Genomic DNA, 69,220 nt, shown 5'->3' with positions numbered 1-69,220 from the left:
GGTCACTATCCGTAATACATGAAGTTCAAGATACAATCTTATTACAAAAAATAGCCGTGGGACACATTGGCTATATTTATATACACACTAACTCAAAACAGGATAGTATTTGCTTGTCTAAAGGACCTGTAGTTTAGCAATGTAGAGAGCAGGGTTTACTTAACCTTGTAAGTACAAATTTGTTCGTACTTTTTGATAGAACACCGATATTTAACACGTTTTGTTTTTGTATCCGTTAAAGTAATCGTAAAATAAAAGTGCAATGTATTCAGTTATTCTGACATAGGTTACAGGTTCGTTCTATTATGGGTATATCATTATGGTGTGCTAATAAAAAGCCCACTGGGACAAAAGGCCCTAGGATAAAAACCCCTAGGTTAAATGCCCCCATAAAAAAGACAAAATCCCACCTATGTGGTAAAACCCCTTTTGAGTTATTCCATCAGCATATTCCATCAGCATATTCCATCTGGTAATCTGTGACATGAAAAGGCGACTCTGCTTGTCGTGAGAGGTGACTATCGGGATCGGGTGGTCAGGCTCGCTGACTTGGTTGACACATGTCATCGGTTCCCAATTGTGCAGATCGATGCTCATGTTGTCTGGTCCAGACTCGATTATTTCCAGACCGCCGCAATATAGCTGGAATATTGCTGACTTCGGCGTAAAACTAAACTCAGTCACTCACTGTGACATGATGTCCGAAATTTAATAAGTGAATACCAGTGGCTATTAGGGATCATTACGTGGAGTCGCGGTGGGTGCGGTGGGCGTGAGGTTCAGATCCTGTGAGGTTGGCGTGTCGGTATTGAGCCCACACGTGAGTGGGTGTAAAAACCTTGGAGTCAACTTTGTGTGTAGACTCTTTCCGTGTTGTCACAACTATAAGTGTGCAGTACACAACACTGTGCACTTAAAATAACCCACGAATCCGTTGGTATATGAACAGGTGGTGGCCACATGAATACGTGCATACATCTAATTGCGGGTACAGAAACATGCAGTAAACTTGGACAAAGTACTGTGACTATGTGACCAGTCCACCCAGCTGTGAATTGGGTACCTCGTTAGGATGAGAGAGCCACAATTTACTCGGTGCCACAATAAACTCGGTGCGCCTAGTGGCAGGAAGAGTTGTATACTCCCCACGGAGTTGACTTTGATAATACGATGTGACGCTGAGACGGACATCCAATGATCGAGGGAGACAAATACCAGCGCCTTCAGCAAGCAATAGTTGCATGGATATGTGCACTATTTGAATATCGTGTAATAAAAAATAATAATAATAAAATATGGTTCTAGAAAGAGCTTAGGGAAGTGAAGAGGGTTCAAGTTGAAGATATAACGCCTCTACTGCAGATAAAAGCTATTCAAGATAATTTTAGTAGTATTTTTGTGATTACGTTATCTGTTATTTGAAAAGGCACTGACAAGATCTGACAAATTATAAAAATGAAATTATATTAAAAAATGTGCATCAATACATATGCATATCTAAAGGATTCGAGTAGTCTTCTTGAAAGAAGTTGAAAGAACTTGTCCCCAATCCTTTTCACATTGTGAATAAAGTATGTGTAAACTAACTGGAGATATGTATATCATGCATGTATGTACACTGACGGACATTCTTATATTTCCTGACTTGGAATCATGAGGCACCATTTTGTATTTAATGTTATTTTGTCCACGTCCAGACAGATTTAAACTCTAAGCCTTTGGTCAAGTTCCATGTGTACACACGGTCGTTTGTGATATTTTCATTCTACATCTGAAATCCCTGACAGATTGCGTGATAAATTGCGAAGTAATTTTTATTTAATTGTGACCTGTTCAAGATATGTGGGAACGGGTTTTGATTAAGACCTGATATGTCAGTCACAGTGCTGAAAACACCTGTAAATGATTACTATAATAGTTTCGTGTGTTTATGTATATTGTTATATTTGAATAAAAGATGCTGTACATCATTTCGGTCTTTGATTCCTGATTCGTAATGAAAACAAAATCATGAATGACTCGTTCTCAAAATGTGTTGCAAATGGTAGGCAGATATTGTCCGAGACAGTGCTTGAAACACAATCGATCGTAAAATCACTAGTAACCATTGGTTTATCGCTCACTCACTCACTCACTGACTGACTCACTGACTGACTCACTCACTCACCCTATGACTCTATGAACTAGAGGTGATACTATTCAGTAAGTGTTGCATCTACCCCAAATACAAATTAAACCTTTGTCAGGTGAAAAAACACACTCGAGAAATAGGACGAACATATTGCTTGAATTGTTACTGACAATACCTTGACTTATGATTGACAATTCCTCATATACATTCATTATTTAGCCTTAAGTCTGGGTTGGAAAAACAAGTAAGGAGATATTGGAATCGCGTCTGTATTGTTGCAGCAATAAGTATACATTAAGTATGCAGCATTAAGTATAGAAGTCGATATATCGACCTTCTTACAAAGCCACGCTGGGGTAATTCTCCTCATTTAATCAGTTCAAACAACTCATTAGGTGTGGTGTGCCCAGCGTCAAATTAGCTATGTTTATTAAGTAAAACCTGATTTCACAAAGGATACAGGAATTGTTGAGACACAGTTCTTTATTCGTGGATTTATGAACACACCACTTTTTGTATTAAACTTTCCATAAAACGATATTGAACCGACTTTATGGACAACTTCTTTTATTTCGTGAGTGCGACGTTTTAATACAGATTCTGAACTGTTGTCAAGCAGGAATAATATATGACGAGGAGATCTATTTATACTAAATGGAACAAAGAAAACAACAACATTATTTAGACAACTAGCTAGCCAGAGAGCTAATGAAGCTAGTGAGTAAACAAAGTGTCTCTGTGTGCGTGCATGCACGCGTGCGTGCGTGCGTGTGTAAGGCAAGGAGGTGAAAGTCAAGGAGTTCAAATAGAGACGATGTATATACAATAGACTGGGCTTGGTTAGGAGTGCATCCTAAGTGGTTGGATTGAAGTATCCTTCGAATCTGAATGGAAACGGCGCCCTGAAGAATTTATTTCGCTTGTTCAACATCGAACTTCCCAAACTCCCAAAATGCCACCGAACATGTTATTCCTGCAGAACGTACAAGACAAACCATTAAACTCCCCACGAACTATCCAATTCCTCTTGAGGTATCCAGACCGTAATATATTAAACTCCCCATGAATTATCCAGTTCATCTTCGGGTGCTCCGTCTGTACAATATTAAGCTCTCCATTACGTACTCAATTCATCTTAAATGTGCAATTCTGATCGCATTAAAACTGCCCACAAAACTATCCAATTCATCGAAAGGTGTCCATTCCGTAACGTCTTAAACACAGTTCATCATGTATGAAACTTATCTAAAGCTACCTCCTTACAACTGTGGCATCTCAACATATTTCCTCAACAAGCACATCGTCGTTCGATGTTAAGTATTGCTCCCCCTGGTGCGCCACAAATCTTCGATCGAGTGTTCGAATCCTGATTCGTAAATTTTATGTTTATGATTTTGTCATAGTCATCCCACTGCAAAAGTGTGCCCGCAGGTTTCACAAATGTGAATGTTTAAGACCTACTTGGACATTTCTCTCGTATTTAGCTAATATGCCCAGCCTTACTGGATTTATTCACGAGATTTATTTCAGGTCATTGTAAATGGCAGCAAATCGACAGAGGTATTGTCTTTCCAAACGTCCAGGTATGGTTCTTGAAAATCCGTCAAAGCGCCTGAAATTACACAAGAAGTATGTCAGTGTCCCTCCAGTAATTGGTTGTTGATATTGCACGTACCCTGCTGATAACAAGGATGTATGGCAGTTTTGTCAGTGGATGTGTGTCAAAGACCCATCGATTGGTCTGTTTGTTATATTACGCCACTACATTCTTTGAACAAAAGCAATATTGCTTTATGGCGATATCAGACAAACAGGCTTCATAGGTGGTCAAAAGACTTTCAGGTACTCAGTTCTGGGGCCTTAGAAGTTCGTGTTTTATTCAAAGCATTGCGAAAGCAAATCACGCCAAATGTGACAAAGGGCTCAAACACAGAGACAAGATATTGTGGGGTGGCATAACTGGGAAGTATATATATTATAATTCATATAATGAATTATACCTGTGTCCTCTGTTCACCGACAGCAACACTTGTCACGCACAGATCTACCTGTCTATAACACTCGAACCTACCTGTCACACTAAAACCTACCTGTCACGCTCAAACCTAGCTGTTACACTCAAATCTACCTGTCACACTCAAACCTACATGTTATACTCAAACCTACCTCTCACATTCAAACCAAACTGTCACACTCAAACCTACATATCACACATCACACAAAAACCTACCTGCCCCACTCAAACCTACATATCACACCCAAAAGGACACTCGAGCCTACATGTCACATATCTACCTTTCACAATCAACCTATGTGTTAGTCTCAAGCCAACAGATATCGTACTCAAGCCAGTTTCACGTCATACACCAATCAGCTTTCAAGAGTGATTACTGTACAAACAACTATGGTCATAAGGTAGTGCAAGTAGTGATGCACTCTCAAAACATTCAATAAGTCAATATTTCATATCACTATCGGAATAACTCCGATATATCTGCCATTTTTTCAACCTAATATTAAAAGTTCCCCAACTTCACTTTTTGCGCGCGCGCACACACACACACACACACACACACACACACACACACACACGTTATGGTGTCTAACGTTGGTCCATGCCACACAAAACCTTGTTACACACAGACCGTCTCATCCAGTGTGTGTGTGCGTGCGTGCGTGTTTTGCGTGTTTGTGTTTGTTTGTTTGCGCTGTGGTTATTAGTGGTGGTGTAGGTGTGGGTTCTCGCCCAACACGGATTTATATTTTAGCAATATTCCAGCAATATCCCAGCAACATCACTGCGGGAAACACCAGAAAATGGGCTTCACACATTGTATCCATGTAGGGACTCGAACCCCGGTCTTCGGCGTGACGAGCAAACGCTTTAACCACTAGGCTACCCCATCGCCTCGCAAGCCATTGTACCATTTGGACGACATAGTAAGCATTATTAATAACTCGCTTTCAAAAGTTAATGTACGGGCTTTGGAAACAGGAAGGAATAAAATTTGTAGTTAGGGTACCACGAGCAGCTCCAACACAAGGAAACATTATCCATTTTATGAATTTTCTTTTCAAAACTATTTTCGAATAGATTATCTGTTTAAACACTAAAAAAAGTAAGGTTACATTTTTCGCACAGGAAAGAAACTATGCGGTATAGGATGATACTGTAATGCTAAAGCCTCTTCACTGTTCATGCCACAGTCAGAATTCAGATGCCAGTTCACAGATGAATATTCTTCAAAGAGTGATGGAATAGTTCCAATCGTCAAATGAAGAAGTGAGTGACTTTACTTTTACGCCGCACTGAGCAATATTCCAGTAATGTGGTGACGGTTTGAATAATCCGAGTCTGGACCACACAATCCAGTGATCAACAGCACTGGGCATCGATTTACTTCACTGACATACGATGACTTGTGTTGACTTAGTCAGCTAACCTGACCCCCCGATCCCGTTAGTCAACTCTTACACAAGCATGGGTTACTGAAGATCTAACTCGGATCTTTACGGGTCTCACAGGTGAAAGATACATAATATGAATCAACTTGGCGACCTGTCGCTACAACCCATACACAAGCACAGTAAGAGTACACTCAACGTCCAGTTCACTTACTACCATTCAAATACTATATCTACTGGGTATCGACATTGCGAACACACGTTAATCCTGTCCAAAGGAAAGTGAGTGACTCTAGGGTTACACCGCTTTTTGAAGGCCTTCCAGCAAATGGGGAATTGGAACACCAAAATTGCACTTCACACGTTGTACATATGTGGGGAATCGAACCCGCGTCTTCGGCTTGACGAGCGAACGCTTTAACCACAGGCTAGCCCGCCGTCCCTGAGAAAAGTGACAAGTATAAACAAGAGTATAACAAGAACTTTGATCTGTCACGACACTTAAGAATCACGAACCTGTGTAGCCATGATACGAAACATAGTGTTACCTTAAGCGACATCACAGAAACATCTGTTAGCAGAAACTTTCCTAAACCTAGGGAGGTTTTGAAATCTTTTAAAAAGTCATTAGCCCTAAAATCACAATGAAAAGTGGTGCATAGTCCCCAGTCAGCTGATCCTGTACAAGATTTTGGACATAATAAACTCAGTCCCCATGGTGGTCAGTGATTCAGTGTGGTTTAACGCCGCTTTTATCAATATTTCAGCAGGGCGGGGAATACCAAATTATGGGCTTCACATATAGTAGCCATGTGAGGATTCGAACCCACGTCTTCGGCGTGACAAGCGATCGCTTTAACCACAGAGGACATATCCACACGACATACGTGTTTCACAAGTCCTCCTAAACTCCCAGATACACACGTTCCCTTGCAACATGTACGATGCCATGTTCTCCAAATAGTCACCCTTATAGCATTGATTTTACTTGCGAGGTATTTCCGTAATCACTCATTTATCAAACTCAGATAAACCTGAATTCCTATTCCAATAGTATATTAATGAAGACGGGATTCTCACTACAATGACGACAATGCCGGAATTTGAACGGTTATAGATAACAGACTTTAACATGTACACAACTATGACCTATTTTGGTTGAACTTCTCGTTTCGCAACCACCCTGTAAAGGATTGGGGATAATCCTGATGTTACAAGCAGAGTTCATATCCTGCTATATTTTTAAAACAAATACATATACGATTGAACTGTTATTAAAAGTGAGCGAGTTTAGTTTTACACCGCACTAAGCAATATTCCAGCTATATGGCAGCGGTCTGGAAATAATCGAGTCTGGACCAGACAATCCAGTGATCAACAACATGAGTATCGATCTGCGCAATTGGGAACCGATGTGTCAACCAAGTCAGCGAGCCTGACCACCCGATCCCGATAGTCGCCTTTTACGACAAGCAGAGTCGCCTTTTATGGTAAGCAGGGGTTGCTGAAGGCTTATTCTACCCCGGGACCTTCACGGGTCGAATATTGATTAAAAAGTTAGAAGAGTTCACATGTGGTTTTCCAAGACACACATATAAATACTCCAGTTCTTCTAGACCTGGCCACAACAAAATAACAAATAAACAAATTTCTCGGCAGTGAACCTGCTTTATCAGGACTATAGGTTCAGAATTAAGAGAACCTGAAATGGAGCCAATAGCCTCTGGAAATGCTGTGATCCTTCCTGTTCCGCTACCATCAATACCATTGATGACCACGTACACAGACATTCACAACCACCCATCTAATCCAGCTTCATGTCGGGACGTATGAGAAAAGTCTCCAGAACCAAGCCTCAGCAGAGACCATATACCGTTCTGCTACTTCGGAGATAGTACATTCCACATCTGTCCTACACTATTCCATCAGCTGCACTCTATTCATGATGCCGATACTTTTTAATATACTTTAATATTTTCATTCAAACTTATTATGTCAATGAGTATGAAAATATATATAGCATGTAAAAATCACGGCTGTTCAAATTAGACATTAAACCAACATTATTTTTACGGCATGTATTTATGTACGGAAAAAAAAATAAATTGTAATAGAGATTTTACTTGCTTGCTCTACTTACTAGTATATCTCCCCATAAATGTATGAACTACCACCGCTACCACTGTTGTTCTGTCAATTAAAAAGCCTGGCTACACCTCTAACTCTAAACAAAAGGTGTGGCAAACCGAGACTACACCATTAGGGCATCCGGAGAGGGACAAGTACCGCCCCCGCGTTGCATGCCTACTTCAGCTTGGTTGGGCGTTGTTTTACTGTCGCACTCAGCAACATTCCAACTATATGGCGGTCTGTACACACGCAAGTCTGGACCAGACAGTCAGTGATCAACAGTATGAGCATCGATTTGCGCAATGGGAAACCGATGACTTGTGTCGACCAGGTCAGCTAGCCTATAACCGACCGATCCCGTTAGTCGCCTTTGACTAGCATGGGTTGCCGAAGGCCAGTTCAGTCTAAGTACCTTTCGTTACACTCCACTACTGAGTCTCAGTGGTGGAGTGTAACGAAGTACACCGAGACTAAGTTTACTTAGTCTGAAGGCAAATTCCTACTTCTACTTCTACTTCTAACCAACTACTATGTTGGTATTAAGTGAATTTGCTCTTTTGAACGGCGTTTGTTTTATCAAGCTGACATTCATTTTAAGGGGATTGCATATTAAGGTACTCGTACTACCCAACCCCCCTACATGCCCCGACGAGAATGTAAGCATGGGATGCCAGTTTAAACTATTAGTAACAATCAACACACTTCGTCCCATGATTACGACAAAACTCATCATCTGTTGATGACAAAAAAAAAAAACCCAAACCAACCAACCAACCAACCCACTTATCTGGAGATGCTTTGTAGACGGTTCGTTCCGTAACTGTTCATTCTTGACCTGGTTCCTAGTTCAGAAAAAGGAGGGCCGTTTGTAGGTAACAAAGTATTTATTATTTGACGGTGGGACGTGACGATAGAGATTCTTATACTGACAGGTAAGACTGAAGTTACCATATGAGATTTAACATACGCTGTCCAACATGATGCGTTTCGCACACGTAAGTACGCCAACGGGGACAGAGAGTTAGTTTTACGCCGCACTCAGCAATATTCCAGCCATATGGCGGCGGTCTGTAAATAATCGAGTCGGCACCAGACATTCCTGTTATCAACAGCATGAGTATCAGTCTGCGCAATTGGGAACCGATCATGTGCCAACCAAGTCAGCAAGCCTGACCACCCGATCCCATTAGTCGCCTTTTACGACAAGCACGGTCGCCTGTTACAGCAAGCATGGGCTGTTGATGATCTATTCTACCTCGGACCTTCACCGGTCCAATGTATCTGAACATGCTAATTGAGTCATGTTTTCTTTCCTTTTTTGAGCAATCGACAGCCTACTTTTTATCACAAGGTTGGTTTTATCTGTGTCTCCAACACATTTCATCTGCACTATACCAGCTCGTTTCACGTCATGATTAAGTTCAACTTTAGACATCGGGAAATTTATGTTTCTAATATACTCTAGCCATCCTTTAAAGATAAGAAATTTGCAATTACATTTTGCGCAATTTGCGAAAAAAAAATCCCAGAGAACTAAACGTTTTTTCCCCCCATTTATCTTGTGCATTAACAAATATAGCCAGGATTGTAAAGAACCAATCATCAACACTGCCATTTTAACCAATTGCCAACACTACTATGAAAGTCCAACCCATCGTCAGGTTGTCTTGTACCAATGCAGTTTTAAGGAACCGACATGCATGGAAGAGGCCTGCTTGACGGACCAAACAGCCAGGGGAGAGTTAAAGCCAGTGGTGAAAAGAATATGGACAGGGCCCTGTTCCTCAAAGTGGTGACCCGTGAAGGTCCTGATGTAGAATAGGCCTTCAGCAACCCATGCTTGCATGCTTGTCGTAAGAGGCGACTAACAGAATCGGGTGGTCAGGCTCGTTGACTTGGTTGACACACGTCATCGATTCCCAATTGTGCAGATCGATGCTCATGTTGTTGGTCACTGGATTGTCTGGTCCAGATTCGATTATTTCCAGACCGCTGCCATATAGCTGGAATATTGCTAGGTGCGGCGTAAAACTAAACTCACTCACTGATCAAAGTGGTTGTAGCCACACGACAGTCATGTCAATGCAACATCCTAGTGCTATGATCACTGTGAGGAATGGACCCATAACATTTAATGTAACTAGTTGCAGTGACTTGTAGGAATGTACGAAAGTTATTCAGGCACATAGTATTTCATATGAACTATTCAAGCATTACACAAGACTGTCATATACATAACTTTGGTTCCAATACTAGTGCAAAATTCATCCAGTATGATTTTAAACAGTATTTCGGTAGTAAAAGACAAAGACAGGAAAACAGTGTGATGAATGAGTTTTATTTGACTTCTGAGTTGTAACTTTCAATGTGATTTTCTGGTCTACACATGATTATTTACGAAGAGCATTCACATAAAACCATTCAGAGTTTCTTTGTTTTTATTTTTAGTTTAGTTTTCTGTTGAGCAGTGTCTTTTGTAGACTTAGACTTGGTCTGTGTGTTGGCTGGCTTTCTCTTTTTGGGTTGTCTCTGTGAGGAGTCTGACGAGGAGTTGGCTCCCTGCTTGTACTTCTGAAGCAGGACCAGCTGCTTTTTCTCCACCTCATCCTGTCTACACCACACTAAGAGGTTAACACCTGAAACAGTACAGATTCATTATACATTGAGTCTACACCACACTAAGAGGTTCACACCTGAAACAGTTGAGATTCATCACACAGTGAGTCAACATCACACCTGGAAGGTCACACTTGAAACAGTCAAGATTCTCTTAGTGAGTCACACCTGAAACAGTCGATATGCTCTCAATTAGCTAACATCAAACCAGGAATATCACATCTGAAACAGTTGAGATTCTCTCAGTGAGTCAACACCTGAAACAGTTGAGATTCTCTCGGTGAGTCACACCTAAAAAAGCCGAGACTCTCTCAGTGAGTCACACCTGAAACAGTCGAGATTCTCTCGATGAGCCAACACCAAACCAGGAATATCACACCTGAAACAGTTGAGATTCTCTCAGTGAGTCAAAACCTGGAACAGTCGAGATTCTATATGTGAGTCACAACTGAAACAATCAAGACTCTCTCAGTGAGTCACACCTGAAACATTCGAGACTGTCTCGATGAGCCAACACTAAACCAGAAATATCACATCTGAAACAGTTGAGATTCTCTCAGTGAGTCACACCTGAAACATTCGAGATTGTCTTGATGAGCCAACACCAAACCAGAAATATCACATCTGAAACAGTTGAGACTCTCTCAGTGAGTCACACCTGAAACAGTTGAGATTCTCTCAATGAGCCAACACCAAACCAGGAATATCACACCTGAAACAGTCGAGATTCTCTCAGTGAGTCAATGCCTGAAACAGCCGAGACTCTCTCAGTGAGTCACACCTGAAACATTCGAGATTCTCTCAATGAGCCAACACCAAACCAGGAATATCACACCTGAAACAACTGAGATTCTCTCAGTGAGTCAACACCTGAAACAGTCAAGATGCTCTAGGTGAGTCAATACCTGAAACATTCAAGACTCTCTCAGTGAGTCACATCCAAACAGTCGAGATTATCTCAATGAGCCAACACCAAATCAGGAGTATCACACCTGAAACAGTTGTGATTCCCTCAGTGAGTCAACGCCTGAAACAGTCAAGACTCTCTCAGTGAGTCAACATCTGAAACATTATTTTGTGGCCTAGTACCTTTCAGGCTGAGCTTGGGTTGGGAAAGAATGTCTCATTAAGCTATCAAATGAAAGCCCCTGTTTACCCTGAGTTATTGCATTGCCTTGCCTTGCCTTCAGGTGAGGTGAGGTGAGGTGAGGTGAGGTGAGGCGAGGCGAGGCGAGGCGAGGCGAGGCGAGGCGAGGCGAGGCAAGGCAAGGCAAAAGGCCAGTGTAAAACAACGTTTTCAAGTGATGGCCTAATGGGGCAGTTTAATCCAGCTAAAGCCAACCCAGAGCACATTTTGTTAATTAGAGCCTAATAAGACTGCATGATGCACTGGCCTGCTTGGACACAACACGTGTCTGTGCCAACCAATCCCCAGTTTTCTCCGTAATGCCAATCACAATGCAGGGTAACAAGAGACAGAATATACATTAATTTAATACCTACGAGGGCGAAAATATCAGAGTTCATATTTTTCATACGAGGCCCTTGGGCAAAATATCACTTTGTCATGGTGATGTCACATCATTAACAGCGATGACATCACATTTCTTCTGTGACATTGCATTCTACATGTGTACGTTTGTAAGTAGATTTGGGTTTATTTTCCTCAGTTTGATGATTTTGGTAATAAATTCAATATCATATTCGTGCCCGTGTTATACTATGTTTAAGACACCTGTGCCAAAACATTCAATATCATATTTGTGCCCCTGTTATACTATGTTTAAGACACCTGTGCCAAAACATCGGTATATTCCTTGCTCTCACTCGGGAAACACAGTGGAAACTGCCTAAGTAAAGACCTCTTAACTAAACAGACTGGATAAGTAAACAATATTCTTTGGTCCCTGCAAATTTCTTCATTAATTATCACTATTATTAGCACTTGGTTAACTGGACTCGCATCAGTTAACAACACCGCTCAAGTAAACGTGTTCTGGCTGTCCCTTAAAGGGAGGAGATAAGCATAATAAGCATGAATCAGGATAAGGAAAGACAACAATTTTGGCAAGTCCCTAGTAATTTCAGGTTTCCACTGTACCAACATTTTTGCAATCATGTCATAAATATAGCAGGACACTGGCTTTATAATATCCTATATATACAGATAGGAATGAGGGAGCCGAGGTTGGAACTACTGATCTTCTGTTGTCACCCTTCAATGCATATGCAATCCTTCACACTACATGACAGTAATTGGTGTAGACACACAGTAATGACTGCCCAAAACACACTCTCCACATACGGAAAGATTACCCTATCAGTAGATTCACTTACCCATGCCTGAAGCCAGCTTGTCTCCATCTGGGCTGAATGTGTTCAACTGTAAAAGATGAATATTTTGATTATTGAGTAATTCTACAACTGTACAGTAGTACATATAAAGACAAGGTGGCAATGCAGTTTGTACAGCCAGGACCATTCCTCATTTCCCACATCCATGATGGTGTGGTGGGCAGCCAAGTGGATATAGCGTTCATCACCCTGAAGACTTGGGTTCGATTCCTCTTATGGGTACAATGTCTGCAGCCCATTTTTGGTGTTCCCAGCTGTGATATTGCTGGAAAATTGCTTAAAGCATCTCACTCATCCAAGCCTTTCTAAACAGTGGGCCCAAGGTCCACCTGTTCACATTTATGTGAGCCATTTAGAAAATATTGTGGGCCAAGTCAAACTGTAGGAACATGTTGGTCATGCGGAACTTAGAAGTAACTAGTATGAGTTCATTTACTACTTTAGACTTTCAATACAGGTACGTTAAAAAAATATCCAATCTCGATGTCCATTAACAACAGAAATGAAAATTTCAACACTGACTGAACAGCTTTCTTAGTCTAGGTGTAATTCTGAGTTTTCAACACGACAGGACACTTTAAGAATGAGCAAGATTTTTATCATTATAATCAGTAGGGCGGTGATTCCATTTTTACATCATCGGATTGTTTTCAGACATTTTTGGCTGGTTAAGTCATGCAGATGTTTTAAATACTCTGACGATTGCTAGTGGTTAACATAAAGTTGGCTTTGCTAAGTTAAGTGTTTTACAATTGTTCGAGATAACTGAGAAAACAATGGATGTTCTTCAGTGTCCTCAAACCAATGACAGAAATAATCAGTGACCTGACATTCAAATCTGGTGTGTAACAGATTAATAGTTTTAGTCCTCAGTACCATGTTCAGCCTTGCAAATTAACATTACTTACACTACTGCTAAGCTAGTACATATTCTGGCCTTGGATATCTCACTTTGAAAAGGGGCAAAAGAGATCGAGAAAAACATGCTCCATTAAATAAATGTAAAGATTCATTCATATTCGGTTCTGATGACCACGAATATTGAATTGAACTCATGAAGGACTACGGTTCGATTCACTGAATATGTGAGTGTATCGTAACAACCTTTGTACAAATGGTGCAAAACACTGCCTAGAATGAACACTGATTCCTTTACAGGAGCCACACAAGTGGCAATGCCGCAGAGCTGCATCACTTTGGGTTTTTCCCACCTTGAGGCCAACATGCCACATTACAAAAGCACTGAAGCAGCTCTGAATCAAAATCACTGACTGTGGTAAATGTGTATCATAGAGACTACCACCATGACATCTTGTCATAAACATGGCAGACTTCGACATGAACATGTGACTTCAATACCTGTATATAGATACTAGAATATAATTTTACAAAACTTCAGATAAGTGCTGAAATTAATGAATGAATGAATGAATGAATTAATTAATGAACTGATAAATAAATAAATAAATTTAAAAAAAAAAATAAATAAATACAAAAAATACAAACATCACCTAGCGCTAATTCAATACAATGATATTGTACAACTGTTGTTTTGGAATCATGAACAGATCTCATAGATCTTGATATCACATGCTGCCCTCACCGAGACTATCCCTGGTGCTGATGGGTCATGCAGCTGACCAACTCTAGCCCCTGTGGACGCATCGAAAACATCGACTGTTCGTCTCTCGCCTTCAATGTAGCCAGGGAACGTCTTGTCAGGGTAGCGACCCACCACGATCAAATCTAGGAGAGGGTGCCAGGATGCCTAAAACCACACAAACAAGAGGCACAGGTCAAAACATATTGATCCCTTGTCAAAATTTCTTGTCCCTTGATTGGTATACGTTGTATGGTGTAAAGCACCAGGGGATTACACCATCGCCTCTGATAGGTATTGCGTGCAAAGACCAGAGGATTGCATGACTGTGATGTGTACTATGTACCAGGCCATTGCATTATCCTCCACTGATCTGACCTACCTTCATACTTGTCGTACACAAGGCGATTATATTGTCCTCCCTTTACCCGTCCTTCCTTTATGGATGTCATGTAATAGGCCAGTACATTATCCTCCCTCAACACATTCTACCTTGATGGGTGCCATGTACTGGGCCATTACATTATCTTCCCTCAACACATCCTACCTTGATGGGTGTGATGTGCTGGAAGAAACGATGTGGATGTGCTATTGTCCTTTCAAGGCTCCACTCTGGAGCCTGATACACCCGAATTTCAGATCCCTGGTCAGTAGTGAGGAGCCGGCAGCCATCAGATGGATTGAAGTACACTGAATCAAACAACATACACAACCTTATTTGTAGTTCATATACTGCTGAGTAAGTGAGACAGGTAAAATCAGACTTGACATGATCATGAGTCTGGCTGGGTTATCATCAACCCAATCTGTTACAGTCTCACAAAGCACATTTCCAGTGTTCCTCGTCATGATGTTGCTGAAACATTGCTAGAAACACTTTAAAACCATACTTTGTTAATCGTCCACGGAAGATACTGCAGTGTAATATTTTTACAACAACACTGGGGCTGGCGGGTAGGTGATTTTTATCTGACCACTGGCGAATCTACCAGACTTGTCAGAGGGTCAGAGGCTATTTGTGAACACTGTATTAGACCTTGTGTGACTCCCGCAAAATTGATCTCCTCTGTCATTTGTACAGTCTCAAGGTGACAAAATATGCACTATCTGTTTCTTAACTATACATACCAGAGTTGACTCCCTTGTCATGTTGAAGAACACAGAGGGCACTCTTCTTGTCCCGGATCATGCGTACATCCCACAGCTTGACAGTATGATCGATAGAAGCAGTACACAACAACCAGTCTTCACGAGGGGAAAACTCTGCATGGGTGACCTTGCCCTTGTGTAGCCTGTAGCTCCAGATCTGACAGATCAGATATGTTCCAGCAAAACATTACATCACAGGAAGATCAATAAATGCACTATAACAAGTTACAAATATGCAGTGCATTGGCCCCAGATCGGTCATGTGTGGTACGAGTCTGCTATGAGTTTGTTTGGAATAAGTGGTTCTTCTGATCTCCCAGAAAGAGCTATAAACCTGGTATTTTGGATGTATACGTATCACAGTTTGTTCAACTTGATCTGAGCTACTCTACACATGCATGACCCGGGATGTCAAATGGCACTAATGGCAGGTCGAGTTAAATTCATTATTAAATATGACTATGCCTGTTGTAAGAGGCGACTAATGGGATTGGGTGGTCAGGCTTGCTGACTTGGTTGATACTTGTCATCAGTTCCCAATGGTGCAGATCGATGCTCATGTTGTTAGTCACTGGATTGTCTGGTCCAGGCTTGATTATTTACAGATCGCCGCCATATAGCTGCAAAATTGCTGAGTGTGGGGTAAAACTAAAGTCACTCACTCATCATTAAATAGGGAGAAGAGAATGATAATGTTGCATTCATGTGAAGCATGCATACATCAAACCATCTGTAGCTTCTTTTGTAAAGAAAGTTAGGACGTTGCTCATGAATTCTAGACACTGAGGTGCCAAATGGCAATCTTGTCTCAGCTGTTCAGACATGTTGACAATCAACTGACAATGGTGCACCCCTTCACAATAATAGACTCAACCCCCTGTAACATGGTCATGCAATGCATTAGCATCTGCTTGATGAGGTCAAGCTGACCAAGCTGTATATCGACAAAGTCTCATCATCTTTAAGCATATTGTTTGTTGGAACATGACACAAGCCATTTTACAGCAGCTTCAATCATTTCACCATAAGTCACAAAGAAAATTTGCCCCTCACTGTCACATGGATCAATTTGACTATGCACCAGTAAGCCAAGGGTTCAGGACCAATCACAAGGTGACATTCTCTGACAATCTCACCTTCTTCCCTTCCTGAGACAACATCAGCGTGTTTCCCACGTTGTCCCCAGCAACAACAACCTTCCGTGCCTGGCTCACATCCAGAGAACAGTACCAGAAGCTGAAACAAGCATGGAACTTGTCAGTTTTAATGTCCATGTGTCAACACAGTCTTACCTGTCAGGGTCCCGTTTCACAAAGCTCTTGAATGCTATGACAAAGGTTACGAGATCTTAGGCTTACCATGATTTTTTAAATGGGGCCTAAGTCGTGTCAGTGTGGAAATTTGCTCAATAATAAAAATGAAGCAAAATAATATAAAACAGAACCAAATGTAATCGCACACTCACCTGACAAACATCTTGAACACATTCAGTTGCAGATATTGATGATGACGAGAATCAAATAAATTTTAAATGGAGCCAAGTATTTCAAAATTGACAAGTGGTGAAAGCGTGAAATTTGGCAGGCTAATGGGAACACATATGATAAGTGCCACCTTTAATGCAGTGTTACCTTAATTGTTTCAGAGAATATGTGCATCTGATTTACTCACAACAGCATAAACAAAGTGTTGACTATTGATAAAAGCAACTCACTAATAACAGAATAATTAAAGGATGTTGTTCACTTATAAACTGGGCTATTCATGAAGCACATGGTTGGCTCATCACAGTACAAAGATTTTGAGATGATGCACAATGAGGCTCACTTATAACAGCTTAACTCGAAGATTGTGCTTTTTGGTACAACTGCTTATTCATGAGGGCTGGAACAAGGTTGTTAATACAAATGACTTATCAATAACAGCTTTAAAAAGGATTTTTATGTGAGGTACCAATCTTGCTCTTTACAACTTGAATAAACCTTTCCGATGATGAACCAGACCTGCACATTACAGCTTTAACAATCACCTCTTCACCATTCACCAGACCTTTTCATTACTGCTTTAACGAAGATTTTTCAATAGTTTACAAGACAAGGACCTCCTTTCACAAAGCAATGATCGTAGATCACTGAGGTAGCCTTTGTGCAATATATAAGAATGGGAGTTAAGGCTAGCCTAAGTTACCCTAGTAAAGGTTGCATCATGAAAGAAGCTCCGCCTCATTACAGCTTTAAAAAAGTCACCGACTTACTCATAGCAGTTGAAGGTGTCTGACAGCACGTCTGTCTTCCTGCCGTCTGTGTCCTGGACCACGACTCTTCCATCAATAGAGGCAGTGACGATGCGATTGTGATCCCAAGGCCAGAACTTGAGGGCTTGTATAGATCCCCCAGGTCCTATCTGAAACACAGAATGCTGCCTTTATAAACTCCTCTTGTCCATTCCTCACATGGTAACAGTGTGTGAAAAAGCAACTGGCCCGCAAGCCTGTTGCTAGTGAAAATCAAGATCAGGCCAGTAAATCTGTTCAGTCACTTGCCCAACTAGCTGGGGAATCTTCATGTGTTATTTTGTAAGTATATCGCTCTCTCCGACTTGTTAAGTTATATGATCTAGCCTCGTGTAAGAATGTCGACTTTTGATTGGTCCATGTGACTCGATAAAATACCATGTACATCCATCATGATCCGCGAGCGAGAGTATAAAAGTCGTGTACTCCCGCTACAAAAGTCATATCACCCTGCTACGCCTCGGTGATGACGCGAAGGGAGAAAAGTGTGCATCGACAAGCCTTTAGTAACCTGCGGTGCACTGAGGTCAAACGATCAGCTGGTGTCAACATGACAGCAAGTCGATTCGATGCGTGTTGTTTTGTTTTGATTTAGTGAAAACATTCATCTAGGTAAATGTGTTATCACATCGTGTCTCGGGAGATACAGGGTTTTATTAGTCCCTCGTAAGGTTGTATTACAACCTTACTCGGGACTGATAAAACCCTGTATTTCCCTCGACATGGTGTGATAACTTATAATATAATACGCTTTCATATCATGCAATATTATTGCCCGATAAAAAATTATGAGTCAAATGAAATTAATGATGAAACGTGTGTTGCCGACAATAGTATTCTCATAGATTTTTAAAATCTTTTGTTTAGTCTCTACATTCACATTTTGGGCTTGTGAATTATTTTGTAGGCTAGCAACTTTGAGGCATGGCTGGTTAGCAAAATTAGGAAACTGTTTTGCACAGTGCATGAAAAAATGCAGCATCTTATCAAGAATCTATAGGCTTCAATAAATAAACTGGTTCATTTGAGTCTCTTGAACTATGGACGTTCCGGACCCCTTCATTCTTGATCCAAATAACCTGGTATCAACATGCATTTTTATTTAAATTTTAAAGTTTAAAAACTCCTAGATCTTGAAATCTAAAACATGCAGCAAACATTTATCACTTATAATTCATTGTGTGCATGTTTCCAGTACACGAGGCTGAACTCTATTGACAAATCTACCAACAAAACCATTAAGTTGAATCTTTATCCAAACACCAAATTTTCATGCTTATTTCAAAAGAAATTTGAATAATACTGACTAGAAAAATGTAGTTTATCAGAAAATGATTGGTTGGAGGTGTTTAATCAGGCTGAATTTGTCTCTCAGGTCAAATCTCATCCCACATATACACTTATAATATTCAAAATAAATTTCAGCTAATGATACTTAGTCTCCTTGTAGTTTGGCAATTCCAAGTAGCCAATGAATATAGCTGTAGCAAATTAGGACCATGTAACCATGTGGGTTGTCTGAATTAATTGTCCCGCTTTACTTTGGAAATCAGTCTAAATCTCTGATTTAAGAACATTCTGTTATATAATAAACCGACACACTTTCAATTCTAAATAATTATATATGTAATTGAGCTGAGCACACTTGTACTAGCTCAGAGCAAAATATCGATTTGCAGAATTGGAAAATCCATTCTATTTAAGAAGCACTCATTAGTTTATTCAGAATTTAGCGAAGATTCATTTCTTATAACTGATTCGAGAGGAGTGTTCAGTAACAGTACTGCCAATGCTGAATGCTGAAGAAACATGTCATACCATCTGTGTATATCACTGTGTGAACATACACACACTTACAGATGCTGGCCCAGCATTTGCACTTCTGAATAAGTCTTACACGTGGAAATGAGTTTTGGACTCCTTGCGTAGTAATTATTGCTCTACTGTGCTCTTGTACTTGAGTATGGTCTCATTTTATCGTGATAATTGCTCCGTCTCTCTTCGCTACCAACATACAATAGGTTTGGTCATCTTGCGGTAACTTGTTACCATCCGCCACAAACAGAAGCAATACATAGGACCATGTTTTCTCTGTCCATCACTATCACTCTATTTGCAATCATGGCTAAACATGAAAAAGACCTTTGATATGAAATTTCAGGGCTCAATTTAGTGTTTTAGTATGTACTGGTGCCACTCCATTTTACAAAGTGCAACCTGGTCATAAGTTAAACCTGCACCAGGTGCAGTCATTTGTTTTAGTGGGTAAAATTCTGAATAAAACATCTAAATAATTCAAAGGCATATTCTTTCATTACACAATTCAATAAATTCAGTGTATCTGGAAACTGTCTGGTGCAACATGTAACCAGCCCTATATTAACAATAGGAAACTGAGATAGGTTGTTAAAATAATGTAATTAATGAATTACTTATAGTGAGATAAAGTAAAACGTGCAAACGCACACTGAAAAAAAAATTTAAAAAAAATACAACTTTGTGGTCACTGTTGTTTCACTTAGTGTCACTTCTATTTCAAGTTTGCAATGCCTTTTCCCTTGAACATCTGTGATTGTTACATACTACTAGAAAAGAACAACTTCTTTCATTGGCTGAAACCTTTCTCTAGATCAATCACATTCAGTGTTACATAAACAGGTAGGTTGATCTGTGGAAGTGATGGTTTGACTGATTATCAACAATACCGACATTGTCTAGCTACTACAATTGTAAATTATTTTTGAAGCATTTCCTGTAGTAAATGATATAGTCAAACATACACCCTTGGAAAATGCATTAGCCAACAGGGCTGGCTATAAAACAAAGCTGTAAGCCCACCATGTAACTTGTAAGTAGCTTGCAGCAGGCAGACAGGCAGCTGCTATTTCCAACAACGATAAGGACAGACTGACTTTCATGATTGGTTTCGAACACAGCTCATGTAGTAAACTTGCTTACACCATGGATGAAGTTGTCATTGTTGTTGATGTTGTCGATGTCCCACAGGTAAATGTCTCCGCCTTTGGAACCAGCTGCAAGGACATTGGGATTGCTGGGGTGCCATGCCATGGCAGTCACACGGCGGTCAAATGGACTACCAGTGCGTAACAGCTGCATGTTAGACACCATGCTAACTACCGGACCTGCCACGCCCTGAAACAGATTGAAAACACTGTCACAGAGAGTCTCAGAATCATTAGGGAAGGGACGACTACCTGATGCACGATACATTTAAGATTATTATTTGTCATATTATCGACTGGTGGATTGGTACAAGGTACTTACCTAGAAAAAAATTTAGAAGTATGGTAGAATTACTTGCTTGTTTATTACAATAGTGTTATTGTTATACACAAATACCTTGAAATTAATCATTTTGAATCTTAAAACAGTCATTCTTTCAAGGTGTATGCATCGTGATACATATCTTATGACAGGTAAAATATTGAGATATCTTTTGTATCATGACACAGTATTTCATCCCTGCCCGAATGATCGTAAGAATTCTAGTAAAGGCAATTACCCTGTATACTAGATTTAACTTTTGAAATGATAGTTTAATAGTATTTCACTTAGAGTACAGCTGTTCCATTTTTTTTTAAAAAAGCCACTTGCCACAAAGCCACGTTTATTCAGTTAGATAATTTGAAAAGCGAAAGTTGTGTTTGGTTTGCTCAACTTCCCAGCGAAGACACCAGACTGGATATAAAGCCAGCCAAGGGAGGTAATAAAATAATTGAGCAGGACCATAGATTCATCCAAGGTATAGTGGAGTGTTACTGAACGCATACCCTGTTTTGATGACATGCTTCAACACTGTCATTTGAGTCTGACCAGTTGATCTTAAAGGGGCACTGATGCGGAGCGAAAAATGTTTCTCGCCAACGGTCTAATTACGAAACCAAACTGCAAATTGGTCAGCGCCCGCTCCCTCGAGCGTGACGGACAAAGGGACTGGGCACCTGTCCATATAAGCAGCATTTCTTCGCCTAAACAGTCAGGAGGCCGGATGCCCATCATATGCCATTATTTAAAAATATCCACGGTATTCCTTGTCTGATCGTAACAAAATATCCCAGCAGTGTAGTTTTTTTCGGATGCTTGGATGGTATAGTGACTGATGCAATTTGATCCTATTTCTGTGTTTTTAACCTCGATATTTAATCATGTTATGTGAAAATATGATGTCTACAGGCACGTAGCAAGTCATTTGTTTCAGTCCGAAAGATTGCAAAGCTTTATATTTAGATAGTTTTGGGTGTTGGTTCAGCTGTGATAGCAAATATCCTACGTAAATTTTGGTAGCTATGATAGCTACCCTGGTTTATTATTTATGGTAATGAAAACACACAGTTGATTTATTTGAATTCGTAAACTGAAAACGATGACTTTGCCTTTGGTACAGAAATATGAAAATCTTCTTACGTAACAAAACCCAACTTATTACACCTATTTACCCAAGTACACTGCAAATGCCTGTATGTATTCCTTATGTAACGAAGTTCCGTTGGTATCCTCAAAACAGTTTCGGCCCACAAGTGTTTTCAGGCTGCACGCGACACAGAGTTTACATCTGCCTTGCTGTAACTCGCATTTGATGGTGTAAACCTACACGTGTTATTTGTCGTCATTCTCTGGATGGTCAGTTAATGAATTTATAACAGGTATAATTAGTAGTAACACCACTTCGGTTACTCAACAAAGGTTCCCATTTGGCATTTCTGCTGTCTGGAGTAAATACTCAACATCATAAATTAAGGTCTGTAATGGCAAATGTACTGTACGTTATGTAATATGTGCATGTAAGTGATGCAAGAGGGTTTATCAGCTGAGTTACAAAAACAAACTTCGATCAAAGGATTAACTGATAACACACTGATTGATTAATTACTTTTATCTTCTACAGTGGATTTGTCAAAAGGCAGTGTGTGTAGATGTACTAATCTACACTGACTACATCCTGTCGTAAAGTGCGAGTGTAAAAACAACATCCTCCCTTCAAAGAATTAACCACCCTTGCGTTGATTGATTGCTCATTATTGGTTAACTAAATTACTTAAAATGGCGGACATTATACAATTAGTTGCCAGGCGTGCTATCTTGGGTGACCAATGAGTGGTTTATCAGGTTTTCACCAATGTGAAAGATGTTAAAAGATGTTTTACTTTTTCGCAAATTAGACTGTTGTAAGAAACAGGACACAGAGAAGGATTATTTACCAGCTGCAGATGAATGGAATACGATTTCTTTTACGTGGATATTGATGGATACATTCTTGAACATGGTAGTAGCCTGATATTGTAGCTATCAAATTAGTCTGTTTTACATTGATTATTTGCATTTTGTTTTAATTTATTTTTTGTAGCATTCAGCAGAATCTATATGACAGAAAACACACACTAGATCGCGTATGTGTGTGAAATATGATCCACATTGGCAATCCATACAATGTATAAATGTTGCTCTCATGTTAGAAATTTACTATAAGTATAAGCAGGCCGTGTGTTCTTTTATCAATTTTCAAAATCATACGATTATGACAATAAACTAATTAGGGTTATGAGACAAAATACAGAGACGTACATTGGCTTCGTTATTTTTCCGTCCTAATAGTTTTTTACCATTTCTACCACAGGCAGATGATTAACCTTCAAAGTGTTTCATTTGTTTTCATAATACATTTGTAATGAAGTAAAAATGACTTCACTTTAGTTGATCTGTCTATAATTAAACTCTCAATTGCGCATACGGATTGCGCGGCAGGGGGCGCGAACCAGTCACGAATTCTGGGATATCATCTGGGTACTCACGGGAGAAAAACAATAACAAAAGTTTACACCAGTCCACGGAAATTGCTCCGCATCAGTGCCCCTTTAACAGACATCTCTTACAAAAAGCATACGCTGCTGCTGTTAACAAACTGCAACACACTTAATCTTGATGTAGTTGTACCAATTTCTTCTAATTATTGGTGAAACTGAACTACAAGAATGACTTTAATCCTTAAGCATGTAAGTCTGGGAGAGAAGTGCAGAACGTATCTTACCTGTGCATGCTGGAGTCGTGGATGAGAGAGCAGGCCAACGGAAGCCTGATACTGGTGATGGGTGAAGTTGAGGCTTCGCTGAAGATATGGAAACATAAAATTGGTTGGGACTGACAGAACTCTTTTCCTCTCAGAAAAATCAATTTTCACTTCCGTCAAGCCGTTAAGGATTCTCTGACATGATGTGGACAGTTCGGTGGCTTTGACTATATCTTCATTAGCGTCATCAACAACTGACTGAAAAGTTTCTTTTTTGTTGTCATTCAGTTTCGGTTTTGTCATTTTCTTGCGTTGTTTCCTCAGACAAGGTGCTCCACTTTCTTGTGACAGATTGTCCTTTTCCTGACATCTCTTCGACCTCCTAGGACCCATGTTTGAATCCTTGTCTCACCTGATCTGCTTAGAATCTGGAAGCAGACCATATATCAGATTTTACATAGCATTTTACATTCCGTTTAACCATGTGTAAATCGGTTGTATTGGCTGTGTGACTGAGAATCAAAACTAGATCAGTTCTATTGATATTAGAGTGAATATGTGATCCATGGATTTTGATGGGTCATAAATTGCAAGGCTGATGGTTTTAATAAAGTAGCAAGTCCACACTAAGTGAGTTACCAAGGGGCGTAACTCAGTAGTACTCATGAAAACCTGGTCCATTTTTGGTCACAGGAGGGGTCCTTGTTTTACACGTTCTGGCTTTTTCCACGAGGTATTTGAGTGAAAAACAATGACTGGTCCCTTCAGAAGATATTCCCGCATTGGTGCCATTGGCGGAAAAGGTTGGTTTGCTCTGTTCTTTCACAGTTTTTCAACCCTTTAAAATATTGCTCAACATTGAAATTTGTTTTATCAATCGATGGCACGCTTTAAATTATTTTTATCATAAGCACACATCAATCCTCTCCATTATAAAACAAATTTTAACTTAATGTAACCACATTATGCACATTTCAGATAGATTTGTGTGAGGGAGGGGTGTATTGCCAGGGGCAGACAACTCCATGTGTGAATCCAGCTAACAATGATCGTGTCATTAACTCATTCATTGAGTAATTTTATTTAACACGCTTAATATACTTTAAAGTGTTCAAATGCATGTACTTTGATAATTAAACAGGTAGGAAAGCATTATTAATGTTTCAAATACCTTACCTTGTGCAATTTGTATGTTATTTTCTATAAGAACATTTTGTGGTAGTTAAGCAATGATAAACAAGATTTTTTTTTCTGTCTGTATCCAGAAGTGACAGCCATAGAACACGAAATTGTGGCTAATATTTGAAAACTGACTATCTTTTATTGATCTTTTAATTCAAGCAGAATTCAGCATTATTCATTTGTGGATGTCATAGCACTTATATAAACACATGATGTAGATTTGAGTAGAGAGTAAGTATTTTTTGCACATTACAGCATCACAACATATTCACTGACTCAGGTTTAAAGTGAACAATGAATTGGTTAAAGGTGTAGGTCTCTCATTCTTTTTCAAACTTTAAATAAGAATATTGCTCCCATATTAACCTATGTTAAGATTTGTTCTGTTTTATGAACCATGTATAAAAACTCCCATTTCATTATTTTCACTGATATAATTCAGCATCAAATTTGCTTCAGGTTTGAAACATGGTATCTTCAGCACTGTCTTTAAAAGCACTGTCTAAATTGAATCTTCAACACTGGTGATACAGGTTTAAGATTAGAATATATGAAAACATGTTACAATCTTAAGTTCATCTTAACTGATGCAAAACAAAGGTAGCACTTTATAATCTTGACTCTCTAACTTGAATCTGTTTCAATAATTTAGTGTTAAGATACTGATTTTGCCAACATTGACATTGTACATCAGTCATGATGTTTAATGAAGTGTTTCTTTCTTCTTATAGGTCTGCAGACCTGGAACATACATTGATTTGAAGTTCTATGATGTTCGAAGAAGATGTATAATTCCAGATGAAACATTTTTCCTCTGTAAAGCACTGTGCGGATAGAGAAGACTATTAATATATTTGTGGTTCAACAACATTTACTTAAAATAGTTTGGTATTTGAAATAAAAAGGAGGGACGTTTTTTTACAAAAATGGAAATGTGGACATTTTGCAGAGTTGACAGTAGTTGACTTGATCACCTTGTTGATCAAGAACGGATGGACAGAATTCAATCAGGTAAATTTTGTTGTAATGCTGATGTATCAAAAAACCCTGGAAAAATAGTTTTAAAAATCGAGATTCGTTGATTTAAAAATGGTGTGGACTTGCTAAATAAAATATGCCCTGAATGACGTTAACAAGTTATCTCTAGAACAAATGAAATAACACGTCCAAAATGTTCGGAATATTGTTTTAAAACCTTGCAGAATTTCAAAAAAGATCTTAAAATCATCAGTTAAATCCTAACACTTCAAAGGCACTTGGCCAACTTAAAAAAATTGGTGCTCGGCCTGTCAGTCCTCGGCCTCACATCGGAGCCTTACCTACATAAACTGTCACTTGGCTTGATTTCATTTTTTTCCATTAGTTTTACTGTATGACTAAACTGTCAACGAGAACAGATAATTATAAACACAAACAACCTATATCACAACACATTTCACCAAACTTACATAAGGGTTGTCTGCTAGTGTGATATTTCCCGCGGGTTACTCAAAAATGGAAAACTGAAACGGACCAAGCTGATAAGATAAATCTCACCCCGAACGGGGAAAATACACATTTGCTTACACAGAAATATCTCAGTGACAGACGTTTTGCACATATCACATTTTAAATTAGGCTTCACAATAAATGCAAGTATGATATAGCGGTAAACCGGGCTGTACGCAGAGTGAATGAGGATGCAGAAGTTCAACTCGGTTCTGTCTTCACCGCCTTCCGTGTATCATCAGAGAACCAGTTTTCTGTGGCCTTGACCGCAGTCACTCTTCAAGGTCACTTTGCCGGGAGCTGTCGTTCATCTGAGTCTGCACAAATTAATTCTTCAAAGATGGCCAGTCAAAGGAAATTTGTCGTTGGTGGCAACTGGAAGATGAATGGCAACAAATCTAGCATCGATGGAATTATCTCTTTTCTCAACGGTGGACAGCTCGACGAAAATACAGGTTGAAACTTTAGAAATCTGAGCATGTTTGAGAATGAGAGCGTGGTGTTAATTCGTTCCATTCTGCACGTCAGTGGTCTCGGACTGATACGTGTTCCTTTTAGTAATATGTGTCTCAGATTCAAATCACTAGCTTGATGTGGTCTATTTACAAGGAGTCCTTTTCAATCTGCTCCGTTTTTTTATGCTCTGTTTGATGTGCATAATTTAGGGATGGTAGAGGCTCTATGAGATCTGCATGTAGCAAGTCTACACCATTTTTAGATCAACGGTTCAGATTTTTAAACCTCTTTTTCCAAGGTTTGTTAATACATCAGCATTGCAACAAACTTTATCTGATTAAATTCTGTCCATCCATTCTTGATCAACAAGGTGATCAAGTCAACTACTGTCAACTCTGCGAAATGTCCACATTTCCATTGTTGTGAAAAAAACGTCACACCTATTTATTTCAAGTACCAAACTATTTTAAGTAAATGTTGTTGAACCACAAATATATTAATAGTCTTCTCTATCCGCACAGTGCTTTACAGAGGAAAAATGTTTCATCTGGAATTATATCTCTTCTTCGAACATCCTAGAACTTCAGGTCAAAGTATATTTCAGGTCTGCAGAAGAAGAAAGAAACGGTTCATTAAACATCATGACTGATGTACAATGTCAATGTTGGCAAAATCAGTATCTTAACACTAAATTATTGAAACAGATTCAAGTTAGAGAGTCAAGATTATAAAGTGCTACCTTTGTTTTGCATCAATTAAGATGAACTTAAGATTGTAACATGTTTTCATATATTCTAATCTTAAACCTGTATCACCAGTGTTGAAGATTCAATTTAGGCAGTGCTTTTAAAGACAGTGCTGAAGATACCATGTTTCAAACCTGAAGCAAATTTGATGCTGAATTATATCAGTGTATGTTGCGAGGATGTTGTGATGCTGTAATGTGCAAAAAATACTTACTCTCTACCCAAATCTACATCATGTGTTTATGTAAGTGCTATGACATCCACAAATGAGTAATGCTGAATTCTGCTTAAATTAAAAGATCAATAAAATATTGTCAGTTTTCAAATATTACTATTATTAGCCACAATTTTGTGTTCTATGGCTGTCACTTCTGGATACAGACAGAAAATACATGTAAATCTGAAAATAACATACATATTGCACAAGGTATTTGAGACATAAATAATGCTTTCGTACCTGTTTAATTATCAAAGTACACACATTTGAACACTTTAAAACATATAAAGCGTGTTAAATAAAATTACTCAATGAATGAGTTAATGACACGATCATTGTTAGCTGGATTCACACATGGAGTTGTCTGCCCCTGGCAATACACCCCTCCCTCACACAAATCTATCTGAAATGTGCATAATGTGGTTACATTAAGTTAAAATTTGTTTTATAATGGAGAGGATTGATGTGTGCTTATGATAAAAATAATCTAAAGTGTGCCATCGATTGACAAAACAAATTTCAATGTTGAGCAATATTTTAAAGGGTTGGAAAACTATGAAAGAACAGTGCAGACCAACCTTTTCCGCCAATGGCGCCAACGCGGGAATATTTTCTGAAGGGACCAGTCGTTGTTTTTCACTCAAATACCTCGTGGAAAAAGCCAGAACGCGTAAAACAAGGACCCCAAAAATTGGACCAGGTTTTCATGAGTACTACAGTGTTACGTCCCTTGGCAACTCACTTAGTGTGGACTTGCTACTGCATGTACACCGGACACTAACCTACTATTTTGGATTAGGTCCCCAACTCTAAACCTAGCTAGACATCTCAAGTAAAACTAGTAAATTAAATAAACTGGCCCAACCTGTGAATAAGAAAATATGATGGAAAGTGTAATGATACTACCCAAATCTGTATTGTTATATTCTATATCTTCCGGATGATACGATGGTCTTAAAGAAATTGATGACCTCCCTACAACACAGTAGGCGACAAACACAGTCTCAAAGCCATCAATGCTACGTGTTGTTACTGGCCCATGGAAGATACTGCAGTCAGTCCCTCCTGAATTCTGCAGTTGCAGAAAAAATCGTGGAATTTACCTTGCCCTACAGAAGAACGTCTGGTCAGCGGAAAATGCATTTGCGTGCAGAGTTAATGCAGAATCTGCCACGTTTCTGTCATAGAATTGGCTTGTTTTAAAAACTGAGTGAAAACTGACTGTCAGCCGAAACGGAAAGTAGAGTTAGTGTCAAAAGTAGGGTTGGTTACACATAAAAAGGACTGACATATTTATTTTGACAACATTTTCAAAATAATCATGATTAAAGAGACTCTATTAATAAAGCAAGTTCTAGGCATTTTTCAAATAATATTAGATGAATTTGACATTGAAATTGCCTTCTCAAAATCGATCATTTTGAAAATTTGAATTATTTCAGATTTCTTTTTGGTATAATGTAATATGTTCACTGCAATATGGCACAAGTATAATACTGCTGGACATATGACATCATAATGGTTTGCAGTTATGATGTGACAGTGCTAATATTACATCTGTCACAGTGGTATTAGACCTTGGTTGACTCTCAAAAAGCTCAGAGTCATCACACTTTAAGCAGTTTCTATCAGTTTATGTTGGAGAGTAATAAAGAGAATGCTAGACTCGCTTCTGAAATACCATTTTTATTGAACCCGTGAAAGATTTAGTATCAAACTCACTTTAACTTCTTTGATACCAAATCATTAACTTGTTTTATACAAATGGTATTACACGAAAGGTTCTTTAGTATCCTCTCTTTATCTTGATACATACTATCTTGGGGAAGATGGTATCCACTTGACCATGGAGGTGGTCACAAGGTGTTCTTGTTACCATATGATTGCTATGTGTGCCTGTGTGCCCTGCATTGACCTCCTGTGCAGAATTTATTTTTAAACTGTGCAACCTGACATGCAAACTGAAGTATTGCTCATGTTGTCTTTACAGAGGTGATTGTTGCTCCACCTGCAGCATATTTAGATTATGTGAGGTCAAATGTCAATGCCAGTGTAGCAGTCGCAGCCCAGAATTGCTACAAGGTGGCGAGTGGAGCCTTTACAGGAGAAATCAGGTAATCAGACTTTCAAACACTGGTCAGCTACCAGGGGCTGTAATACAACTTACAAGGATGGAAATAGCTTTAAAATTGTTAGTGTTCTCCAGTACAGTGGCATGTGTAAAGTTACTTGTCCTGATAATCAACCACTACACCAGCTGATTTTCTTGTTTATTTTGTTTATTAGACAGCATAATTAACATTTGGAATATCAACTGGACACTAATAGGGTGTGCATGTTAAGCTTATCAGTTAGATTCCTCAAAAACTGTTCAGCAGATTTTCTTCATGTTCAACATCAAGCTTCATACCAGTTGGTCTTGGTGATGTTCACATAATTTTCAAGGTCTTGGCAATACACTGGAGATTTAATTTTCAGCATGTTAACCTACATGTTAAGAATGTCAGTGAGTTAATTTGTGGCGGGGGATTATGTCACCTTAGTGACAATGCCTTTTGTAGTTGTGATGTGATTCTGACTTTTTTTAGCCTAACCCAAACTTTCCCTGTGATAAGAATATTCTAGGACAAAACTTCCCTGGAGAAAGTTTAGACCGGGGAAGAAATGCCTGCTATACACAGTCTTTTGTGTGACAAGCAAAGGCTTTAACCACCAGGTTACCCCGCTGCCCACCTGTGAATATCCCAGTTCACTCTAATTTTGTTTCACCTAAATTGTATTTGTGGATTTCACCATAACCTATAGTGGCTAAGATGTACCTCATGTTTAGCTTGACCCATGAAAATATGGGGTAAAATAGGTCTTCAGCAGCCCATGCTTGCCATTAAAAGCGACTGTTGTAGTTGTAAGAGGCAACTAATGGGATCAGATGGTCAGGGTGGCTTACTAGGTTGACGCATGTCGTTGGTTTCCCTTTGTGCAGATCGATGCTCATGCTGTTGATCACGGGATAGTCTAGTCCAGACTTGATTATTTACAGACTGCCACCATATAGTTGGAATACTGCTGAATGCAGAGGAAACTAAACTTACTCTCTGACTCATGTTAAGCTTTTCCCCCACATCATCAAAATATGCCATGTCACAACAGGAATCAATCACAGGCAAAATGTAGCACAAATGGGTTATGCAGCACAGAGGAAATGACCAGTCTTCTTACATGCGAGCGAAGTGAGCAAAGGTTGGCAGCATACTTTCCTTGCTTCTGTTCGCAAAATATTTTTCATCTCAAAATAAAAGATCACCACCGATTTCTCCACTGGGTTTTGCTCTCGTATCTCCAACTCCATGATGAACAATTATTCACGTGAAATATGTTTTATTCAACTTATTAAGCGCAACTCGCGGTATATCAGACCGTTCTTCGCCTCCACTCCCCCTTCCAGCTTCCGGTTCAACTGAGTGAAAGAAAGGAGAATGTAAATCCATAGGGAATACAGTCGTGCCCTGTTTATCCGAACCTCAGATATCTGGAAAATTTGCCTTCCGAATGAAAACAACGTTGTTAACGTTATAAAATACTCACTTATCCGGACATCCGGTTTCCGTAACTGTGCGGTCATTTTCACATACAAAACACCAATTTATGTACATAGTTTGTCTCTTACATCCAGATGGCTGAGCACTATGTTTACACACGTGATTACTGAGGGTCTCGTGTGCCAAAACATGAAAGAAGTCAAGAAGATTAATTACCCTTGAGTAGCAAGGTGACACTGAGTTAATTTTGAGGCGTGTCAATTTGTAGGACACTATAATTATGGACAAAGTGACCGGCGAATCTTTGAATAACACTGACATCATCCAAGCAGTGTGTTCTGACAGCGAGGCTGATGATGATGACGGAAGTTGAGTAGGTGCCACCTCCCCCACCTGTGTCTCACAAGGAAGCTCCTGTTTCCCTTGATCACCTCATTAGCTGTTACGAGTGTGCAGGCCACGGTGAGAACCTCGAACTGTTGCTTTAAGTAAAGTCCACTCGCTTTTCTACACAGTCAATGCAAAAGGCCATGACTGATTTTTTCAAGCGAGCATGAACAGGTATGAGACATTATAATTTGTATGCACTCATATTTATTTATGTGTAATCAATAAAGATTATGTCTGATGCCTATTATATTCGTTTCTTTGTTACGTTTCTTTGTACATATGGCCCGTGATTCAGATATCCAAAAATTTGCTTATCCGGACGATTTCAATGAAAACACAAACGTTCGGATAAACGGGGCACAACTGTACTTACAGTTACCTCCCTTGCTTCATTTGCCAGAAGTGTTTTTATGTAGAAAACATGTTACAAAAATTCTAACAATAGAGACGACAGATGGGACAAATAAACTCCAACAGGTTCATGACAAAATTAGGCAATATGGTATTTCTTTTTAATTTCTGCTTATTCTTGTTCCGTCACTACATCCAGCTGGAAGTTGACAGGTGTAATGGAGGCGAAGAATGATCTGAATACCATGAGTGGAGCTTTAAATGTTGAATAAAACATATTTCACGTGAGTAAATATGAAACATGGGGTAGGAAATCTGAGAGCCCAGCCAAGTGAAGAAATGGGAGTGTACCTTTGATGGTGGCGATATTTTATTTTGATATGAAAAATACTTTTCGATCCGAAGCGTGGGAAGTATGTTGCCAACCTGTAGAACCAACCACATAAGACTTTCTCTATCCTGTGCAACACCATTCACGGTACAGTTTGCCTGTGAATCAATATAAAAGATGATTTTCGTGCAACCAGCATTCGAAATAACCACCCAGCGCTGGTTGTTATTGTATTGGCTGGCAGCTTCAAATACAGTGGAAGCTGTCAAAACTGTCATCTGTCCAATGCGGCAAGTTAGCATGAAACCTCAGTCTCATCCACAACTTGTTCAGTTTTCATCGGCTCTACAAACCGGCACATTGTCTTAACTGGATAGTTTCTTCAGTCTCGATGAATGCTGGTTTAGACAGCTTCCACTGTATGTGGAGGCCCTTTTGGCCTTCAGTAAAATATTTGTCAATTATTTTTCAAATGGAATGGTTCCCCCTTTTTGCTTTATTAACAATAATAACATTCAGGAATCATCCACGATCCATCATGTTGAGATAATCTACAATTCCACTTCCTGGTATTTCAGAGCTTTGGTGTAGGAATGCCTACACCAGTCTAATAAATAAAAGCTTTGCTTGATTTTGTAGAAATGCTGTGGAACTGTGTACAGTGTAGTCTGTTTTTTTTTTTTTTAATTGGGTTTACTTTAACAGAATGGGCCAGCAGATTTCTTTCAGGGCCTGTAGATTTAAAAGCTTGCAGGTAGCAGCAGGCCCTGGTGGCCAGCTGGTAACTTAAAGTATTGCAAACACTGTCTGCAACCTATGCTGGTTAGAGGCCACCTGTTGGAGTGAGTTGGCAGAGACAGTGATTGACATGAATGATTGCTCAATATCAGTTATTGCATTGTCTATTATCTGTAATATCATTGTCTATCATTGTCTGTACTGATTATAGTTTAGTTTAATTTATATTCCATCAACATGTAGTTTGAATTTTACTGAGGTAAAATATTGCATTACAGATTTGAACTAAAGACATGATTGGTTAACACAGATTTATCTCCCTTTAAGTTGAGCACTCAAGATTTTACTGCTGCCATGGTTGCGTCTACTTCAATAGGAACATTCAGTTGTTGATATTTATTTTTGTTTCCTTTTGCAGTGCTTCCATGATTAAAGATATAGGAGCTGACTGGGTTATTCTGGGCCACTCTGAAAGAAGGCATGTGTTTGGGGAGACAGATGAAGTAGGTATAAGTCGTGTAGAAGCTTCACACTGAATACACGTACCCGCCTGTGTTATGGCTAGATTTGATAGTGTGTCTTTTAAAGTATGGACTTAGCAATAGTCCTCCTGATAGACCTGGTTCTCAGAAACCTATGTCTGTTGTAAGAAACAACTTGAAGGTCACATGCAATGTAAAACACAACTTTGGAGATTCTGATACCTATTGGTACGTACTAACCAAAACACATCATCAAAAATGCCAAATCAACCTATAGAATTTGAAAAAAATGATTCACTACTTTTTCACCAGCACTGGGTGAAAAAGTGCTTTTAACAGCTATGCTGCTCTGCATTCATAACATATGTGCAGTAAATAGGTTCGCAGAGCTTGAAACACTATGCCTGCCAAGTGTATGGGCAGTCTATCCTGGATTCCACGATTCTGTGGTTGCACAAAAAAGCATGGAATTAACCTTTTTATGCAGAATAATGTTTGGTCCACAGAAAAAAGATTTTTGTGCAGAATCCGTGCAGAATTTATCACTTTTCTGCAGCGGAATTTGCTTATTTTAAAAACTGAGTGAAAACTGACTGACCGCTGAAATGAAAAGTAGAGTTAATGTCAAAAGTAGGGTTGGTTGCACATAAAACAAACTGAGATATTTACTGTGACAACATTTTCGAAACAATTTTTTTCAGATATCATTTAAATATAAAATTGGTATTTGCATGAAGCTGTTTGTCTGCATCAATTTTACTAATGAGAGGAGAGAAATAACTTTCAGCGAGTGTTTAATCCTCAAACACAGAAAAAGTTGTGGGTGATGTTGCTAAATGTCTTAACCGCAGAATGTTTTGCAGAATATTGCAAGATAGGGTGCAAAATTTGCTTAAATTTGCTGTGGAATTCTTAAAAATTTGCCGCGGAATCCAGGAGAAACTGATGAGGTTGTAAGCGTTAGTCTAATCTTGTAAGTAAGTAATCGACTCTTTACATAAAATAAGCCATGTTGATTGTGATAAGCAGACTCTGTCACAGGGAAAACGGAATGTCTGGTTTATTGACACCTATATGTCTGCCTGCCTGTCTGCTAACGACAGTATGCAATGCACAGCCTCAATCATTGACCACATGCAATAAACAAAGAGCTGGCTAAGCACATCAGCAAATGAACCATTTCCAATGAAAAGGTTTCGTTACACTTGACCGCACACCCACCGGCTCTGACTGGGTTTGGTATCGTAGTACCTTTGTTTTGGGGGAGGTAAACCTAAGGACAAAATACTGCATTTTTGATTTGTGATGATAAGCTTATGATTTTGTTTATTTGGTTTTTGTTTTCTTAATCTTAATCAGCATTGCATTTAATATATTTATGATAAGTGATAACTGTGTTTTAATTCTTTTTTATTTTTTGGTTGCATGTGACCTTTAACCATGAAGTCTTTGCTATAGATGGAAGTACTGTTACAGTTCACTATGAGTTATTAATAGATCTGTAGGTCTGTAGATCGATCACAACTTTTCTCAGAACACTTACTAGGTACTTGCGTAGAAGTGTATAAACTTTGCGCCGTCCAGACGTTTTTTCATTTTGCAATTTCCAGAAATTACTTGCTCTGCAATGAACAGTGTGTCTATTCACCAGGGGAGGTAATTTTTATTTTTTATTTGTTTGTAATGTTCATGATGCTCTTGGAGCAAAATATCTACCGTCTATACATTGCCAAAAACCTGATTATCATAAATTAAAATCCCTATTAAATACTAATAATGAAACAGTTCTAAGAAAAGTATGTACATATCTTTACCATGCATACCATCAGAGAGAATCAAAAACATGTGCCAATTATTCAAGATAATTTTTTGTTTGTATGATTCCTCCATGTATTGCATCATTATGATTGTGTCTTGTTAGCTCTGACCTTCTAATTGTATATAGGTGTAAATGTATGTTAATTTGTATATGTTGTGTATGGGCCTGTGGCCTACAGACAATAAAATGACTCGACTTGACTTGACACAAAGTACAACACTTTTGTTGTAAATAATACATCATGCACGCAGATGCCCCATTTGATATTCTTCAATTGGCCATTGGGTGAAAAAACTCACTACTTTCATATATGTGACAGAATTCACATCAGCATTTCAACTGAGTCAAGTGTGTACAGGATCAGAGATAGTGGGGTAGCCCCTTGTGGCTAAAGTTTTTGCTTGTCACACAAAATGGGTACAATGTGTGAAGCCCATTTCCTGTGTCTGCCGCTGTGATATTGCTGGAATATTGCTAGAAGCTGCGTAAATCGACACTCATTCATTCTAGTAGTCACACTTCATAACTATAATTAAGTACTTAGTATTTAGCCTGACAGTTGTAGTACCTGACTGACGTATGGGTCAGGGTTACCGTGGCAACCTGGCTGAATGTATTCCACTGGTCATGTTTTCAATCAATTGTTTTCCTGGCCTATTGTTGACTTACAGCTCACCAGGATTAGGGTGGAATACTGCTAACTTCAGGGTAATAAACACTTGTTCCTCATGTAACTGTTTAACTCGAGCTTATTCTTCCTTCTTGCAGCTGATTGGGGAGAAGGTGAAGTTTGCATTGTCACAGGGTCTGAAGGTCATCGCTTGTATCGGGGAGAAGCTGGAAGAGAGAGAGGCAGGGCAGACCAATGATGTGGTGTTCAGGCAGACTAAAGCTATAGCAGGTACACAACATGTAGTTCAGACTAAAGCTATAGCTGGTACACAACATGGATGTTCAGGCAGACTAAGGCTATAGCAGGTACACAACATGGATGTTCAGGCAGACTAAAGCTATAGCAGGCACACAACATGGAAGTTCAGACTAAAGTTATAGCAGGTACATAACATGGATGTTCAGGCAGACTAAGGCTATAGCAGGTACACAGCATTGATGTTCAGACTAAAGCTATAGCAGGTACACAATGTGGATGTTCAGACTAAAGCTATAGCAGGTACGCAACATGGATGTTCAGACTAAGGCTATAGGAGGTACACAGCATTGATGTTCAGACTAAAGCTATAGCAGGTACACAATGTGGATGTTCAGACTAAAGCTATAGCAGGTACGCAACATGGATGTTCCGACTAAAGCTATAGCAGGTACATAACATGGATGTTCAGACTAAAGCTATAGCAGGTACATAACATGGATGTTCAGACTAAAGCTATAGGAGGTACACAACATGGATGTTCCGACTAAAGCTATAGCAGGTACATAACAGAGATGTTCCGACTAAAGCTATAGCAGGTACATAACAGAGATGTTCCGACTAAAGCTATAGCAGGTACATAACAGAGATGTTCAGATTAAAGCTATAGGAGGTACACAACATGGATGTTCAGACTAAAGCTATAGCAGGTACATAACATGGATGTTCTGACTAAAGCTATAACAGGTACACAACACATGATATTCAATCAGACTAAACCTGTTGTAGGTACACAGCAAATAATGTTCAGACAGATTGAAGCTATACCTGGTGCACAACTCATAGATTTCAGACAGGCTAAGGCTATAGCAGGTACACAGCAAATAATGTTCAGACAGACTAACGCTATGGCAGGTGCACAAACATAATGTTCAGACAGACTAAAACTATAGTAGATGCACAAGAAATACTCAGGTAGACAAAAGCCATAGCAGGTGTGCAACACATAATTGAAGTTGAGACGGACTAAAGCCATAGCAGGTACACAACATGGATGGTCAGGCTAAAGCTATGGTTGGTGCACAACACATGGTGTTCATACAGACTAAAGCTATGGCAGGTACCAACACAGTGTTCCAACAGACTTACACTGTAGCAGGTGGGCAACAAATGATGCTCGGGCAGATTAAAGCTATAGCATGTGCATACCAAAATGCCCAGGTAGCCCAAAGCTATAGCAGATGTGCAAGAAATGATACTCAGGCAGGCTAAAGCTGTAGCAGGTGTGCAACGAATGACTAAAGCCATAGCAGACACACAAAATAAGGTGTGCAAGCACACTGAGGACAATGCAAGTGACAAGCCTGTGGTGTTGAAGCAGACTATAATCAAGATGGATTGGTGAACGGTTTAATGTATTAAGGGATTTATGCTATAGATTAGACCATAGTAGCGGGAATAATGCAGAATTAGGAACAAACATTTTACAGCATTCATATCAGTTAAGAAGTCATCAAATGCATTGTTGTCACTTTTTGTTCCCTTTCAAAATAGATCAATTTAAGTTAGGTTTAAGTCCTTTATGTCCACAGATACTTATAGTCAAACCTTTCTATGCAGGCTTATGCTTCTAACATTGCAAAGATTGTTCAGTCGCTTGTCAAGTTCAGTGTGTGGGGATGTCTCCACAAGTGTGTTTGTGGATTAGAAACCTAAGGCATGTTCAGATCCACGAGTGCCTATGCTATTACCTCCTGCTAGTGCTCACATCTGTCCTTAACGAACGTGAGTGCTTTGTTGCATAAAACCATTTGTGACCAACTCATGTTATTCCAGGACAAGCCAAATAGCTTCTTGTTTTCTTCTTGGAGGTTATGGAAAGGGGAAAGTGGCAACGAATAACATTATAACTACTTGATGCAGGAACAAGCATACGCTTCAAAACTTTGTGTTGTTCGCAATAAAACAGCAAGATACAAAAGATTCACAAGAGAGGTATCTACAATACTACTGAGTCAAATCTAGAGTAATGGGTCACAGACATAATGTCAGCTCACCTAAATCTTGATGGGAGCGTGAGAAACAGTTATGCAGAATGTAACACAGCGAGCAGTCAGGCAGCGGTTATGTAGATCAAGTGTTGACGGAAATTGGCAAATATACTCTAGTTATCTGTGTCTATTTTCGTGTAGACAACACAACCGGCCTTACATATATTCAATCATCAATTCCTGAAAGTTGGAGCACATACGACCATCGCCATCACCGTAGAATGCTCTAGACCAGATTCGTGTTTACCTCATAACATAATCAAAGGGAGGTATCTCTACAGAAGTACCTTAAATACTAATACCACTGAACACTTATGATACGAAATGTGACCCATAATAATTATTATTCAAAACAATAAACGTTGTGACCCAATAATAATTATTACTTAAATTATTAATACAATTTACAGAAAATATGCTCTCATAACAATGAATGGTTGCCATCTTGGTTCACTTGGCGAGGCAGCTGTGGGAATGATTTGCGTGCTCTTGTGGGCTGTTGTCTTGGTGCATGCGTTCAGAATTGAGCACTCGCGGGCGTTTGCAGCTCTGAACATGCTTCTGATTCACCCATCTTGTGTTTTGGAGATGTTCGGATGATAACTGGTAGAGCTGTAACAACACACTGAACTATAGATTAGAATTGTTGAGTCTCCGATAGCAATTAATCAATGGTAGAAACAAAAGCTATTGCTACATCAGGTATATGTGTGACTATCAATAGTTAAGTAATTGACTTTATCTTTATCAAATATTTATGTTTGGATTATGTTATAGTCTGGTTGTAGACCTACAGCTTCATTGAGTTGATGTTTTCACTGTTTACTTGATCTGGGTTTCAGATTTTTTGTCAATCATAACAAGAGAATGAAACTACTTCAACTTGTATTTATTTGATATAGACTACGTATTCATTTGGGAAATCACTTCAAATGACAATGAGAGAAAAAGCTGTTGCAATTGTTGGTTGCAACAGGCTATCACAATGTTATCTTGCAGTAGACTATCAGTATCACAATAGCCGTTTCCTCCTCAGTAATCACCCCTATTAACTGACTGATTAATGTGTGACTGTTATCATTATACCCCCTCTATGAGTGAGTGAGTGAGTGAGCTTAATTTTTTGCCGCACTCAGCAATATTCCAGCTATCTGGCGGCAGTCTGTAAATAATCGAGTCTCTGCCAGACCATGCAGTGATCAACAACATGAGCATCAATCTGCACAAATGGGAACCGATGACATGTGTCAACCAAGTGAGCGAGTCTGACCACCCTATCCCGTTAGTCGCCTCTTACAACAAGCACAGTCGCCTTTCATGGCAAGCATGGGTTGCTGAAGCCTATTCTACCCCGGGACCTCCTCGGGTCCCCCCTCTATGAAGTAATGGGGGCAAATAGCATTTAGTTCAGTCCATCCCGAAACTTTGTTCGTATCATGGAAACACGACTTAGTGCCAAAGGTGCTTGATGGTTTTGTCTAGAACATATCTCCGTGCTAGATTCACCAAACTTCACACTCGTTAATCATTACCCATAGATGTGCCTTTTGCTCGTTTGAAGTTTTTTTCAGAATTTTGTGTGTTGCTGTTGTCTATTGTGTGAGCTGCTGATCCTTGTCTTATTTTACTAGTATATCAATATCAGTCATTTACATGTCCCAAAGTGGGAAGTGGGGGTATTTGAGCTCTGCTTACTTCAACACTTGTCTTGGCTTACTAATAGTTTGCTGGGTTCAGGGATTGTACAAATGTTAATGTCACAAATCATATAAAGTTATAATGTGAAAAACGGCTCCTAGTTTTTTATTTGAAACCTCAGCTGTAAGTCAAAGAATCATTGTTACCATGGATACAGTATTTGTCTCACCCACTGACATCCCACGTCGTGTTTCTATTTCTAGATAATATAGGAGCAGAAGACTGGAGTCGAGTGGTTATTGCCTATGAGCCTGTGTGGGCTATTGGCACTGGAAAGACAGCCACACCAGACCAGGCGCAGGCAGTGCATAAGGATCTGCGGGACTGGATAACCCAAAATGTCTCAGCTGATATTGCTCAGAATGTCAGAATACAGTATGGAGGTAGGAACTCATCTCACGTGTGCCATTGCAATGTTACCACACCAGTTAGTGGATTTACCGCTATGTAAATTTTCAGTAAGAATATTCAGATATCTGGTGTGGGTTTTATGCCAAATATTTGCAACAATGTCAAGATGCTTACAAGAAAGGCCTCACTTGGAATTATAGTTTTGTTTGAATGTTATTGAATGTAAGATTGTATAGAAATCTTGGAGAAACTTCAAACCAAAGTATAAGTGAGTGATTGAGTTTAGTTTTACGCCATACTCCGCAATATTCCAGCTACATGGTGGCGATCAAGTTTGAACCAGACATTCCAGTGATAAATGTCATGAACGTCAATCTGCATGATTGGATGCCGATGATATGTGTCAACCAAGTCAGTGAGCTTAACCACCCGATGCTGCTAGTCACTTCTTACGATTAGCAGGGTAACTGAAGATACATTATAACCCAGACCTTCACGGGTAAACCAAACCAAACAATGAATCATTTTTTTCATATGTGTATCTCAACTATTACACATATGTGCAAACTGTCATACTTGTGCATATTTAGGAGTTTCTTTGAGAAACTCCTGCCATGATATTGCTGGAATATAGCAATGTAAAGCGATGTAAAACCATACTCTCTTTGCATATTTCTTGCAGAGAAATTCAGCATAATATTACTACATTAATGCTTGGTGTAAAAGCCAGGTCACTTGTGTACTCCAGCACAAGGTCTTGTCTCAACAGGAACATCCTGATAATGTGCACTGTCTTGAATCGTGTGCTATAAGGCCTGTAAGCAGGTCACAGACATTCATGAGACCAGTTACAAACAATGTACACATGGTCTGGCTTAGTAAATTCATATTTGGTGGTTGCTCAAGTTAGAACAAGAAATAGTCATGAATAAACGTTTGTCACCAGAAATCTGGTACTGTTAAGCAGGTCCCTGTCTTGCATGTCGCATGTTGTCACACACAAAGGGAGCTGGGAACCAACTTCGTACCAGAAGCAGCGCCTCAGCAGACTTAAAGCCCTACAACTGATGTTATCAGAAATATTTTGGTTTCAATTTCAGGATCTGTGAACGCTAAGAACTGTGTGGAACTGGCAGCCAAACCTGATATTGATGGTTTCCTTGTGGGTGGAGCATCATTGAAGCCAGATTTTGTCACTATTGTTAATGCTAGAAAAGCTTAATGCAACCCCATGTCTGTTGTTTTACTCTACATCCAATACTAAGTCATGGAGCCATGTATACACTTAGTGAGATCCAACCTGAGCAGCATAGAGAAGAGGCACTGAATCATTTCTTTGTTTCCGATGTGTTAACGAATGCTTTGTTATTGTTTTCAGTTCTTTTGTTTGTATTATTATATATATAGTCACCATCGATCCTAAGTAAATTCTTTGGATCCAGCCTAAGATTCTGTGCAAATCACAACTGACAGATTGGTCATTGACAGTTATCAGTGTTGGCTATCAATAAATATCAGGGTCCATGATTATCATGTTACCTGAATGATATAACAAGCTACAGAATCTCAAACACTCTTGATAGAAGTCAGCACTGATTAACATTTTCAAATTAATGATTTAACCTGTAGTCATGTTTATACAGCCATGTTTTGTGATTTGTGAGATGATTGTGGATGTTTCCTTATCATATCATGGATGTATTAATGTGATTTGTACAGAATCAGGGTACAGCACTTGACAGTGATAATGATGAAGGTATTTATTGGTATATACAAACATTTTATGTTCAAATTTAGTTCTTGTTTAGCATCATTCCCTTTTCCTGTTTTTATGTGTCCAGTGTTGACAATATTAGAACAATTCTATACTAACATTGTTCTCTACTTGATAGTGCTATGTACATGAATTTGAGCTTGGAAGACATGTATGTTCTTTTAAGTAAATGTAACATTTAGCACTGTAATAACATTTGATACAAGAGGCTGTATGCTTTTTTCATGGATTGACTATTCACCTTCAACAGTGCTGTAACCATTTTGAAATAAAGATACTCTCAGAACAAGAAGACTTATTATACTTTCTGTCTGCTGATGGAGTGTGTTTTTGTGAAATAAACCTTTTCCTGTCTTCTCACTTGAACCTGTCTCCAGTACATACTTATAAATCCCCTCTTTGATAACTTTCTATAAGAAAGTTATGCTACTTGGCGCTGGACATTACTTTGCCCACACGTTCACCCATAATTCGTCTTAATTGAGTTTTTAAGCTTTTGTTCTGAATCAGAAACCGTCATGGGGACAAGTTTATGCCGGGTGTTAGTTTCATTTTGTCACCTAAGCATACAATCTATCACTGATTACAACCAATTACTCACGCCTACCAGTTCTTTTGGACTTGCCCACCAAATTACTCAGGCCTATCCCCACCTTCCCAAAGCCTACCCACCAAGACTGGCTTACCCTCAACCTTACTCAAGTTTACCAACCAGCCCATTCATGACTACCCACCAACTACTTCAGAACCAGCCAGAACTCATTTAGGCTTATCTGCCACTCAAACATTCCAACCAACTAGATTATACAAGTCAACCAATTAATGCAGGCCTACCCACCAACTACTTCAGAACCAGCCAGAACTCATTTAGGCTTATCTGCCACTCATACATTCCTACCAACTAGTTTATACAAGTCAACCAACTCATGCAGGCCTACCCACCAACTCCCTCAGAACCAGCCAGAACTCATTTAGGCTTATCTGCCACTCATACATTCCTACCAACTAGTTTATACAAGTCAACCAACTCATGCAGGCCTACCCGCCAACTACCTCAGAACCAGCCAGAACTCATTTAGGCTTATGCAACACTCATACATTCCTACCAACTAGATTATACAAGTCAACCAATTCACGCAGGCCTACCCACCAACTCCCTCAGAACCAGCCAGAACTCATTTAGGCTTATCTGCCACTCATACATTCCTACCAACTAGTTTATACAAGTCAACCAATTCATGCAGGCCTACCCACCAACTACCTCAGAACCAGCCAGAACTCATTTAGGCTTATCTGCCACTCATACATTCCTACCAACTAGTTTATACAAGTCAACCAATTCATGCAGGCCTACCCACCAACTCACTCAGAACCAGCCAGAAATCGGTCCGGCTCACCGATCATCTCACGTCCATCTTTGGTCTCACCAATTCAGACTAATCCAATCTGCCTAGGCCCCATGTCAGGGAATTTCAAGTTTTTGGAACACGTTTAGATGTTGGATTAATATGAATACATGACATGTTTTTTGGAAAACAACTTCTTCTTTTATTCCTTACATGGTCTCGAGGGGCATTTAGAAGTCGGTATTCTAATATAAGTTGACATCCTAAACATTTTGTCTTATATTCCTTACACGACTTATCAGAGCTAATTCTTGCTTCTGTATCAGGTGAATGCTGCTCTTAGTTAAATTACATCTGTGACGTCATTCCATTGTCTGCACTCTCCATTACTTTTCACGACGTATCAGAGCTAATTCTTGCTTCTGTATCAGGTGAAGGCTGAGTCACACGCACACGCACACGCACACGCACGCATTAAATGATCCTTTATTGCACTGCTTAAACATATTTAATCTACATAAAACATGACCAACAATATAGTGTGGATATTACTCAAGAATGTGAGCACAAAATGTCTATTGAAACGATGTTGAAATACACCGACCTTCATTCCCCATTTGTAGGTTAATCAGCGTTCCGTGATAAGTGTTTAGACTACATGCATGTCCTGTCTCAGGTTTATAATCAGAAGATGATGATCGGTGTGAATATACTCCATCATTACCATGGTGATAAGTGTTATGTAATTATCGTTAAGACTAAAGGTAAACACTGCTCTTAGTTAAATTACATCTGTGACGTCATTCCATTGTCTGCTCGCTCCATTACTTTTCAGGAATGGAGAGATGTGTACCAGTTTCAAATGTTAGACTTCATTTTGTCTTTTTAACATTTAAGTTTCATAACAGAACTATTCCCAATAATTTGAATGTAATTTAAATAGGGTAATATCCTCTTACCTCTCAATTCCTTAAAAATAATGTGTCTGGGATCCATTATTTTCAAGGAATAGAGAGTTACTCGGACAATACCCGCTACATAACAGGTTCTCCGCGAAAACTGCTATGAGGTAATTTCAGTTATTTCATCTCTTTTCAGCCAGCGAGGAAATCGTAGAATTCAGATTCCGTTGTCAATCAGCAGGATGGTAAGTTTTGTTGAATAAGTTAGAAATGAAATGCGACCATATCATGCCCTTTGAGAGTATCTGTGGTGTACACAGTGGGCGATATTCGTTGTTATTCGTTGAAGAATGGCCACTAATACATGCTTTTCTTGGTTATTTTATGATATGCGGTTACCAGATAATTCCCTCACAACAAAAACAAGTTCTTTGTATCGTAACTATCAAACATTGAACTCGGAAATTTAAAAGCGTCAAAAACTTTATTACAACAGTTTCAAAATCAACTGAACTTACTATCCGGGTAAAGTGATGCTTCAGAAATACTAATGGACAAATGGAACTAAATTATCCTGATAAACTATGTAGTTCAAACTTAGACCTAGTATATTCAGAGGATAAAAAACAAAACAAAAAAAACTACCAAAACCAAAAAAAACAAAAAAAACAAAAAAAACCCCAAAATGAGCCAAGTCGTGTTATATTCAAACTTCTGGCATATAATCCCCCCACCCCCCGCCCAAACAAAAAACAAAAGAAAAAACCAAAGAAACAAAAAACAAAAACAAAAACAAAAAAACCCAAAAAACAACCAAACAAAAAACCAAAAACCAAAAAAACCAATAAACTCAAAAACAACAAACCAAAAAACTACATCATCATCATCATCAACAACAACAACAACAGCAACAACAACAACAACAACAAAGCCATACAAGTCATTACCTGCCTGACAAAAACATAAGAATCTGTTGCACTTTCCGTCGATGACACATACATTTAGTGGATTATAGGGAAGTGGCAAAATTGCCTATGTTAATGCCTGTCTCCATATAATACGGAACACACACCCCCTCTACATATGAACATATGACGAAACGTCGCCTTTCACAGAATAGAAGAGTAACTGTTGTGTCCATATCTTGTCATCATTCTTGATCCACCAACTGCAATAACAGGCGTTACTTGCTGTCTCAGACGTTGAGTATTTCCTCAACAGAGTCAACACATTGTATTCATCTTTACAATCGAACGCAGATCTTCTGCCGCAAACTAAACTCACAGATGCAGACAGAACTTATTACATTTCTTCCGCATGTTTATATACTCGAGATTCAAATCACCTCTCCAAAGTAATCCGATTTTGAGAAAATGTCTTAACTACGTTAATATGGTAATAGACAAGACGGTTGGTACAAGAGTCACTCGCAATTCTCTTTTTGGCCACACGCACCAAGCAGACAAACCGATTTTGACAAGGAACAGTTGAGAATAATGTCATTGTATGAAAAATAATTTTAGCATTTCTAACATGTCGATGTTTGGTTTCACTGTATTTTTAAGATTCGGGTATCGACGAAGTCCTATGTGTGACCGCAGTAGAAGTCATGCAGGTGGATTCACGCAAGATTCAGCATGACGGTTTCGATGAGCCTGCCAAGGTCACACATGATCCAGAATGTAATGATGTTTTCGAGTGGCGTATATTGTGACGCCATTTCCGTGTCTGTTGTAATACATTTTCAGCATGGAGAACTTCACCAAGTGAACCATCTTTCTTTTAGAGTCTATGTAATATCCAGGAAGTCCATCCTGTCTGGTCGCTTGTACTTGGGCAGTGTGCGAGGAAACAGTTGTCTTCCGTCAAAGAAGGACTGAAACTGAAAGCGAGGCAAGTGTGCATCACGTGACATTTGACGGCGCATTCAGTAGCAGATGAAGCAGTCCTGGAGGCCAAAGCTGTCTGTAACTTCTTCCCGGGAGTTGCTGAAAATCTGGAGTCTGAAAGTAAATCAGGTAGCAATATAGGCAATGCATATAAACCATGTAGACGATGTAAAGTGAACGTTATATTCATACAGAGCTGGTATATTTAATCCCTGCACTTTGATATGACGCGGAGGCGTTGGGAGAAACTAGACACATTTGAGATAGATGCCTCATATGGGATGGTGTCAGCTCAAACTCCGCAGGCCAATCAATATAACTCGAGTATTAGTCAGAATAAGGACACCTTACAGAAGAACTGATTGTTGTTCTTACACATGTGAACGTTTTACCTCTGAAGGAAATCGACGCAAAGCATTTACTAACATTATTACTAACACGAGCTGGTCACGGATGAGTGTGGTCGGGGTTGTCTCGTATCTGGTATGATTGGGCTGATTTGGAGGTTTCAATACTGAGGCCTGATGCTATTTGATTTGAGTTTGATGTGACCAGTGAAGGTCTACCCGGGGTAGAATAGGCCTTCAGCAACCCATGTTTGCCATAAAAGGCGACTATGCTTGTCTTAAGAGGCGACTAACGGGATCGGGTGGTCAGGCTCGCTGACTTGGTTGACACATGTCATCGGTTCCCAATTGCACAGATTGATGCTCATGCTGTTGATCACTGAATTGTCTGATCCAGACTCGATTATTTACAGACTGCCGCCACATGGCTGGAATATTGCTGAGTGTCGCGTAAAACTAGAGTCTGTCACTCACCCACTTTCACTCGCATAAACCTGTCAAGAACTGTATAAAATGTGGTAGACTGTTCCCCGCGGTTGTTATTTCCAGCATGTGTTTCCCTGTTGCTTAATGCATCTAGGTGGTGCTGGTAATTCAAGGAAGAGCGGGACTGGTAGCATCCGTCATGATTCCGACATGATTCAATATCCTGAAGGTTGTGTATCTTCCATTCATCAACACCACAAAACTATGTAAGGACGGGCACAACAGTATTCGTTTATTGACTCTATTGCGTGCGTTTAGCTATTAACAAACCACATCTTCTGTGCACCTATCTTGCACTCCACTGTACGTCTATTCTCGAAGAGCCACAAGTGGTCAACCACTTCTCCACCAACTACAATGATTGATCCCCCGTCACTTTCGTTGCCACGACATAGATGAAGAATTTGCTATTAGTCGTAGCTGGTGGACATGCCAATAGCACTGGAACAACCAGAGAATCCCCACTGAAGAAAGTGATTCTCTCCTGGCAATAAGTATCATCCATGTCAAGGATGTTTGTTTTGTTTGTTGCTCTCAGCACATATTCCAGCTATGTGCATGCGGTCTGAAAATGGACACTGGACCAGACAATCCAGTGATCAACATCATGGACCTTTATCAACGCAATAGGGGTGAGTCAACCAAGTGAGTGAGCCTGACCATCCGATCCCGTTAGTCGCCTCTTACGACAAGCATAGTCGCCTTTTATCCAAGGACCCTACCCCCCGGACCTTCATGGGTCAGAAATTCATGGACGTGACAAGGAGGAACAGGGTGGATGACAAGACTTTTATGAGCAAGGGAGGCTGAAGATCAGTTCATACTCGGATTTTTGTGGGTTGACTTCTGTGATTGATTGATTGATTGTGTTTGCATCACTTTCACTAAAATCTCAGTTGGTCAAGGATGAGGGTAGTAGCAGTTCGCAATTTCGTAATTTGCTGTGCCTGCAATGACTAACAGTTACCAACATTCGATCGATATTGTAGATTTACAACACTTGGAGCTTACCATCATGTAAAATGTCACATCAAAGCAAAACACACCACTGTGTCAACGTGTTGTATATGGCGCGTTTGGGGAATTAGCTCTGAATTAAATTGAAGTGTGCGTTGACGCAGACAAATGAATACGTTGATGAAGACGAAGGATAGGTTTTGTTCAAACCTCTTTAGTTGGTTACACATGACATGACAAACAAGTATGCATGAATGAGGTGAGCGGAGTTCCACTTCAACCTCAGGGCGTTTCCGAGCGGCATAATTCTGCTTGTGATCGTCCCTACACAGGCAGTCGGAATACCGGACTCCACTTTTTACAATAAAGATGCAAACACATATATACAGTTTTCGACAACAATGGACAGCAAAGACTCAATAATGGACAGACAGAGAAACAATAGCACATCCTTGTACAGTTGATGCGATGACAGACACAGTCAAGTGGATGACCAATGAAGGCCATAGATGTCATATACAGAAACTGATGGAAGTGACAAGGAGGAACAGGGTGTCTGACAAGATAATGTAAACTTGGATGATGATACAGATTAGGAATGCAGACTGAATAATTAAAAATAAGTCTCATTCGGTTTGACCACAGGGCTTTTGAATTTTTAGAAATATTTGGGCGATGGCTGTCCTGACAGGTCAATGACGGTGGTGTCGTACCTGAACATACGGGTACCTGTACACCTGCTGTGGGAGTCCCCATGGCCAATGCTTCTTTTAAACCAAGCTCAGGTTGCGTTGTGGCAACAAGTCGAATGTACCGAACAGGGTATGTAGGTGTGGCGTGGAACGCATGAGTCTGGGATTCTGCAGTGTTTGCGGGTGTTGTTCCATAGAGAAAGCCGACAGCATCTGGACACTGGTCAGGGTTGCTGAAGTAGGCCCAGATCTGCACTGACCTGGTTTTCCAGCCTGTGTGTGGAAATGTACAGTATGGTTCAAAATTATTGAGAATAGCTAAAGCATTTCATATTATTAAACGAGAACAAATCAGATAAAATTGAATGTATTGTGAAAGTGAACTGACCTTTTCATGTTGTGTAGGTAACAATTTAATATTTTATCAAGTCTCCTTGAGCTTCACGGCACAGTCTAAGACGGGTAGGCATACTTCCTATCAGAGAGGTTAGTGTCTCGTGAGTTATGCTGTCCCAGTATCGGACCACTTCTCTCTTCAGGTCTTCAATTTTTATCAACCCCTTTTGATTCACACATTCCTTCATCATCCCCCAAATGTTCTCAATGGGATTTAAGTCAGGACTATATGCAGGAAATGGTAATGCAGTCACATTTTCCCCCTGAAACCACTGCTTGGCATGTTTTGCGGTGTGTTTAGGATCATTATCTTGCTGCAAAATCCAGTCATTTCCATAAAACACATGTGCACTTGGAAGGAGAAAATTATCTAATATGTTAGTGTAGCGTTGACTTGTCAGATTTCCCTCAAACACACACAGCGGGGTCGTTCCTAATAAGGATATCCCTCCCCATACATGAAACTTTGGGCTGTATTTAGGTCGTCGATACAACGGTGCTGACGCAGACTTTGTCCATATTTTCACATTATTGGGATATACCCATACTGAGCTTTCATCAGTAAAAATCACATTTTCCCAGTCAAAGTTTTCATGTGTCAAACACCACTCAACACGCCTGTCTTTATGTTCTTGTTTCATGAGAGGAGAAGTAATTCCAGTCTTTTTCTCCCATCCAAGAACAATCAAATTTCTTCTAATTCTTCCTAATCCTATACACAGTAGAAAGAGGAGTTCCTGTTCTCTCTGCCAATGTATTTACATCATCAATTCCTTGATTACACAACTCAAAAATCAACCTTCCTTTATCTTCAGCAGACATTGTTGACAGTGCTGAGGAAAATGACGTCTGCTACAAATTCAGGGGAGGTAACTCTAATTGTACTATACTCAGTAGGCCACAATGAGTTACCTCCCTTATACCATTACTTAGTTTTAAGTATCAGTGAATCAGTTGAGGTGTTAGGATAGCTCAAAGTAAGAAGAAAAATTCTCAATAATTATGAACCAGACTATATGATTCATCCTTCCGTTATTGACATACTGCCAGAGTTCTATTTTGGTAAATATTAAATATGTGAAGCCACGATCAAAGCAACTCTACTCTATGTAAGCTATTTTGCATTTACATACATACACATGTACACACACACACACACACACACACACACACACACACACGCACACACACACACATACATACATACACACATGTATGTTTAGGGGTGGCGTAACTGCCGAAATCATACGAAACGCCTTCACACATTGCCCATCTTCGGGGTAGCTAAGTGGGTAAAGCGTTCGCGCGACACGACGAAGACCCGGGTTCGATTGCCCACATGTGTACTATGTGCGAATCCCATATATGGTGTACCCCCGCCGTGATATTGCTGGAATATTGCTAACAGCGACGTAAAACTAAACTCACTCCCTGAGAGAGAGTGACTGAATTTGGTTTTACGCCAGATTTAGCAATATTCCAGCAACATCATCGTGGGGACGCCAGAAATGGGTTTCACGCATTGTACCTATGCGTCGAATCGAACTTGGGTCTTCAGCATGACGAGCGAACGCCTTAACCACTAGGCTACCTCACCGCCCATCCTAGTCTGGGAACACCATAACACATAAAGTAGTCTTTGAGAGACTAGTATGTGCTCTGATATGTAACGTACATATCAGACGCAACACTAACACAACTTGTCAGAAAAACAACGAGTTAGGAAAAAAAGATTCTTTTTTCGGTGTAGAAGACTAAATGGAAACTTAAATGACTAGGATTCATGGTGATTGCCTGAAAAACGCATCGATATACAAATGAACCAGCAGACAACAGATTGTTATATAAATATCAATCAGGATTCCAAGTAGGCCATTCTACGACTCATCAGTTAATAGAACTATACAGCAATATTTGCTCAGCTCTAGATAGACGTGAAGACTATTGCATGGTTTTCTGTGATGTTTCAAAGGCCTTTGACAGAGTATGGCACAGAGGATTACTGCATAAATTAATTAGCTACGGCATATGTGAAGAATTACTTAAGTGGATTCAGTGTTACATCAGTGGTGGAACTCAAAAGGTGTTTTTAAATGGTTCAATATCAAACCCCAAATCTCTTGCAGCGGGGGTACCCCAGGGATCAGTCCTCGGCCCCTTTCTATTTATAGTATACGTTAATGATATTGCCGATGAACTAGACTGTGCTGCACGCTTGTTCGCCGATGATACATCAATGGGATTTTCATCTATCAATCACAGGCTTATGCAAGATACACTCAATAGGAATCTAGAAACTGTATCGTGTTGGGCAAAACGTTGGCTTGTGACATACAATCCCAACAAAACAGAAGCTTTACTTTTCAGTCTTAAGAATAACAAAGCAGTTCTGAATTTAGAATTTCAAAATCAATGTGTTCGATTCGAGGACTCTCACAAACATCTCGGAGTAATACTTTCTTCTGATTGTAAATGGAATGCTCATATTGAAAATATTGTGAGGAAAACGTCCTTGATGGTTTCATCAATGAGAAAATGAAAGTTCACGTTAAACAGAGACACTCTAAATAAAATTTATGTTGTATTTATAAGATCACATCTTGAATATGCTTGTGAATTGTGGGATGGTTGTTCGGTAGATTTAACTGATAAAATTGAAAAAGTTCAGTTTGAGGCCGCGAGGATAGTTACTGGTTTATCAAAGTATGCCACTAGAGAATCTCTGTTACGTGAAACAGGTTGGCAATTGTTAAAAGAGAGAAGCACATTTCGAAAACTGTCTTTATTCTATAACATCTACAACAAGAAGGCTCCAGCCTACCTTTATGATCTTTTGCCTCAAACTGTTGAATCTAAGACAAATTATAATCTTAGAAACATTCGTGATTTTCCCCTGTCTTATTCCCACACAAGTCTCTACAGTCAATCGTTTTTTCCATCATCTTCACAAATTTGGAATAATCTCCCCTTATATGTTAGAGAATCAGACTCACTTAAAAGTTTTAAATCGCATATAAGCTCACATATGTCAAAAGCACCAGGATATTTCTCATTTCGTAAGAGGAAACTCAACGTAATTCAGACCCAGCTAAGATACTCAAAAAGTAGATTAAATGATGATCTTTGCAGAAATGGTCTTACAGAGAGCTCTGAATGTAAGTGCAAATTTACCTGTGAAAACCCTCATCATTATTTTATGAAATGTACTTTATATTCTAAAATCAGACAACAACTGTTTCAAAACATTAACAGAATTTGTAGCAATAGAGTAACAGCAAACCTGCAGTTATTATTAAATGGCAGTGCAGATCTTCCGTACCGTGATAATATCCAGATTTTTAAAGACGTTCAAAAATATATATTAAAATCTAAAAGGTTCAATGATTAATATAATGTTACTCATGTAAGGAAATGATGTATTCCCTATAATTATTTGTTTTATATGGCTTATTCTCCTTTAGTATATATCTTTCTATTCCTGTACGTAGTTTGTTTCACTTCATGCATGTAAGCATTGTATATAGGACAGGGTTTCACTAAGTTGGGATAACTTGTACCCAATCCATTCTCTGGAATAAATATGTTTAAAAGAAAGAAAAAAGAACCAGCAGACAAGCTGCTGTGATACTGGAGTACTTACTCACACCCTGTTATGTACTCTTCAAAACAGGCAAGGGAACATAAACTTTGAAGTCTGGTAGAAAGAACAACCACTGAGGAATGACATTCATCTTGTGTATGCAACGTCATTTCACGTTATCACCACATGCAAACACAAAGCATGGGAAACACGTGCACAACGTGGGAGCCTGCTACACGTCCATGGGGTGTCATTATGAATCTTGACGTTTTTCAGGCAGGTCGATAAATCACTGTAGACCATTTTTTCAGATAATTTTCTTGCATCTGTGCATGGTCAGGGTTTTCAGGGTCAAATCACACACTACTGACTGAAAATTGTAAACCTGAAATTTTCATGGCATACTCCATTCACCTATGAAGGGGGATAACTGAACGAACAGCTTTGCTTTGAATGAAATCCGTGTGGTGATGCATTTTCAAAACATCCATCATTATTGTGTCAACATTGATTCAATCCCACATATCTCCCAATTTCGACAATCGCATATTGACTGTAGAGTTCCTTTTGAAGAGTATATATCTCTAGTGTATCGGGGCTTGGAGATTACAACTGATGAATAACATGAGGTGGTGACATTCCAACGGTTTGTTGAATTTTTCTTTAACTTAAATATTCTGTCTATATCATGACAGGATCTTTTAGTCAGTCACCAACACAGCTCTGGTGCGACGACGTCTTTCTTCAAACGTTTGATGGCCCAGAAAAGAGCCTGCATGAAAATACAAGGTGGATAAACGTACTGGTCGCCATGTGTACCTTCCTCTGTAATCCCCCCTATTTTCAGTTGACAAGAACAATTCTTGAATTGGGTGTCGTTTGTATTCTGCAGCCATTTATGACCCAATCCCATCAAAACTTATTTGAACGATTGTCTTTACTTTGTTAAAAGAACCCATATAAACGTTTGGCAAAGAATATATATGCGGCCACTTATTCAAACGATTCTTCTGTATTAAATTTAACTTCATCCCGTTCACCGACAGAGACAAGTGCGATCATGGTTAACGTAGCGTGGTATGCTAATTCCGTAGATCAGTGCTCACGATGTCAATCACTCAATTTCCTGGCGAATATTTGATTAGTTATAGACAACAGTCAAATAATGGATTAGTGATTAGTCCGGCGGAACTACAGAACATATGTCTAAAAGGAGCTGTTCTCAGCCTTTAGTGTACGAGGTCCTGTGTTAAAACTGTTTAATTTAAATATATTTAATATAAATTCACTGACCCCACGACCCCCAGCATGTTTCCAAGGTAATGTTATGGACGTCATAGGAACCCTGGAGGTCCACTTGCCAATAAGGTGTTGGTTGTGCGTCAGTAAACATACAGGTGCCTGCATCTTCATCATTTCCACTGGAATCAGTTGATGGCTTGCCGCCAAGAATATTTCCTGAAAACAAATCATGACAGTGGGTGAAACATCTGCTGTCAAAGGAATATGTTTGGTCGAAAGTTTTATCTTTTTAAAATTTATTTTTCCTTATATTTGTTTTACTTCGGTACAACATTTCATGCATATTTAATAGGCCGTCATATCTGTAGTATTACATAGTAAGTCAAATTACTAGGCATTTTTTATGTAAAGAGATTGTGGCAAGACGGCTAAAATGTAACAAAAGTGTCGTATTTGCAATGAGAGTATGTATGTAATTGACAACTTTAATTCAGTTTTTCTTTCAGACCAACGAGAGAGGGTACAATGTCTGATACCGTTCTTGAATATACGTATTCTTTGATTAATATGAAAACGAAATTCACTGCATCATTTCTTCTCTGTGTGAGTCCGATAATAAAGGCTTCTGCGGATAATTTTAAATAGTGTCTGTTTCATTTTCAATCCGTTCTAGTAGATCTTGCCATAGGTTTTTGACATGTTTGCATTCATGTAATAAATGAATGATCGATTCTATTTCAACATCACAAAATGCACAAAGTGGTTATTCTGTTAGTATAGTTTGTATTCATATAAATGTTTATTGGTTGTGAGGATCCTGTGGAGAATATGGTACTGAAGTCACCTGTGCCTTGCACATAAAATGCTCTAAATGGTATAAAATAACCGTTTTTCATACATTAAGTGTAATATCTATGTTTATTTTTTTTTCACACTAACTTTGATAAAGCAGTTTTTGCTTTATAGCTTCCCCGTGAAGAAGCCTGATATAAAATATGCTACATCCGTTTGAGTATTATTTCCAAATTAGGAGAAATAAAAGGTAAATCTTTCTTAATATTACTTTTGGACGAACTCCGTTTTGAATATGATTCCAATGAAAATAATAATCCTGTATATTAAGGGAAATGTTTTTAACCCCATACACTTCTACAAATTCTTTATAAGAATGAAATGTATCGTCATGTTTCAGCAAATCATTTATGAATATTACATTTGATTGTAGATAGTGGTCATACACTACTGGTTTTCTCCCTATTGTTATCTGATCATTTGTTCATATGTACTGCCTGCTGAGATGGCCATTTTCATGTTTACCTTGTTCTTGTAATTCAGACCAGGCTACAAAAACGTCTTTCCAGAACGGGTTGATGGTTTTGGAATATAATGTGTCTTCAGAAACAATGGCCTCATTTCCGTAGGATTTAGATGGTTCACTGGTGGTGAAATATATAAAAGATTGTTTGCCACCCCAAACTGTGTTCCACAGGAGATATCGATTGTGTGCAATCATATGATATCTGCTAGTTTTGTGCTATACCCTGACAATACTTTGACGTCATGAACTTGATGACCTCACAATGCTATGGCATCGCTGCAATGCAAGTCTAGTGGTAGTACAGTGTTGAGAGATGTACAGTCTTCATTAAAAAATGATAAAGAATGATATTTGATGAGTCTTACCCTCGTGCCTATTGTATAGCTGGTACGTTTAGACCACTTTCTTGGTATGTTTTTGTTATCAAACATCGTCTTGTTCTATCAGGTTTACCTGTCCAAATAAAGAAGAAATATTTCTTTTGAAGGTTCACTATTGTTTCCAATGTAGGTTTTGCTAGTTAGGTTGAAAAATGATTAAGTGTTGATAAAATCAAGCTCCTTTGAATTTATGGGTGTGTCTTAAAGTAAGCAATAGCTTATGATGAGACGACATTGATGCATTGGCCTAACCTGGATAGAGGGTACTTGGCAGATTGGCTGCTATTCAACCTGGATACTTTCTTTGCAAATCAAAGTATATAACTGCAAGTGATAGTTGGTCATAATGAATATAAATCATGATATGAATATGTCTCCTCAAAATTCAAATAATAACTGCTGTCAAAACTGATCACACATCCATCAGCAATAATGCTGTCTTTCATATGCTTGTTAACCAAAAAGTCCTGCAAAGACAAACTATAGTGTATTAAGCAGTGATGTATTTCTGATCAGTGTTTAATTTTATGTTAAGCAAAGTGTACTTTCAGTTGCTGAAGAGCTAATAATAATGTGACAATTTCTTCAAGGCTTGGTGCAGTTCGTTTTCCTTCTTGGTTTGCAAACCACTTCACACTTATGAGAGGTTTCAAAATTCAAGCAAGTCCACACCATAGGGAGAACTCCCATCTCAAGCATCTCAGTCACCAATGTTTAATATCAATAACATGAGGCGCTCTGGTAATGACCATATGAGCTCTACGGCAATATGCTGATGCTAATATAAAATACCACCCAAATTCAGGGCAAAAGAGCATCAATATAACATAACAATATTAACACTGGACTGTCACCTTCAGCTGACGCTATACAAGGGTTTTACTGCAGAATGTTTATGAGTGGTCTACAAAATCTAACTCTTGTTGAGTTGGAAAACAATCAGACTGTGACTCGATATTCACAAAACTGTTCCGGCAAAGGATGACTCTTTTTGGAAGTGAGCTTTCCTACACTCAGAACTGATGAGCCTTAACCGATGACAATGTCCACAAGCAAGCTATGACGAAAATCCAAAAATGTCATGAGCACTTGGTTCATTGGACACTGACTTTTTGTCCACCAAACTCAGACATGTTTGAGGGAAATCTTCGAAACATTTGAATGTTAAATAGGAGACGCTGATTCATCCTTTCCCAGTTTATAATCTTGCGAATTCCTCTCTGAAAACACTGTAAGACTGTAACGATACGCTCGTACAGTGGAAGTCTTCTCAACTGGCATCCCTCCAATCCGGAATGCTCTCAATATCGGCAGTAGAATCCCAGCAGAAGATGGTTAATTATCGCCCTCCAAAGTACATCCCTACAATCCGGCATGCTCTCAATATTGGCACTAGAACTTGGTCCCGGCAGGAGCTAATTAATTATCTGTCTCCAAAATACAACCTCCGGTGCAACTGATCAACTTTCTGCTCTTGAAAATACCTCTGAATGTCTCTTGAAACACATTGCTTAAAATCCTCCCAGCCAACTGCCTTTATCAAAAATAAAAATCGCCTAGGAGATCACAGGACCTTCTATGTGATGAATAACTCAGACTATGCGACAAAGTTGCCTTCGGATCTCTGGGACCTCTTTCACAAGGTTTTACAGTCTCACAATCAGAGCTCCTATCAGTAGGTAAGACAGATTAAACTTCTTGAGCTTTTCACTCTTTGTTCATTGCCACAACATTGTCCACTTACATTCACCGCGTTTCAAATCGGTAGCCAACTTTGCGAAGTGTAAGGAAAACTGTTCACCATCACGTTTAGAGGAAAACGAAACAAGTCATATCGGCCTTCAAATATCAGAGGATCCGACCTATAGTGAGAGAGATGTTTTTATCCATTTCATACAATTTCTTTTTCAGCATGGCTTTAATATTCTTTGAACTTATAGTCTCCCTTCTTTCCTTTCTAGCCTTAGTTTCTATAAGCTAAAGCCAAACTTTAATTTGTCTTCTCTTTAATCAAGACCAAAGTATCCCCATCTACAAGTTTCCCTTAGCCAGGAATGCGCTCACTTTGTTTGTACATCGGCTTTAAACATATCAGATTTGACTGCAGTTTGTAAAGTGTGACCAATTGAAACTTTTTGAGCACAGAAACTCATTCCGTAGAGTGTGTCTGCACTGCATGTCATTGTTATTGTTGGTTATCAATTTTTGAATAAATCAGTAAAAACTTTGTTTGTAAGAAATATGAAGTTGTGATGCAGAACAAGCCCTCAGTTTCTGTTACATGTTGATTCCCACGTTAAAAAGAGCAAGGTGTGAAACAAGCAAATAACAAAGAAATGTGCTTTAGTCAACAATTTATTACAAAATTAACTCCAGTCTCAAATCATTTCAAACCCACTACAAATGTGCCTCCGTGGCGGTGTGTAACAGGGTGACAGTAATCCATCACTGGGTGGAAGTACTGTGTTGTACTCCCCAGAACTCGGTCTATATCTAGCACAAGGCTAAATATTGCACACAATACAGCTCAGTGAATATCACATGTGCAGTATACTGGGAACAGTACTGTCACTGCCACATGATCTATAGTTTAACATCAATATTTTATGATGTTACATAGAGACACATAAGCTTAATTTCTTGGATAAATGAACTGGGTCAACTAATCAACGTTCCTGATCGATTTCAGTAATGGCCTAGATGCCTCCAGATTATGGTAATTATTCGGTTAATGGTATTCAGACGCATCTGACACTCAAGTGTTCAAATATTAATTATCATTTTGCCATAGTGTATCAATTCCATAAGTTGTTAGGTGTATCTATACGACGGTAATATTATCAAACAGCAAGAAGTTGGCGAATATATGTCACAGTACCTTTTGACAGTATCTGAACCGCCTCGCGACCCAGATTATAACCATAGTTTTATTCTAAATATTCTAAATTTTATTATAAATATTTTAAATTTTATTTTGAATATTCTAAATTTTATTATAAATATTTCAAATTTTATTCTAAATATTCTAAATGTTATTCTAAAAATGTTGATCCTTGTATTATTGTCACAGAAACAGAGCACATGAAGCACATTTCTGGTGCTCGCGCCGTGATGTTGCTGGAATATTTCTAAAAGCGACGTAAAACTAAATTCACTCACTCACCCATCGAAAACACGTCAGTCACATACATGGTACAGATTAAAACAGGGAATGCTACCCTGACATCTCTTGAAAACTTTACTGAGACCACGATCTTCTGGCCGGAGGGCAACCACTTTTGACTCTCTTTGCTATCCTCATATAAGGCGATTGATCGGTTATGTCACTTCAAAAGACCAAAGGAGCTTGAACATTGTCCGACTTAATGTGAAGAGTGATAGGAGACAAACTGTAATCATCCCATTTATCAAATGTTCTTGTCAACAGTTGTTTTTGTCAGTATGCCAGAATTTGTCTATTGAGACAGTATCGTGGTAAAACAGACGGCATCAATAAATAAGCGACATTCGTGTTCTGTTCACATACACGAGAGCTAAGTATTGTTCTGCAGTCATGATGTATAGAGCACAAAGATCGATATGCGTCTTGTTCCTCCGATGAATTTATCACATCCGTGAGCAGAACGACTAATGTCAATAAGCAACATTAACAGAGAAGAAATAGCTCACGAGGAATGGCTTTCAATTCTCTTCCATGCCACTGATTATTTGCAGTTTTACCTCTTGACTGAGTAACTTGTTAGCATGAATGTTAATTACCCCAGGAGGAATCAAAACGATTTCTAAAGGATAAGTTTGCTGAAACACAATGGCGGAATAACAGACTACTTTGACAATTTTCAGTTCTGAACTGTACTTTAAATTTTCTGAACGCCTGATCGCTCGTAGTTTGTTTCCTATAAGATAAGAGGGTTGGCAATGGTTTTTAACAATTATCGAAAAAGGAATGTAGGAGTGAGTGAGTTTAGTTTTGAGCCGCTTTCAGCACTATTCCAGCTATATAGTGGCGGTCTGTAAATAATTGAGTGTGGACCAGACAATCCAGTGATCAACAGCATGAGCATCGATCTATGCATAGTCGCCTTTTGAGGCAAGCTAAAGACCTATTCTACCTCGAATCTTCACAGACAGCAAATAGGAACATCAATTCTTTCTGCTAACGAACTCTGTAAATATGGGAAGATTCCATCTGCACAAACACAACTCGTCATGTTTCATAGCAGTATTTTAGCATGTGCTGACATGCAAAACATGAATTCCACGTAGCACAGTTTGCTATATATAGCTGACAAACAACAAATCCTTATCATTTGGTCTTTAAACGAAGAGTGCCAAATGCAGGCATGTTATGAAGTGTCTTCATAAAATAGGTTTTCGACAAAGCAAATTCACGGTAACATGACACAAACATTAGGTGACAATGCTGCTTCATGTATACCGTCAAACAGTGGTGTGCTGAATTTACAAAGGGCAGGCGCAGCATCTAGGACGAACCAAGGTCGAGTCTCCTTCATGAAGTGACTACCAAAGATAGAAACGACGCTGTTAGACAATGGACTACTGCACATGACATCAGCAGAAGATCAAGGGAACTAATAATTCATGAACTTGTGAACATGAACAAGGTGTCTGCCCGTTGGGTGTCCAGGGCCTCCTTTCATAAATCAACCTTTACTAAGGTCAACCATAATTTCCATTCTTCAACATTGCACTAAGGTTACTTAAAGCTAAGGTAACCATAGTGCAATGTTAAAGAATGGGAGTGAAGGTTAAAGGTAATCATAGTGCAATGTTAAAGAATGGGAGTTAAGGTCAAAGGTAACCTTAGTGCAATATTAAAGAATCGGAGTGAAGGTTAACCTTAGTAAAAGCTGCTTTGTCAAAGGAACCCTAAAATGTTTTCTGAAGAATACAAACGTCAGAGAGACATGGTTTGTCGTCAGCTTCGCGAGGAATGTCGGACGGATCCAAGTGCTTTTATCGGTCATATTATTACTCCGTATGAAACCTGAGAACGTCTTCCAGTGGCAAAGTCATAACCTTCGTTTTCTTGGACTCTGAAGGCGTAATCATAGTAGACTATTTAAAGAAAGGTTCCACAATGAATGGCCCAGATTACGCTGATGAACTGCGTGGGCTGCGTATCAGATCAGGGAAAAGCACCAACGCAAACTTTGGCCAGGTGTCTGGCTCCTCCAAGACAATGCTCAAGTTCACACGGCCCTCTTGGCAGTCAATGCTGCTCAGGACTGTGGCTTCAAGATCATCCCACCCTCAGCCTCTTCTCCAGATCTTGCCCTTTCTGACTTCTGCCTCTTCTCTCAACTCAAATCTGACCTCAGGGGAGAGAGACGGATAAGGAATGTGATCACCTTTGTGGAGGGGTGTTTGGGGGTCACATGGCAAACAGTGGTTTTAAGACGAGTTAAATATGTTGGTGAAATGGTGGAACAAGTGCATTGAAGTGAAGGGGGGTTATGTTGAAATAAAAGTAAAGCCATTTTCTTATAGATCGCATGCAAGTTTGAGAGGCGGAAAACTTTTGGGACACCCTTCGTAAATAGGGCACGATGGGGATTCATTGAATAAAGTTGATACATGTCATGCTAATACCAACTTGAAGTTACTTGTAGTGTGTTCTTCAAGACTGACTCGATTTGTGGTAACGTATTGGCCTTCGAGCATTTTATTACACTTTTAAAGCTAAGGAAAAACACATTTCCTGTTAACAGGCCTCAGAAAAAAAAGGTTTTGGTTGATATGTGAAGGGCATTTCCATCAAAGACAAACAAGATTACCGTAATTAGTGACCATACACACATAATGATCAATACGATTCCGTGTACTTGTGTATTTGTTTGAGTGGCTCACAGCTTTTACTGTCTCACAGTTGCAGTGTTACGTTGACACACACTTATGATGGAGTGAAACACATAGTATGGAAGTGTTGCTCTGTCTATAGTCTCAGTAACGAGAAACAGCTGTCTCGTTATCAATGAATGTTTAAGCACTCCATGCAAACGGTGTCCAACATCGTTGTTTCACTTGTCCAACAATTTAAAAAGGACTGACACACCAGTTTTAACTATAAGGTGATGTACATGAAAAACAGTCGATGGCCTAACATAGGAACTGTCAAATATAATTGGTGTGCTATTCACTGTTCGATTTTGGTTTCCATCACAATTACCGCAACAAATGCATCATTTTACCTTTGTAATATCACTAATGTTAAACTTTGTATAGCTCCGGAACCCAAGGTTTGCTGTAAGGCGCTTGATCAAATGATCCGTGGGAAAGAATTGTTTTCAGTGCTCTTTTCTAAGTGTTCAGGCTGTTCGTTCCATAACATCGGCACTGCTTTGACAAAGGATCTCTCGTCCTTACTTGCTCTGCGGGTAAAGGGCACTGATGCTTGTTTTCCAGAAGCTGAAGAGTTTGTGATGCCTGGTGCCCTGACACTAGTTCAATTAAGGTAATCAAGAGCATGGCTGCGGAGGACCTTGTGCGCAAACACCAACACCTTGAAGACAATGTTTTTGTGTGACTGGCAGCCATTACGGTGTTCGTAATGCTGGCGTGATGTGTTCATATTTCCTTGCATCTGTGATGAGTCTTGCTGCTGTATTATGAACTATGGGGTCTGGATGTGAAACTTTAGACAGTCAGTCCTTTAAAGCTGAACTGAACACGCACTGTAAGGGACACCAGAAATGGATTTCATACATACAACCTGTGTGGGGAATCGAACCTGAGTCCTCGGACGGGCAGACCACTAGTACTTTAACCACTAGGCTACCCCGCCTAGCCACCATTCCACTGACATTAAAATCCCTCTCCAATCTCTTTCCCTTAAGGCCAAATGACGTTTTTTTATATTTTTCATGAAAAAGGAACCCCTGACAACCAAGGACACTGATAATTTAAATAAATATCGAAATGTCGGACAGGAGTACAATGTATCCGTCAATAAGGTTTCTCTTGATGTTAATCAACAGATATCTGTAATTATACAAGGTGTTTACGGAAGAAAGGATATTAAAACATGTCACGCTGTACTCCTAGAACCTGCCGTTTACGCTATTTTAACAACATTTATATTTGCTCCTTCACTCTCTTAGTACAGATTGTAGTATTTTTGTTGGGTTGAGTCCCATGCGAGATTCGAACCTACAACCTCAGAGTGAGGCAGCTGATCGCCTGCACACAAAGTTAGCAGCCTAACCCACTGAGTCACAGTGGATACTGGAAGTCAGACAACATGTGGTCTTGACTACGGGCTTTGTGTGGCTTTAAAATATACATGTAAATCATACAATGACCTGTGTATCTTTTTCTGTGCTAACCTTGAAACCATTGTTTCCAATTAATTTTAATATATACCCCTTTGTGTGACTTCCCTCAAGTTCCTATGCGGATTTTCAGAAATGTGGAGAAAGAGAGACATTATATTACGTAATTATGTCATTGTTTTGGTATTTTTGACCAATGGAGTATGTAGGTACTTCTGTAACGGACACATGATAGATATACATGATATCACTCGGGATATCATTTTTAATGAATATATCCTAACATTTCATTTCAACTTTTAGCATTTCGATTGCAGTTTCAAATTAAAGTGTTGAACGTTTTGTTGTTTGCTAAATGCTTTTAAGATTTAAATGATGTACTTTTGGTGTGAATTTGTGACGAATGTCTTACCCATGGGAACTGCATTAATGTTGCAACATCGAGTCATGAAGTGAAAGTGTTTGTACATATGAAAGCAGTATATTATGGTGATCGCCCATGGCAATTATATGTGAGTGGTATCTATCAGTTATAATGTTTAACAAATGTTAAAGCGATAAGACAGAACTATTTTCCTATGTTATGATGTAACAGCACATGGCAGAGGTCTCTGTATATTCATATGGAATGATGTCTGACCAAACCGACCTTAGACATTATCAATTATGAGTTAATGAATTGATATCAGACAGACACAACGGTCCTTTTTCGTGTTTTGGAAGAACATAAACTCACTCCGAGTGTATCTTCTTAATCGTGTGAGTAATAACATGTAATAACATATAATAACATATAATAACATGTAGTAATAACAAGAATATCATCATACCTGAAGTTGATGTGCTGGCTATGTGGATAAGCATCATCAGCAACGTTGTCTTCGACAACGACATCGTCGGTGACATGCTAGTATCCTCCATACCCAAAGTGACGGTGTACATGACTGTGTTGGCTTGTATTCCACAATGCCCTGTTGTCATGGAGGCATCAATACTTGCCTCCTATTGGTGCCGTCGTCATCTACTTTAGTAAAGGGACAATACTGCAACGTTGAGAATGACAATATATAATCAGGTACTCTAACTAAGAACAGTCATGTTTCCGCGAAATTGATTTAAGAGCATTGCTCTCTGGAAATGTTTCAACTTGCCCACGGGCCCAAACCAGAATGGTGATTTTTGCGTTCTGTGTGAATGGCCAGAGTGATATGCTTGTGCATCGTAATTACAGTCATAGTGAAATAAAAAACGAAGTATAACAAATTATTTAGAATGTAATAATGTGGGCGTATCAGTTGCAAAGCAACCGTGAACAGGATTTGTCATGAGATGCTTGTGGAAAGGGCTTTTATCAATTTTCTTTGCATAATGCAATTTATTCAGTTTTAGATATGTTTTACGTGTGTTCGTAGCATATCACCATGTCACAGCATTTTTCACCACAATGCTGGAAACAATGAACTAAAAGGAAAAAGTAGATTTTGCACGCTTCGTTTGCAGTTATCATTCTCAACGTAACTGTTTCAACGTTGTGTGCAAAATGTGTATATATTCAGTATAGGTTTTGTCGGTCTACTGGGATCAGTTTCATATGATTTTCTGTTCGTGACTAGCTGTGTCTTGTCATGTGAATCGAAAACGTGAACACTGGAACGTAACACACATTCAATTCTCATGATTAATGTGGCTTAATGTCACCAAGAGAGGATAAGGCATTGAAGAAGGTTGAGGTGGGCACGTAGGGCACACTAAACGTGGAATAATAAGTGAGTGAGTTTAGTTTTACGCCGCACTCAGCAATATTCCAGCTATATGGCGGCGGTCTGTAAATAATCGAGTCTGGACCAGACAATGCAGTGATCAACAACATGAGCATCGATCTGCGCAGTTGGGAACCGATGACGTGTGTCAACCAAACCTTACCACCCGATCCCGTTAGTCGCCTCTTACGACAAGCATAGTAGCCTTTTATGGCAAGCATGGGTTGCCGAAGGCCTGTTCTACCCCGGACCTTCACGGGTCCGTGGGATAATAAACCAACAGGGGATGATGTATACATGAGATTACGCCTCAGGCAGATTTTAATTTCCCGAACTTCTAATTGCCTCTCAAGAATCTCGACTTAAAATATTTGCAGTTTTGAATGAAGGGAATGTGAAGACGAACAACTGTTCCTAATAAAGTCTTGGACATTCGTTTTGGATATTCAGTGCATCATAAGTATTTCTCACTTATGTTTAAAAACAGGTTGTCGTAAGATGTTCTTGCTGTTGATCACTGGATTGTCTGGTTCAGACTCGATTATTTGCAGACCGCCGCCATATTGCTGGAATGTTGCTGAGTTCAGCGTAAAACTAAACTCTATCACTCACTCACTTTCACCTGCATAAGCCTGTCAACAACTGTATAGAATGTGGTAGACTGTTCAGTATGGCGTAAAATCTGAACTCACTCACTCAAAAACAGATGTGAAAAAAACCCTGATCTGTTTCCATTCAGGATCAGTATATAAAGATGTTTTCTTAATTAGCATTTGTACTCCATCAACCAATTTACAAATCAATACGCATTAGTATTGCAGGTATATAATGTTGCATTACATAACTGAGTGAAATGACGCAATACCACTACACTGACAATGACGGCATCAATTTTAATGGCGGCGGTATGTTAAGGTGAGAACTGAAGCGCTGCAATGCTAACTGTATGGATTCCGTCCATTGTTCAAGCGTCACCGCAAACAGCTGTACAGTGAGTGTGTTGTGTCTTCATGTAGTTGTGTCTCTGATGTTGAGGAGCTCAGTGAATGTGTTGTGTCCTGGTGTGTTCGAGAATAAGATGTAGGTGTACTCAGTGAGTGTGTTGTATGAAGTGTGCTTGAGGATACGATGTAGGTGTGTTCAGTGAGTGTGTTGTATCCTGGTGTGCTCGAGAATAAGATGTAGTTGTGTTCTGTGAGACGCAGTGTGCTGTGTCTTTGTGCACTCGAGAATACGATGTAGATCTGTTCAGTGTGTTGTATCTTGCTGTACTTGAGAATACGATGTACATGTAGGTGTGTTCAGTGATTATGTTGTATTTTTGTGAACTCGAGAAAATGTTGTAGGTGAATGTGTTGTATCTTGGAGTACTCAAGAATATAATGTAGGTGCATTCAGTGAGACTCAGTGTGTTGTATCTTGGAGTACTCGAGAATACGATGTAGGTGTATTCAGTGAGACTGAGTGTGTTGTATCTTGGAGTACTCGAGAATATGATGTAGGTGTATTCAGTGAGACTCGGTGTGTTGTATTTTCGACTACTCGAGAATATGATGTAGATCTGTTTAATGTGTTGTATCTCGGTGTGCTCGAGAATATGATGTAGGTGTGATCTGTGAATGTGTTGTTTCTTGGTGTATTCGAGAATATAATATAGGTGTGTTCAGTCTGTTTTATCTTGATGCACTGGAGAATATGATGTAGGTGTGTTCAGTGATTGTGTTGTATCTAGGTGTATTCGAGAATATGTGTACAGCGAATGTGTTGTATCTTGGTGAACTAGAGAATATGACATACGTGTGTTCAGTGTGTTGTATCTTTGTGTACTAGACAATATAATGTGCATGTGTTCAGTGAATATGAGCATATGAGGTAGGTGTGTTCAGTCTGTGTTGTCTTGGTGTACTCTAAAATATGGTGTTGTGTTCAGTGAGTTTTTTTCTGTATGAAGGCCAACGGCCCACGTGCAAAATTAACATGGAATGATTTAAATAAAGTAAAAAACTGACAAACAGTTCATGTTAACACAGTGATTGCTGATTCAAAATGTTTTTTCACAGTGATTGTGTATTGTGTTTTCATGGCTTGGTGACTCTGATGTGGCGTTATTGAGTGTTTGTGTGTTTTGTTTGGATGACTTCATGACTCTGGTGTGGCGTTATTGAGTGATTGTGTGTTGTGTTTTGATGGCTTCGTGACCCTGGTGTGGCGTTATTGAGGTATTGTGTGTTGTGTTTTGATGGCTTCGTGACCCTGGTGTGGCGTTATTGAGGTATTGTGTGTTATGTTTTGATGTCCGTGTGACCTTGGTGTGGCGTTGTTGAGTGATTGTGTTGGTGACTTGTGTGCGAGTGTGGATGTATATTCAGTTGTTCAGTTGTTGATTACATTTCCACTCCTCAGTAACCTACTCAACCGACCATTGTGCAAAATACCCACCTCTTGTGAACAAAGTGCATACGTTTTGATACAGCTTTTATAAAAAACTTTAATTCAAAGTCATTATACATCATACCGTTTAGAATGAACGACTGGACAAAAACAATGGAAGCAAGATACGGACAAGCTGTAGTCAACACGTGTTAACTGATGTGAAAAACTGATTTGAAAAAAAACTGATCTCAAAGAAGCCCATATGCGTTTTCATTGTGTGTCAGTATGGAAAGAAATGTTCTTAATTAGCATTGGTACTCTATCAATATAGAGTACATTATGACATAATGTATTGTACTATAACCCTCTCAAAGACACCATGGCCTGTGTGGCCTAGTGCTTAACTCGTGTTCGATTCTCTACATGGAGGCAATGTGTGAAGCCCATTTCTAGTGTCCCTCGTCGTCTTGTTACAGGCATGTAGCCATAAACGTTGAAATACCTCACTCAGTGACCCCCAAAACGCATATTTACGGTATGTTGGTCTCTTGCACAGATTTCGCATAGCTATGGGTTTTGACATATTTATTCATTTCCCATGGTGTTTGCCAATCCTTCATTCTCTCAAGTCAGATTAGTACAAATCAATACTGCAAACTCTCAGAAGGCAAAGCCTGATAATGAATACGCTGAACTGATTCCTGATGAACATACTAAGTGTTTGTGATACAAATGGAATGACGTATCACACTGACAATACAGTATTAGGGGTGACGATAGGAAATCCACAATGAGCAAGGACAATGACCACCGTGTACGTCACCTGACACCATTCATTTCAAAGAATGGCGTTAGTCTCTATGGTGATGTGTAGAGATACTCTGTTATTTCCGATCAAACCAAACCAATAGCAAGAGAGAGATCTCCAATAAAAGGATAAGGTGATTGACACTGTATGAAGGGCACCTTTTCTACAAATAACATCATGTTTTCGGTAGCTATTTGTCACTATTGACACTATTTGCTTTTAATATTTGATCGCCGAGCTCGTCATGAGTTTGCCATTTAGAAAGCGGTCAAATCCAACATAGGTTATATTGGAACCACACTTACTCTGTAATGTACAGATTCTAGTAGTTTTGATAGGTTGATTCCCATCCGGGATTCGAACCCACACTCTCGGAGTAAGGCACCTAAAGGCCAGCTCACAAAGTCTGCCCTCTAATCCTCTCCGCCACTGCCGATCCAGCAAAACTAGAAATCGGACAACTGGTTGTCCAGATCACTCCTGACAAGTGTACATTACCACGTCTACGACCGAAAGCTTTGAGAACATAATACAATTTAAAAAGTAATCAAGTGCAACACATATTATATTTAAGATTAAGTTGTTCCGATTCTATCTTTACGACAGCCGCTGAATGAAACAGTATCTAGCCAGATTGTTACATCGCTTTATCCCATATATGACGTTTTTACTAATGTACATAACACTGGCACAGACACTATCCGAGTTCGTAAAACTAACCCAACATGTCGGATAGTGGGTAGCTGTGTGATTTTTGTTCTGAAGAAATTTAGAGTTCATGAGGTATATATTTCCTTAACTCCTGAGAATCCAAAGTATGGATTCTGTGATTATTCTCTGAAGACACAACTGAGTGTATTTGTCACCGATCATTGAGGGGGTCGCCCTCTCCAGCTGCTTATCGATGACACTTTCAAGACAGCTCTCACAGCATGTAATGGCATCGACAACCCCTATCGACTACAACGCAAGTGACGTTCAGTGTGGCTATCAACACGATCTGCACTGTATACAGCAACATCAACGACAGCACCACCACCAACAACAACTGCACTCTGTTCCTCCACAACAACCAGTGCATGTAGCATTACCTCAACATGTCGGAAATCACCCCCCTGCCTGGGCTAGCCATTTAATTTCAGAAATAAAAAAACATTATCTCAAATCACGCACGGCATAGCCGCCAGAACCTCCGACATTGAAACAAAAGTCTCTATTACTGATAAGAGATCTGAACAAATAGACAAAATTTAAGTTAGAGTTAAAA

General features: G+C 39.3%; 3 protein-coding genes across 5 annotated transcripts; 1 reads left to right on the top strand and 2 right to left on the bottom strand.

The window, feature by feature from the left end:
- Window positions 1-9,983: 9,983 nt before the first annotated feature.
- On the bottom strand, window positions 9,984-26,649 carry LOC137267577 (DNA damage-binding protein 2-like). 3 transcript variants are annotated; one of them, XM_067802060.1, is made up of 10 exons: window positions 26,453-26,649; window positions 23,726-24,132; window positions 20,638-20,832; window positions 17,641-17,789; window positions 16,523-16,622; window positions 15,366-15,543; window positions 14,785-14,927; window positions 14,241-14,405; window positions 12,620-12,665; window positions 9,984-10,302 (listed from the first exon to the last, which is right to left on the bottom strand). In XM_067802060.1, exons 2-10 carry the CDS (start codon window positions 24,095-24,097, stop codon window positions 10,088-10,090), a joined length of 1,563 nt encoding a protein of 520 aa, XP_067658161.1. In that variant the 5' UTR covers window positions 24,098-24,132; window positions 26,453-26,649; the 3' UTR covers window positions 9,984-10,087. The 3 variants fall into 3 exon arrangements, with proteins under 3 accessions (XP_067658161.1, XP_067658160.1, XP_067658162.1); XM_067802059.1 differs by having other exon boundaries at window positions 26,335-26,594; XM_067802061.1 differs by lacking the exon at window positions 26,453-26,649 and adding an exon at window positions 26,206-26,355.
- On the top strand, window positions 26,637-42,477 carry LOC137267578 (triosephosphate isomerase-like). Its single transcript, XM_067802062.1, has 6 exons — window positions 26,637-26,829; window positions 29,784-29,907; window positions 33,561-33,645; window positions 36,212-36,344; window positions 40,264-40,443; window positions 41,512-42,477. Exons 1-6 carry the CDS (start codon window positions 26,715-26,717, stop codon window positions 41,631-41,633), a joined length of 759 nt encoding a protein of 252 aa, XP_067658163.1. The 5' UTR covers window positions 26,637-26,714; the 3' UTR covers window positions 41,634-42,477.
- A 2,421-nt stretch (window positions 42,478-44,898) lies between these two features.
- On the bottom strand, window positions 44,899-63,952 carry LOC137268536 (uncharacterized). The gene is made up of 4 exons (XM_067803106.1): window positions 63,843-63,952; window positions 54,074-54,238; window positions 48,826-49,077; window positions 44,899-46,436 (listed from the first exon to the last, which is right to left on the bottom strand). The coding sequence occupies exons 1-4, from the start codon at window positions 63,931-63,933 to the stop codon at window positions 46,216-46,218; spliced, it is 729 nt and encodes a 242-aa protein (XP_067659207.1). The 5' UTR covers window positions 63,934-63,952; the 3' UTR covers window positions 44,899-46,215.
- Window positions 63,953-69,220: the final 5,268 nt, after the last annotated feature.

Source organism: Haliotis asinina, chromosome 16, assembly GCF_037392515.1.
Source record: "Haliotis asinina isolate JCU_RB_2024 chromosome 16, JCU_Hal_asi_v2, whole genome shotgun sequence".
NCBI classification, from domain to species: domain Eukaryota; kingdom Metazoa; phylum Mollusca; class Gastropoda; order Lepetellida; family Haliotidae; genus Haliotis; species Haliotis asinina.
This window is presented reverse-complemented; position numbering and strand designations above follow the sequence as displayed.

What these genes read in the sequence shown, in the direction of transcription:
- LOC137267577 (XM_067802060.1), bottom strand. Translation starts at nt 24,097, where the DNA reads ATGGGTCCTAGGAGGTCGAAGAGATGTCAGGAAAAGGACAATCTGTCA. An exon ending in CACGACTCCAGCATGCACAG is followed by an intron (nt 20,833 to 23,725) that starts GTAAGATACGTT and finishes AATCTGTTTCAG; the next exon opens with GGCGTGGCAGGTCCGGTAGT. An exon ending in TGTCTCAGGAAGGGAAGAAG is followed by an intron (nt 15,544 to 16,522) that starts GTGAGATTGTCA and finishes CTGATCTGTCAG; the next exon opens with ATCTGGAGCTACAGGCTACA.
- LOC137267578 (XM_067802062.1), top strand. Translation starts at nt 26,715, where the DNA reads ATGGCCAGTCAAAGGAAATTTGTCGTTGGTGGCAACTGGAAGATGAAT. An exon ending in GCAGACTAAAGCTATAGCAG is followed by an intron (nt 36,345 to 40,263) that starts GTACACAACATG and finishes TTCTATTTCTAG; the next exon opens with ATAATATAGGAGCAGAAGAC. An exon ending in TGTCAGAATACAGTATGGAG is followed by an intron (nt 40,444 to 41,511) that starts GTAGGAACTCAT and finishes TTTCAATTTCAG; the next exon opens with GATCTGTGAACGCTAAGAAC.
- LOC137268536 (XM_067803106.1), bottom strand. Translation starts at nt 63,933, where the DNA reads ATGGAGGATACTAGCATGTCACCGACGATGTCGTTGTCGAAGACAACG. An exon ending in AGCCAGCACATCAACTTCAG is followed by an intron (nt 54,239 to 63,842) that starts GTATGATGATAT and finishes ATTTGTTTTCAG; the next exon opens with GAAATATTCTTGGCGGCAAG. An exon ending in ACAGGTACCCGTATGTTCAG is followed by an intron (nt 46,437 to 48,825) that starts GTACGACACCAC and finishes ATTTACTTTCAG; the next exon opens with ACTCCAGATTTTCAGCAACT.